Consider the following 72,089-nt stretch of genomic DNA (forward strand, 5'->3'; position numbering starts at 1 on the left):
GCAAGGGGGAGGGTCCGGGCAGAGGGCGATTGGCTGTGGGCAGGGGCTGGGAGGTTTTCCTAAGAGGCTTTTCTCCGAGTCCCCAGCTGGCAAGACTGCCATATGTATCCGGGCAGGAACTTCTGGTGGGCAGATCAAATCAAAACTGGAGCAACCACACACCCCAGGAGCTTCGACAGCTGGGAAATGATTTCCTAATAAAACTACAAAGGGAAGGATGGGAACCGGACAAGGCCGACAAGAAATGTTGTCTTGTATCAAAATCTCTTCATAAACCTGTTTGAAGAACAGAGCTCTCTTTCCCTTTGAAGTCTCCTTTCAAAGTGCTCCATCCCACCCTACCCTTCTCCCCCCCAAACACACACACTCCCCCACGCACATGCGCACACGTTCTCACACAGAACTCCCACCCGTGCTAAGAGGGGAGGTGGGGTCGGAAACAGAAGAGGAGAGAGCAGAGGAAATTTAGCCAACACCCTGTGCCTCACGGGAAAAGCCGGCACGCTTTGCTCCATTGAATGCACATAAAAAAGGTTCGCTGACTGCCACGGGGCTAAGGCTGTGCCTGATGGCGGGCTGATAGAGATTTTGGTTTGCCCTTCCCCTCGCCACCCCCAGTGCCATGTTTCCCAGGCTTCTCCCTGATTAATTATCATTTCCCCACCCTTAATGCCACTCAGCTCTGTGTCACCGCACTTGATACCTCCTCCTTACCGCCAACAGCACTTAGATGTGCATCTTTAAACGCTGTTGCTTGTCATTTATTTTACCGTGTTCCTTCCTCCCTTCCTCTCCTTCTGCTCTCCCTCATTCTTTCCTTCCCTTCCTCCCTCCCTCTCTCTTCCTTCTCCGCTCCCCGCCCTCACCTCCCTCCCTGGAGTGGGGTTGGACTGTGTGAGGAAAACCAGAATGGGCTAGTGGCCTTGAACCCTGAATGTCAGCCCACCGGCTCTGAATAAGAATAGAATCTCAGCCTTCTTGAAGTTTTGGCCTTTCCTTCCTCCGGAGTGAGCGTTTATTAACCCTTCCTTTCCCCTAGGTCTGATTCCTGGAGTTATCCTGGTAAATCTGGGTAAAAAGACCTTCCTCTGCATGGGGATTTTACTCTTTTTTTAATGGCCTTTGTTAAGTGCCTACTATGTGCCAGGCGCCATACTAAGTATTGGGTTAGTTACAAAATAATTAGATTGGACATAATCCACGTACCACCGGGGCTCACAGTCTCAATCCCTATTTTACAGATAAGGTAACTGAGGCCCAGAGAAGTGAAGTGACTTGGCCAAGGTCACACAGCGGACAAGTGGCAGAGCCAGGATTCAAACCCAGGCCCTCCTGACTCCCCGGCCTGTGATCTAACCGCTAGGCAATGCTGCTTCTCTTGTTACTTATACTCAATCCTTGATGATCTCGGCTAATGGGGAGAGATTAAAGCCTGAATGAATGAAATGCACGGATAATCCTCAAACCCCCGTTTTGATCCAGAATTGCCATCTCCTTCTCTTCTACCAAACCTCTGCTCCAAATGCTACGGGAGAGCCAGTGAGGCTGCTGTGACTTCCTTCCCCTTGGAGCCCCCTTCCAAAATCTGACGGACCGCAGCTTTCCCCACATTCAAAGCTCTCCTGCAATCCCATTCCTTCCAACTAGCCTTTCCCCAATTAATTTCCCAGTTCACTATGTGACATAAACCCATCAGCTAAAACTCTAGCACCTATGACTTTATTTATAACCACTCAGCACTCTTGTAGGTCCGTCTATGCAGTCGAATACAAATGATTTATTTTGACTCTTCCTGTAAATAGTTTTTTATTATTTTCCAACTTTCTCTTTTGAGCAGGGAATGTATCATCCTCTATTCTGTTCTTCCCAAGCACCTGGTTCAGTGGAACGCGTCCAGTGAGCATTCAATAAATAGTAATACTGATTTCCCTCAAAATCTTTTTTCCAGGCTTCCCTCTTTCTCCTAAGTATTCCCCATCCTCCATCCCTCCCACAAGCCCCGCCCTATGTCAGAAAATCCATCCCGTACCCCAACTCCAAAACACCCCTCTGAGAGCCCTCTCTTTCCCACCATCCAACTGGACGACACGCCATTTTGGAACTCAAGAACTGCTTCTGTCTCTATTCCACACCCCTCCCCATCTCTAGGACTCTCTAAAGCTGGAAAAAACACGATCCAAAAATCCAATAGGGTCCATTTCTTCAAACCGTTCCTGAAACCATCCTCCCTGTTTAGCTCAGATTGTTGCTAATGAATCTTGCCCCATGGAGGCAGGGACTGGCATGTGGATGGCTGGAGCTCTAGGTCTTTGAGGAGAAATTAGAGGAGGGCAAGAGTCAGGGTGGCACCTGTTTTTTTTTTCCCAATCAGATTCCCCTTTGCCACCCCTCTTTGAATCAAAGCCCTGCCCAGTGCACTGTAAAACGGGGTTTTGATGAGGTCATTTGCTTCTGAGGGAATATTATCTTTGACATTTTATTCATAATAATTATAGAGCGCTTTCCACCTTCAAAGTGCTGTGCAAACAGTAATTAATTAATTAACACTCATAGCACCCTGGTGAGGTAGCTTAGCATTATTCATTTATCCTTACAGTATGTGATGATTTTCCACACACGCTCCCCCTCCCCACCGAGGGACGCTAATGAGCAGAGTGTTTCCAACCGCCGCCACGTCCCCCTGCTTATCTCTTCACAGGACATCTTCAGCAACTTTCTTCCTCCCTCCGTCAGCAAGACCCCGTCGAACAATCGGGGATATTGTGTCCCTGTGCCCCAGAGCAAACAGTGGACAGAAACATCCTGTCTCTTCTTCCTACGTTCCCTCAAGGATCTTACAATCTCGTGGAAGAGCCCGTCACTAAAATAAATTAGAGGTTAAAGGAAACAGAAATAAAGTGTAAAGATATGGACGTAACGGTTGACCACCACCTCTTCCAACCTACCTAGAAATCCAGGTGCGGCTCGGAAGTCCAAGTTGGAGGTATGGGTGATTCCTACTCGGTGCCATCTCCTCACAATGGACCTGCGAAATCAAAACTTTTTCTCTCATCTCAGAAAAAAAAAAATGGTTCCTCGGATCTGCTCACCCTCAGTTACAGAATCTGAGTCTGGAGTGGCTGAAATCATCTAATGGAAGGGCATGGGACTGGGAGTCAGAGGTTCTGGGTTCTAATTCCGGCTTTGCCACGTGCCTGAAGGGAAGCAGCGTGGCCAAGGGAAGCAGCGTGGCCCAGGGGAAAGAGCCCGGCTTGGGAGTCAGAGGTCGTGGGTTCTAATCCCGGCTCCGCCGCTTGCCAGCTGTGTGACTTTGGGCAAGTCACTTAACTTCTCTGTGCCTCAGATACCCCATCTGTAAAATGGGGATTAAAACTGTGAGTCCCATGTGGGACGACCTGATCACCTTGTATCCCCCAGCGCTTAGAACAGTGCTTTGCACATAGTAAGCGCTTAACAAATACCACCATTTATTTAACCTTGGGCAAGTCACTTAACCTCTCAATGCCTCAGTTACCTCATCTATAAAATGGGGACTGTGAGGCCCTGTGGGACTGTGTTCAACCTGATTTCCTTGTATCTACCCCAATGCTCAAACAGTGCTTGGCACATAGTAAGCACTTAACAAGCACCATAATTAGTATTATTATCATCATTATTATTATTATTTTTGGCAAATCACTTCTCCCAGTTTCCTCATCTGTAAAATGATGGTTCAATATCTGTTTTCCTTCTTACTTGGACTGAGAACCATGTGTGGATGGGATAAGGACTGTGTCTGACCCGGTTATCCCACTGTGTCTACTGCAGGGCTTAGCACATGGTAAGTGCTTAACAAATACTACACGTTATTATTATGATTTCCATCTCATCCTTAACCTCAGCATCACAGAAAGCCACTGGTCTCCAGGAGACAAGAATTCCTTCATTCCAAACCAAGTCTGTTTTTCTTAAGCCACCATCTTACCATCAGAGGTACCATCCACTACCTCTTGGTAGATGCAGAGGGAAGATGGATGAATCCTGATCTGAGAAGGAAAGGCCCGGGCCTTATTATAAAAACAATCATTGCAATGGGGGTATTTGGTCAGCTCTTACCATGTACCAAGTCCTGAGCTAAGCGCTAGGCTGGATGCAACCCAATCACATCAGATACGACCTCCGTCCCTCTGTTTCCAGGAAAGGTCCTGTCGGAACAATCTGTCACAGAGGCGGTAGAAGAAAAATTCCACACTGGCAGTGCCCCAACGGAAATTGAAGAAGAATGTGTTTGCTTCTCACCCCCGCGACAAACAACAAATAACAACCACAAAAAAATTATTTGAGGAATTGTTGTCAAGAAACTCCCCTCTGCCAGCCTGGGTGAGGTGGTGCCTTCGGTTTCCCCGCCCAGAGGTGTCTTGGATAGGGCTGGGCCCAGAGAGCAAACAGCCTTCCCGCCAATTTACACCGTGAGGGGAAGGGAGGTCCCTCTCACTCTCAGGTTCAGGGCAAGGCCCTTACAGATACAACTGGCAGCTTTGTGGCCACAGCACCTCAGAGGAGGCAAAATCCAAATGGCGTGAAAAGATTCATTTTAGGTCAGTGGGGAGAGGCCCCCTGAGTCCCACTGAAAGTTCAGGAAAAAGAGAAAGAGCGAGAGAGAGAGAGAAAGAAAGGAAAGAAGGAAGGAAGAAAGGAAGAAAAGAAAGGGAGGGGGAGAGAGAGAGGGAAAGAAATAAAGAAAGGAAGAGAGAGTGAGAGTCCAGGAAGCCCTAGGGTGAAAGAGGAGAGACAAAGGGAGGAGAGGAGCGGTCAGGAGAAGACAGGAGAGGGGAGAGGGAGAAAGAAGGGAAGCAGCCTGGCCTAGTGAATAAGCACAGGTCTGGGAGCCAGAGGACCTGAGTTCTAATACCGACTCCACCACAAGACTGCTATGTGACCTTGGGCAAGTCGCCCCACTTCTCTCTACTTCCATTTCCTCAACTGCAAAATGAGAATTCAATACTTGTTCTCCCTCCTATTTAGACTGTGAGTCCCATGTGGGACAGGGACTGTGTCCTACCTGATTAACTTGTATCTACTTACCTCACTGCTTAAAACAGTGCTTGGCACATAGTAAGTGCTTAATGAATACCATTAAAAGAAAAGAATGGAGACGGAGAGAGAATGGAGGCAGAAAAGGAGAGGGAGGAAAAGAAAAAGAAAGAGGAAAGGAGACAGCGAGAGAGAGAGAGAGTCAGGAAGAGAAAAAGGGACGGAGGGACAGAAAGTCTGTGTTGATCACATCAACCTCCAATGAGATGAAGGAGTACGCAAGACAAAGCAGTCGACCTGTTGTAGCATCTTCCTTAGGTGGTACTGGAGGAGCAGCTTTTGAAAGATGGAAAAAAAAAAAAAGATGGTATTTGTTAAGCGCTTACGTTGTTCTAAGCGCTGGGGTAGATTCGAGGTCAATCGGGTTGTCCCCCGTGGGGCTCACAGACTTAATCCCCATTTTACAGATGAGGTAACTAAGACACAGAGAAGCTAAGTGACTTGCCCAAAGTCACACAGCTGATAAGTGGCGGAGCCCGGATTAAAACCCACATCCTCTGACTCCCAGCCCCTGGCTGTTTCCACTAGGCAACACTTGGTCTCACAGAAAGGCGGTCCCTCTTTGGGTTGTCACGTTTCCTGTTTTCACTGTCTCCTGGTAGTGTTTTCTCTCCTGTCTCCTCGTGTCTCCCGAAGCCTCGTCGAGAGCCAATCCCTTTCCTGATCCAGCAGCGGTGAAGTCAACCCCTCCTGGAATCACCCGCGAGAATTAGTGGAGTCCGGCATAATGGACTTCGGCTGAAACGAAATGAAAAATGAGTCGGAGGTTGATCTTACTTCTAAAACACATGTGTCAGAAAATCATTACGGGTATTAAATTACAACGATAAAGGGGACCAGAACTAATTTTATAAATTAAGACCTAATAAATTCCCAGGCTGCCAACCTCTCCCTCGTCACAAATATCATGGAAGAAAAGAAGAGGAAAGAACACCCTTTCTGGATTCAGTCAGGGGATTCATTAAAAGCAAAAAACCAAAGAACAAAAAACAAAACAAAAGTCAAGCGATGCCATATTGTTTTGAGAAGCAGACAGCTAGGATCCAGCTGCCACAAACTTTAGAGCAGGCATCTGAAAAGGATGAGCGACCTGTGGATCTGAAATGTCAGATACCTGATGCCTATCCCTTAAACGCACGCCACACCACTCACACACTACACACCTGTATATCTGAAATGTCAGATACTTGGTCCCTCTTCCTTGCACACGCACACAAACACACATACGCACCCTGCTTTGCTAGCACGGGATTCTCGTTAAATCACTGCCATCCTCCGATCTTTAGGAAAGACTATCTACCACCCCTTCCCCCGGTCGAGTGAAAGAAGAAACAGTAGCTCCGTCTGCTCGTTGAACTAGCAGAATGTCCGTCCTGAGCTTGGGGCTGGGAAGATCCTGCATTTATCTCTCTGTCTTTAAAAGTGAACCTAAGACACTGGCCTCCCAGGCCCCATCTCCTCTAATGGAAAACACTTTCTTAATCTAGTGAGTTTTCGTCGGAGCCGGGACGGAACTCATCTGACTTTCCAGGAGATGATGGTGGCTCCTGAGAGCTCTGTGTCGGATCTGTGACCATCCCCCTGCCTCGGTCACCCCGATCCTCAGGCCCCGATCGATCAGTGGTGTTCTGCTCAGAGGATGGAACTGCCTGGAGCTGTGTCATTATCACAATCGAAGCACTGCGGGCCTCAAAATGGGAGATTGGCGTTCGCTTTACAGAACTCGGGGGCCTAATCAGGTGTCACTATTGACTTCCGTCTCCTCAAACCATGACAACTAATGACAAATCAGTTTGACGACATCCCATTGTCGAGTGTATGATTCTGGAGACAGTCACTGCTTTCTTCATTCGGTCACTCGGGAAGGGGATCGCCTAGAGGAAAGAGCCCAGGCTTGGGAGGTAGATGATTTGAGTTCTAAGCCTGGCTCTGCCACTTGACTGCTGTGTGACGTTCGGCCAGTCGGTTAACTTTCCATGCCTCAGTTTCTTCTTTAGTAAAGTGGATATTACATACCCGTCTCTTTCCTTTTTACACTGTGAACCTCATGTGGGACAGAGACTGTGCCTGATCAGATTACATTGAATCTACCAAAGCACTTAGTTCAGTGCGTGGCCCTTAACAAATTCCACAAATAGATGCCCCAAATTCCCAGCTCTGCCATCTTTCCTGTCCCACAGGAGGTAGAAGAATCTATCGTTCTGGTTATTCTCTTAACCAACGAGAGTTTCTTGCCATATGAGACCGAACGACGCTGCTCGATTCCCGCAGTGAGGGCTCACTGAACAAGGTATCACCATCCACCGCCTGTCAGCTGTGTGACTTTGGGCAAGTCACTTCACTTCTCAGTGCCCGTTACTTCATCTGTAAAATGGGGATTAAGACTGTGAGCCTCACATGGGACAACCTGATTATCCTGTATCCACCCCAGCGCTTAAAACAGTGCTCAGCACCTAGTAAGTGCTTAACAAATACCAACATTATTATTATCTAGGATTTTATGTATTAAAGGCACATTAAATGGTCGCCCCCAGGACAACGGTCCAGGGCACCTTCATCCTAGACTTCAGTGAACCTCTCCCTGATAAAATCAAAGATGGTGACCCAGGAAAATTTCACCTGGAAATCTCCCAGGATGTACCAGTGTGTGCCCAGACTGGGAATGTGAATCTCTGGGCCCTCAACTTAGACCTCCTTCCTCTCTCCTTCCCACTTTTTACAACATTCCTGGCTCCTGGGCTCACCCAAAAGGAGGGAAAATCCCAGTTTTTTTTTTCCTCAAATCTCACATTCAGGTTTAAAATTAATAGTTCTGCTCCACATCGGTATTTTAAGACCACCTGAGTCTGGACCTGGGGCGGTCCATCCACCTCAGGGATGGCAGGAAAGGTGTCTGTTTATTGTTATATTGTACTCTCCCAAGAGCTCAGTACAGTGTTCGGCACACAGTAAGCACTCAGTAAATATGATTGAATTGAATTGAATAAGTCTCTGGAGGGAGAGCTGAAATTCAACCAACCAAGAACTTTTAGTTTCCCATTTGTCCAAAGGCGGAATAAGATGCCAGGGGTGAGGTTGGGGGCGGGGATGGAGGACGACAGGGTGGTTACGATGGCTTGGACCTTAATCCTGCCACTATAGAAACACTTTCCCAAGCATATCTCCCATCCAGTGACACGAGGGCTTGGAGGGCCGGAATTTCTGTCGAAAGGAACTGCTGCCGTATCTGAACGGCTGGGGAACGGTTCATCAATGGGCTGCATTGTGAGCACTTGGGGGCGTCCGGAAGAGCCCAGCTCTCGGGTTCCACGCCAGAATGGTCCTCCCCATCAGGGAAGGAGATTTATTATCACTATTGGCCTCCTTTTTCTGATTCCCCAGAAAAGCCGTGCAGAGCTCAGAGGCAGCCTGACTCACACCGCGTCGGTAAAGTCAACACAGCCCCTTCCTCCAGAATTTCTCTGGGTGCGTGATACCCGGTGACCTGGAAGTCAAGGTCTGGGTCCAGAGCACAGAGGCGGGCTTTGTTCATGAAGGCATCCCCTGCCTCAGGAAGATTCTGCACGGAGCCCGGGCCTGGGCAGCAGAAGGACACGGCTTCTAATCGCTGCTCTGCCAATTGTTTGCTGTGTGACCTTGGGCAAGTCACAACTTCTCTGATCCTCAGTTTTCTCAACTGTAAAGTGGGGATTAAATATCTGTTCTCCCTCCTACTTAGACTGTGAGGTCCATACAGACAGGAACTGTGTCCAATTAACCTGTACCTACCCCAGAGCTTAGAAGGTGTTTGACACATCATAAGCGCTTAAAAATACCATTAAAAAAGGAGTGGAGCTAGGATTAATAATAATGTTGGTATTTGTTAAGCGCTTACTATGTGCAGAGCACTGTTCTAAGCGCTGGGGGAGATACAGGGTAATCAGGTTGTCCCATGTGAGGCTCACAGTTAATCCCCATTTTATAGATGAGGTTACTGAGGCCCAGAGAAGTGAAGTGACTCGCCCACAGTCACACAGCTGACAAGTGGCAGAGCCGGGAGTCGAACCCATCACCTCTGACTCCGAAGCCCAGGCTCTTTCCACTGAGCCGTTAGAACCCAGGTCCTCTGACTCCCAGGCCCAGACTCTTTCCACTAGGCCGTGTTGCTTCTCAGCACTTAGGATGGTGCTTGGCCCATAGTAAGAACTTAACAAATATTGCAATTATTATTGTATCCACTTTAGCTGCCAAATTCTCCCAAGACATCTCTGGCAAAAACCCAGTACCGTAGCGACCCACAATTTTCACTGTTCATTTTTCCTTCCAGACTTATTAAATACCGCTAATCCGGAACCAGTTTGTGTGTATGTGTGTGTGTGTATGTCTGTTTCTGTGTGTACGTTTGCGTGAATGTGCGTATGCAAAAGCTGTCGAGCTGTGAAGCACGGTAGCAAGCCATGTGAAATGTGTAAATAAGGTAGAGCAATATGCTGACCAGCTCAGTTTGTTTATTAAAATCTTTATACAGGGTGAAGCTCAATTTAGCTTATGTCAGCTAGTTTATAGAGAGGGCCTGTTTTCAAGACAGAGCTGCTGTTTGTCTTCTTAACTGAGCTGACAGAGGACATACTGTAGAATACATTATACACAAAAACATCTGTATTATAGAAAATCAACATTGAAAAAAAAAAAAAGAAACCAGCTCCAAATGGAGTAAATACTTTGAAAGGTTCTTTATCTGTCAGGAGATTAAGCAGCTATATCGACGGAAGAAGATGAGGGTGTAGTAAGAGTTTATCTCGAGTCAAGACGCTCAGAAACTGGCGAAGCTATGGAACAAAGCATCGGACTATACGCCTTGTCCTTACTCACCAAACTTGTCCCTGCCCCTGAAATTGTTGCTACTGATTTGGCTAAGGACACGGCTTCGATCCTTCACCCCACTTGCACCAGGACACTTGATCGGTGGAGAGATCGCAGCTCCAGACCGCAGCGTGGATATTTATTATCCCAGCTTCCCTCTCCTTCCTCTCCTCCCTCTGCTTCCTTCTTCTCCTTCCTTCCTTTGTCTTTTTCCTTCTTTCTTTCTTCAGGAGCAGTCAGGTCTAAAGGTGACCAACCACTAATGAGTCAAAAAAAAAATGCTGTGATCAGACTGGAGAGGGGGCGGACGTTCAGAGAGAGGTGAAGGGCCACGATGGAGTGAGAGAGAGTCTGACTCTCATCACCAAATCCATCCCAGAGTCCCTGGGCAAATCCCGGTTAGCCACCAAAATCGGAGGTAAATGTGGGATGGTAGAGGGATGGCGCCACAACAGATTAATGGAGGAGCTAAAGGGGTAGACAAATAATAATGATGGTATTTGTTAAGTGCCTGCTGTGCACCAAGCAGTGAGGCAGATAGATTCCGGATGATTAAATAGGACACGATTTCTGTGGCACTGGGGCTCAGAGTCTAAGTGGGGAGGGAGGACTGAGGAAACTGAGACATTGAGAAGTTATATGACTTTTCCGAAGTCAAACAGCAGGCAAGTGGCAGAGCGGGGATTAGAAACTAACTCATCTGAGGCCCAGGCCTGTGCTCTTTCCCTTAGGCCACACTGCTTCTACTAGAACCGGGGAGTTGAGATCTTCATGGCCATCGACAATTCAATCCATCAGTAGTAGTTACTGAGCACATGCTGTAGGCAAAGCACTGCTTTAAGCCCTTGAGGAAGTACAATAGAGTTAGTGGACACAGTTCCTGCCCTAGAATTCAGTAGAGCTTAAAAATCAATCCCTGCCCTCAAGGAGCATGGTCTAGTTGGGGAGACAGACAGTATTCAGGTGGCAAATGAGGCTAAGTCATAAGTCATGGGTTCTAATCCCAGCTCCACCACTTGTCTGCTGGGTGACTTTGATTAAGTCACCTCGCTTCTCTGGGCCTCAGTTACCTCACCCGTAAAATGGGGATTGAGACTGTGAACCCCACATGGGACGGGGACTATGTCCAACCCAATTTGCTCGGAATTCCAATTTTACAGATGAGGTAACTGAGGCACAGAGCCGTTAAGTGACAACCCAAGGTCACACAGCAGTCATGTGGCTGAGCCATGAGTAGAAGCCAGATCCTTCTGACTCCCAGGCTTGTGCTCTGTCCACTAGGCCACACTGTTTCTCATCCCTATTTCCATGGTACAGTGCTCCGCACCCAGTAAGTGCTCAATATATTGAACTGATTGATTAATTTAGCCCCCTTTCCCTCTCTTTCACCCTCAGAAAACCTTCTGAAGTCTCCTACCCCCACCATCCAGCATATTAAATGTTGGTATTTGTTAAGCGCTTACTATGTCCCGAGCACTGTTCTAAGCGCTGGGGTAGATACAGGGTAATCAGGTCGTCCCACGTGAGGCTCACAGTTAATCCCCATTTTACAGATGAGGTAACTGAGGCCCAGAGAAGTGAAGTGACTTGCCCACAGTCACACAGCTGACAAGTGGCAGGGCCGGGATTCGAACTCATGACCTCTGACTCCCAAGCCCGTGCTCTTTCCACTGAGCCACGCTGCTTCTCCTAACTTCATTAGAACTTCATTCATTCATTCATATTCATTGAGCACTTACCGTGTGCACAGCACTGTACTAAGAGTTTGGAAAGTTCAATTCAGCAGTAAAGAGTGACATTCCCCGCCCACAACGGGCTTACAGTCTAGATGAGGGGAGACAGACATCAAAACAAGTAAACAGGCATCGATAGCATCATATAATCTCCAGAGGCCTCAGGAATGAAAGCATTTTGCGGTTGTTTTAAGGTCATCTGTGTGCGGTGAGTACGTGTTGGCTCTCTTTCCCCTCTGCCATGTCTCCTAAAAGCACTTTTTGATTTCGTTGTTTTTGATCATTGCTCTGGAGAGCATCTGTTTTACATATCCAGTTTGTTTTCGCTGCAACTGAACGTTACAGCCTAATTATCAGTGTTCGGAGTGACGGCATATTATTTTTAAGAAGAGAGAACAAAGAACGTCAAGAGAAGAAAGAGAAAACGCAAACCCAGGAAATGATCCCTTGGAAAGACTAATCAGAAACATTTAAAGATGCGGGAGATAGAACACGACATTTCTTTCTGCGGTGATCATTCTTCGCAGGAGTCAGAGAAGCCGGATTCACGAGGCTCGGACAGCTTGATAAACAGAAAAGAAATCCCCGGGGTTCTCTTTCACCTGCCCTTTATGTGGTCGGAGCCAGCGTGGGGCCTTGAGAATGGGGGTGGGGGAGATGGTGCGTGGGGAAGAACTTACAGAAATAAATCTCTTTCCTCCTTACAGCTTTTCTGTCCTCCTCTTACCCGCTCTCCAGCTGGCTCATCAAGTTTCCAAAGGAAGCTGCTTTACTGAGATAATACCCTGGAAGAAATATGTTCCACTCCCTCCTCTCCGAGGTGGTGAGAGTGAGGGATCCAGACTCTACGTTACTCTCATCCCCAAGCAGAATGCTTTCTTGCGTGCCTGAGTTATGGATCACTGATACCCGCGGGAAAGAGCAGTGTCTTGCCTTATTTTGCTGAGTATTTCTTAAGGAGGAGGGAAGACAAGGCAGGTTTTCCGTTCACAGTCTACGGAATAATAATAATAATAAACAACCCCCATCTGTGTACTCTTTCCCAGTGCTCAGTACGGTGTTCTGCACACAGTAATAATGCTGGTATTTGTTAAGCGCTTACTAGGGGCCGAGCACTGTTCTAAGCGCTGGGGGAGATACAGGGTCATCAGGTTGCCCCACGTGGGGCCCGCACGGTTTTAATCCCCATTTTACAGATGAGGGAACTGAGACACAGAGAAATCAAGTGACTCGCCCACAGTCCCACAGCTGACAAGTGGCAGAGCCGAGAGTCGAACTCACGACCTCTGACTCCGGAGCCCAGGCTCTTTCCACTGAGCCACGCTGCTTCTCCATAGGCATTTCATTCAATAGCATTTATTGAGCGCTTACTATGTGCAGAGCACTGTACTAAACGCTTGGGGTGTACAAATCGGCAACAGATTTAATAAATGCTATCACCACTTCTAATTGTGGCATGGGTGAGCGCTTAGTATGTGCTGACCATTTTACTAAATCTTTCAGGATTTTAAAGATTAATGGGGAAGGCAGACACTGAAATAACTACAGGTAGGGGAAACAACTGAAAATAAGTGTTTTTATGGAAATGCTGTGAGAGTACCTTAGTGCTGGGAATTGGGTAGGAAGGGAAAAGAGGGTGGGAGGATGAGAGCTTAGTCTGGGGAGGTTTGCTGGAGGAGATGCGATTTCGGTAGGCTTTGAAGATGGGCAGAATGCTGTTCTGACATGTAAATAGAGAGGGAGCAAGGTCTAGTGGAAAGAGCTCTGGTCTGGGAGTCAGAGGTTCTAACCCAGGCTCTGCCACTTGTCCGCTGCGTGACCTTATGCAAGTCACTTAACATCTCTGTGGCTCAGCTCCCTCAGGTGCAAAATGGGGATTCAGAACCTGTCCTCCCTCCGTCTTAAATGTTGAACCCCGCGTGGGCCCTGATGATCTCGTATCTACCCCAGCACTTAGTACAGTGCTTTGCACACGGTAAGCACTAAACGATAAGAAGAAAGTTGTCTCGAAGGAGGGGAGAGTCCTCAGATCCTCCATGGGCTCCAGGTAAACGGCCCTCGATAACTAAGGGGGATCTCAGACTCACATCATTCATTCATTCATTCATTCATTCATTCAATTGTATTTATTGAATGTTTACTATGTGCAGAGCACTGTACTAAGCACTTGGAAGAGTACGGTATGAATAACGGTAAACCGACAAATTCTCGGCTCGCAACGAGCTTACAGGCTAGAGGAGGAGACGGACGTCGATATAATCATTAATATTAATATATATATGGACATAGGTGCTGCGGGGCTGGGAGGGGGGATGAATAAACGGAGCAGGTAAGGGTGACGCAGAAGGGAGTGGGAAAAGAGGAAAGGAGGGCTCAGTCAGGGAAAGGCCTCTTGGAGGAGATTTGACTTCGGGGGAAAATTACCAGCTGGAGTTTGCACTTGGTTAGCATGGAGAGAGGGTGAGCTGGTACCTTTTTGGTCTTCCTCCATAGAAATCCCTGCTTACGATGCCGACACATTCCGCTTCTGGCCGGGACCTTCTCAAAGAGGAGGGCTTCTGCCTTTCACTGGCCTTTTAATCACCAAGGCCTGCATCATCTCCTGCACCATCTCCCACTCAGACCCTCCTTTGAACTCTGGAAGCAAAGTGGGGATGATGGAAGGAGCCCACATGGAGAGAGACCCTCACTGTCAGGGGGCGGGGAACGATTTTAATGACAGACAATTTACAGTCCTAATCCCAGTGTCTCGTATTTATTCCTCTGAGGACTTCAAAGCCCTTTTCCTTCCGGAGTCCAATTTGCTCCCTCCTGCCCATCCCACCCCCACTACTGATTGCTCCAAGTGATTCCGACCTCTAGACATCACATAATGGCCCATCCCACGGAGAGACCAGGCGGAAAGGAGACTTATAAATGACGTCCGGGATAGCCAGGGGCAGAACCGGCAATAAAACTCTGGACTCTTAGCTTCCCAGTGAATGTTGGCACTGAGGAAGAGAGGAGGCTGCTTCCTACTGACACCGATGATGACGATGACGATTTTTGCTCTCCTAGAGGCGGGGCAGTTCGTTTTGATTAAAGCAGGCTCATCCTTAGAATCAATCCATCGCTCGTATTTAGAAGCAGCGTGGCTCAGTGGAAAGAGCACGGGCTTAGGAGTCAGAGGTCATGAGTTCGAATCCCAGATCTGCCACTTGTCAGCTGTGTGACTGTGGGCAAGTCACCTCACTTCTCTGTGCCTCAGTTACCTCTCCTGTAAAATGGGGATTAAGACTGTGAGCCCCACGTGGGACAACCTGATTCCCCTGTGTCTACCCCAGCACTTAGAACAGTGCTCTGCGCATCGTAAGCGCTTAACAAATACCAACATTATTATTATTATTACTGAGCACCTGCTATGTGCCCAGACCTACACTGAATGCATGGGGGAGTGTGAAAGAGTTCATAGACACTATCCCAACTCTCAAGGATTTCACGATCTAACAGAAGAGACAGATGTTAAAGTAGATCCCAGATAGGAAGAAGTAATAGACTAGAATGATGTGCATTCATGTGCTTCGGGGCCGGGGGGGGGGGGCGGGGGGCAGTGAGTACCCAAGTGAGGAGCTGATGTAGAATCCCGAAGGGAAGTGGCAGCCCAGTGGGAAGACCACAGGCCTGAGATTCTAAATCCCGACTCTGCCACGCACCTGCTGGATGACCGTAGACAAGTCATTTCATTTCTTTGTGCCTCGGTTCCCTCATCTGCAAAATGGGGAATTCAACACCTGTTCTCCCTCCTACGAGGGGTGTGATTATCTCGTACCTACCCCAACGCTTAGTAGAGTTCTTGGCACACAGTAACAGCTAAACAAATATGATTATTACCGTTGTTATGAAGTGGAAGTTGGTGGCTCAGAAAGCTAGAAAGAAGAATCCCCAACTGAGTCCCTTGTGTTGGGACCCATTTAGAACAGCCAACCTGATGACCTTGTATCTATCCCAGTGCTTAGCATATAGTAAGCGCTTAACGTATACCGTAATTATTATTATCGTTCCTGTTTTCTCCTGGCAATGGACAGGATAAGATAATAAGGTTTCACACAGTCCCCCTCCCACATGGGACTCACAGTCTATGTCAGAGAAAGGAAGATATAATCTCCGCTTTTCAGTTGAGGTAACCGAGGCACAGAGAGGTTAAGTGACTTGCCCAAGGTCACACAGCAGGCATGTGGCTGAGCCAGGATTAGAGTTCTAGGCCCGTGTTCTTTCCCCTAGGCCACCCTAACTAGGTGGGGCTGATAAATTCAATAATAATTCAGATAGCAGTTCGTCGATTACTGTTAACGATATCAAATTCACCTAACAGCACGTGCTGAGTCCCGTATTCATCTCCATCGGCTCCGGAGAATGTTCAAGGTGAGAAACGTCCAAAGAGTAAAAGGCTTCCCGTATGTTGTAGTCAGCTTCCCGGGAGCTCGGCTGATGGGATGGGCTAAACCTCTTTACCCACGGTCTGACTTTTCTCTGAGAGCTTATGCCCTTGGCAGACGGTTAGCCTTCCACGCAGTCAAGCTGGGGAACTACAGGACTACGAATTCCACCCCGGTTCTACGGGTGGAGAAACTGAGGCACAGAAAGGGCAGTGGTTTCGACCCACTTAACAAGACCTCTAGTTCAATGCCCTGCCCTCCGGGTTTACGAGGGACCCGGATTCTAACCCGTCATCCTGATTTTGCAGCCGCGAGGCCTCGGCAAGTGAGGAAAGCCTCACTAGTGGGGCCAGCACATCCGAAGTGAGGGCTCCTGGGAGCCGAACCTCGCCCGAGAACACCTCCGGGACACCGTGGGCCTCGGCGCATTCTCGCCGCCTTCCGCCCCGCTGCCGAGGTGTTAGCGGCGTGCCAGCCCCTGCTACCGGGTAGACGTCTGCCCCACCCCTGACGGGCAGATCGGTCAAGTGGTTCTGACTGCCCGGGAGGTTCTCTGACAGCGAAGAGGGGCCCAGAGGTCTCCCCTTCCAGCTCGGGGCTGAAATTGAAGTGCATTCCTCTGACAGCGAACGTGCCTTCGGCCAAAACGCGCCTGGGTTTTTCTGTTCAACAGCCACTTCAGCCAGAGACCACCCCCAGTCCCCCGGCCCCCCCAGCTAGCCGGAGTGAGGCAGTAAGATTAGCAGCCGGCTCCAGCCTCGGGAATTGGAAGAGGCTGATAATGCTGGAGTTGGCCTATTTTGCATTTTTCAGTGACATACCCCTAATGAGCTGACAATGCAGAACACCAGGCTGCCGTCTTAGAGGAAAGAAAACAATCCAGTGGTCATTTTACATCTTATCACCATAATGACAACCTGTAAGCTGTGTTGGGAGGCCTTTGATTAAAATGCGGGAGACAGAGAGAGGATTCAGAAGGCGGTTTCCCAGGAGGGCAGGCTGCTGGAGAGGATTTCAGGAGGGCCGAGGGACAGGAGATAGAGGAAGGCACTCCTTCCTCCCGGTTCGGAGAGGCAGAAAGCCCGAGAGAGAAACGTGGAGACAGAGAGAGCGTAAGAGATAGACAAAGAGAGAGTGACAGAGTAAAAGAGAGAGACAGAGAGAGGAGAGAAAGTAAGAGAGAGGGAGGGAAGGAGAGAGGGAGGGGAGGAAGAGAGGAGGGAGGAAGGGAGAGATAACATCTTTATAAGTCAAAAGGGAGGAAAAACAGCCCGTACCACAGATGCCAACTCCAAGGGGGCCTTGTTTGTCGCAGGGCCCTTTGGTGGTCGTGCCCCCTGCCTGATCCCCACCCCGCAGCCTCCCTCCTCCCACATCTCTGGCAACCTTAAACAGTTTAACTCACTCATGGGCTAGGCCTGGATTGGCCTCTAAATCCCGTGAAGTATTTGCTAAGCACCTACTATGTGTCAAGCATTGTGCTAAATCCTGGGGTATATACAATACGATCAGATCAGCACCAGTTCCGGTCCCATTGGGAACTCATTCTACGAGGGGGGGGGGGGTGGAGACCCAGTACTTTATTCCCATTTTACAGATGAGGAAACAGAGGCCAGGGAAGTGATGCGACTTGTCCGAGGTCGCCCAGCAGTCAAGAGGTGGAGCCGGGGACAAGGATTCCCCATTTTGCCTCATCTCTCTTCCAGAGGACTAAAGGGCGAGAAGAACTCATTATCATCATTATTACTAATAATGATGATAGTATTTGTTAAGTCCTTTAAGCACTGTTCTAAGCACTGGGGGACATGCAAGGTTCCATATGGGGCTCACAGCCTAAGTAGGAGGGAGGATAGGTATTGAATCCCAATTCTGCAGATGAGGGAACTGAGGCAGAGAAGGTAAGCGAGTTGCTCGCGGTCACACAGCAGGTAAGCGGCAGAGCGGGGATTAGAACCCAGGTCCTCTCACTTTCGGGCCTGTGCTCTTTCCACTGGTTCACACTCTTTCTCGGGTCTGGAGAAGAGATTTTTGACTAAGAGCTAGCTAGTTGACAGCTGAGACTGTGGCACTAATAACTTTGGATCCTGCCTGTTGAACGGGAAGAAGGAAGAGAATATTGACACAACAGTGACACTGTGGAGAGTGTCGACATTCTGCTTGTTTTGCAGATATTTTTACCGTTGTGCATTTCGGTTCCTTTCATTGTGATTTCTCTACTGCCCTTTTCATGTTGTCTTCGACCCTCTTTAGCTTCCTAAATTAATAATGATGAAGCTCTTTAAGCTGTATCTTGAGTCTTTGTTTTCGATGATTTCGATTCTCCAGGGCCTGTTCTCCTACTGTAACCCCTTCCGAGACCGTCTTTCATCTGCATCCTTTCTTCTCAGATATCCGTAGCGATAATCAATGCCGAGGTCACTTAAAAACCAAGGAAAGAGAAGCCCATTAAGAAGGAGGAAGGAAGGAACGGCCATCGTGCAGTGCCGAGTGCCGGGTTTGAGACGTGCACGTGGGCTGGGGGAAGGAAAACGAAACGCCAGTCAGTTGCTCAGTAGGTAAATTGTATTTATTAAGCGCTTACTGGGTGCACAGCACTGCAGAGAAGCAGCATGGCCTAGTGGATAGACCCCGGACCTGGGAGTCAGAAGGCCATGGGTTCTAATCCTGGCTCTGCTACTTATCTGATGTGCGACCTTGGGCAAATCATTTAACTCCTCTGTGCCTCAGTTTCCTCATCTGTACAATGGGGAGTAAGGTTGTGAGCCCGATGTGGGACGGGGACTGCGTCCAACCCAATTATCTTGTATCCACTGCAGTGCTTAAAAGAGTGCCTGGCACATAGTAAGCACTTAACAAATCCCATAATTATTATTACTAAGTGCTTGGGAGACTACGACACAGCAATATACAGACACAACCCAAAGGGGCACATATAACACCGATCAGGTGGTGGATGAAGATTGTGGAGCTCTTGAATATGGTTCCCAGGGCAGTCAAGCCACTTACTTCGGGATCCTGGAGTTCTGGAGGTGTTCCAGACCGTCCGGGCGAAAGCGGTGGCTCAAGAAGGCATCGGGCTGGGGGAGGAGTCGGGGAAAGTGGCCACTCTGGGAACCGGCCAGAAGAAGCTGAAAAAGAGTCAATCCTCCAGTCCCTGATGATTTCACTGATTCACCGAATAGGAATTCCTAGAGCGATAGTCCCTGGAAAGCAGACCTCAAGGCCCTTTCCTCAGGGAGCTGGCATCAATCTGTTAGGTTGATCGAGTGTTTCGCATATGCAGAACACTGGACTAGGTGCTTGGGAGAGGACAACAGAATTATTGGACACAATCCCCTCTCTCGGGGAGCTTACAGTTTAGCGGTGGGGAAGACAGGGAGGAATAAGTAGGGGAGTATAGAGATATGTAGATAAGCGCCAAGAAGGAGCGTGAGTAACCAGATTCTTAGGGTGAGCAGACGTGTCCTGGTTATCCTCCTGGGAAATGGAGTGGGGAGATGAGAGATTGACCCAGGGAGATTTCCTGGAGAAGCTATCATTTCAGAAGGGCTTTGAAGATGGGAAAGCATGATCTGCCAGATGGGAAGGGTGAGCAAGCTCCAGGTAGGAGGAAGAGTATGAACAAGAGGTCAGTAGCAAGAGAGACAAGAATGAGGCACAGTGATTAGGTTGTCTGGAGAGGACCGAAGGGTGCGAGCTGGAGTGTAATGGGAAAAGAGAGTGGATAGGTAGCAGAGCTCCAGGGGGGCAGGAATAATGTCTACTAACTATTGTACTCTCCCAAGCACTCGGTACAGAGCCCTGCACATATTCGGCACTCAATAAATTTCACTGATTGATTGGGAGGGAGAAGGTGGATCCGCGGTATTCATTTAATGTCTATTAATAATAATAATTGTGGAATTTGTTCTATACTTACTAGGTGCCAAGCACTGTACTAAGGGCTGAGGTAGATGCAGGGTAATCAGGACCCACATGGGGCTCAGAGAGTAAGTAGGAGGGAGAGCAGGTGTTGAATCCCCATTTTGCAGATGAGGGAACTGAGGCACAGAGAAGTTACGTGACTTGCCCAAGATCATTCATTCATTCGATAGTATTTATTGAGCGCTTAGATCACACAGCAGGTAGGTGGTGGAGTTGGGATTAGAACCCAGAGCCTCCGACTCCCAAGCCCGCACTTTTTCCAGGAGGCCTTGCTACTTCCCACTGAGTGCGAAGCACTGTGATGATTACATCTTCCATCCAAAAGGGCAGAGAAACCTCACTTGTCTCATTGTCTGCGTTTAGGGAGATTGTTTGATCAGCCAATCAATCAATCACTCAGTGGTATTTATTAAGTGATTCTGTGTGTACAGCACTGCACTAAAATTCAAAAAATTAAAACATGGTATTTGTTAAGGGCTTAATTGGTGCCAAACACTGTTCTAAGCGCTGAAGCACTAAGCATTTGGGAACAGAGTTGGGAGCCCTGGACCAGAGTATGCAATCCTGAGGCAGAGTACATACCTCTCCAGCTCCTTACCCCCGAGTCCAGCTACAGAAAGTCATCTGGAAGAGAGGTGAGCACGGGACAGATCTGGCCCTTGTCTTGGAAGCAGGTGACGTTGGAAACGGCTGCGCTGAAGGCAGGAATCTCGGGCTTTTCACCACAGCATCGGGGCTTTCTCAGGATGTTCCAGTCATCCCAAAAGTCTAGTCAGTCCTATGGCAGAAATTCATCCACTTTCCTAAACTCCCTCACCTGTGAAGACAGGTAGAGGCAGAGAGATGGGGAAATGACAATCTCTTAACTCCAAGACTGGCACTGGGAAGAGGAAAGCAGACACAGCCAGCCACGGGACAAAAGGGAGGCAAAAATTCTACCTTTGGTTTCTGCCAAGACTGAACGTAAACTAAGGGGAAGAGCTCAAGACTGGGAGTCAAGAAACCTGGGTTTTAGTCCTGCCTCTGCCGGTTGCCTGTTGTGTGACCTCGGATAAGTCCCTGTCTGCGCCTCGGTTTCCTCACCTGTGAAACGGGGCTAAAATACCTGTTTTCCTTCTCTCTTTGAGGGTGAGGACCCTGTGAAACAGGGACCGTATCTCATCTGACTCTCATATCTACTCCAGCTTTTAGTACAGTGCTTGGCCCATAGTAAGTGCTTAATGAATGTGATCGTTATTATTGTTTTTATTAATACTTGTAAGATTTTTCATTCTCTATCACAGAGTTCCCGAACGGAGGAGTTCAGAACAAACCAACCAGAGGTTTTGTTTTTTATTCCTCTGAGTCGGGGAAGGGAGAGGGAGAGGATTGATGGTGGGGGGAAAATCAAAGGAAAAACAATCTCCATCCAAGTTAGAATGAAAAGAGCAAATATCCTAGGAGATACATGGCGATACAGTAACCAATTGGAATTTAGAGTGTATTATGAAGAGGGTCTATGTTCAGTAAAAAATATGCCTCAAATTAAATTTCACAGCATTGCTGTTAATGCCATACAACTTGTCACAACATGCTGAATCAAGTGGGAAGGCTCCTTTTTTATTAATATTTTATTGTTTTTATAGTAGGCACCAAAGTAGAGGAGCACGAGGAAGTGAAAATGTTTCAGCAATGCATCCAGGTGGCAGCTCAAAGCGCTCGTTGGAATGTTCTATTACAAGTCAGATATATATATATATACACATATACATACATATAATCTATTTATGTCTAAAATGTTTTTTCTTCATAAATATTTTCTCTCGCGTCTCTGTTCTTCCCTATGCATTTAGGTTCTGTTAACCCCATAATCAAATTCTACGGAGAAGGCTGAGGAAAGCGGCAGTTATTCACTGATTGTGAGGAACCAGAAATACATCAAAGGTAAAATCCTTATCATCGTATTAACAGGTGCAGCAAAGGCTATTTCCTCACTTTTATCTGTCAGGTTTGACAAAAAAAAAAAAAAACCCACCAGTGTGGCTGAATCTGAGAAGGCATGTAAGTATGTAGTGCAACAATGTGGAGAGAGAGAGGGTGAAACAGAGAGGGAGAGAGACAAAGAGAGAGGGAGAGGCAGAGAGCAGAGAGACAGAGATTAATTCAAGATGTGGAAGATGTGCCCGCACCAGGAAACTGCGATCCCAGGGACAACGTGCCACAAGCCTAATTTGGGGGTCCAGAACTCTGCCGAGCCTTCACCGGCCCAAACCGGAGTGGACGTTCATCCAGGGTAATATCGGCCAGACGAATGTCCAGCTGCTCTCTGTCCCCCGTCCAGTCTTCTGCTTACAGCACTGGACACTTTCTGTCTGGTATTATTTTCGCCACCCAGCCTCCCTCTGCCCCAGCTCCTGATGCTGAGTTTCATGGCTCGGAAGCGGTGCCAGTGTTCAGAGGCAGCTGGGAGGGGAGGGGAGAGGTTATGGAGTACATGTGGGAGTCAGGATTGGGGCCAACTTCCACAAAAGCGTGGGTGTCCTAGCCAAAATGTTCAGTTAAAAAACAGTGGCAGAACCGAGAGCATTTTCATTCGGCATTTAGCAATAACGGCTCTGCCACTTGTCTGCTGTGTGACCTTGGGCCAGTCATTTAACTTTTCCGTTCCTCATTCACCTCATCCGTAAAATGGGGATTTTGACTGCGAGCCCCATCTGGGACACGGACTGTATCCATCCCGGTTGGCTTAGTGCAGTGCCCGGCACATAGTAAGCACTTCCCAAACACCAGAAAAAAGGCTGAGGATGAATTGTTGTTCAACTTTGCTTTAACACACCTACGCAGCTTCTGCATTACCAGTATAAAGTCTCTGAGTGATGCTATTCAAGGCTAACTGATGTATGTTAGCATCCAGTACACGGGTTCTGGAGTTTCATTCCCAATCTGGGATTCTGAAGGCTAGATGGTCTTGAAGTACACTTGATCAGCATTCGCGCCCTTTGCCAAAACAGACCTTTTTCATATAATAGCAGCCAGGCAGACGCTTAGAGCTCTGACAAAACCGAAGCTCTTTGCCATGATTGTCAGGAGGGATAAAATATGATTAGCAAATTACAGCTCTGATGTTCTATTTTAAGGGAACTTAAGGAAAATGAATGGATGGAGCTGTTTTGCATTTTTCAGTGGAATCATTTAAAAGGAGTGGATAATGGAAAACGCAAGACGGATCGCTTAAAGAAAAGACACAAATAATGTTGCCACTTCAACAGCTTATCAACATAATTCATCTTTGCTTCTTGTCTTGAACTGTTATGTCATGTTGCCGTACATGGTTAAACAGCTGCTGTTTTTGCAGCCCAGAAGCAGCTGCATTTCAGGAGTGGATAGACTGACCTCGGTGAGGGATTTGGGAATCATTTGAATTCATGGATAATGCTCTCCGGGATCCTTTCTGGTGAACGCTGTGCTTTTACTTTTTGATAGGGGATGGTTTTGACAGTGATCCCAGCTTCCTCCCTGGTGAACCCTCGCATCTCCTCTGCTTCCTCGCCTTATGTTGGAGGAAACGCTGCAGAAATAGTTGTAGTGATAGCACAGTAGTAATAGCAACTAAGTAGTAAGGTCACTCCCTCTCAGGACCGCACCCGGAGACTTTCCGGTACTCTACCGGTCTCGGCTACGAGAGGGAGAGTCAAGCGGAGGCATACCCATTCCATTCCCGGCTGAGGCAGTGGCTAGCGAGTGGAAGGCAATCTGCTACAAGTCAAAACTCCCCTGTGCTGGGCAGCAGCGGCATAGGAGCCAATCGAGGGCGGGGACTTCAGTTTACCGCGTGGAAGAAGGCAGTGGTAAACCACTTCCGTATTTTTACCAAGAAAGCTCTGTGGATACCCTACCAGAATGATGGCAGATGGGGTGGGGAGGTGGGGTTCTGGGAGAGACGTGCCCATGGAGTCGCTATGGGTCGGAAATGACTTGACAGCCTAAAACAAATAAGGTCACGTCTCCTCCAGGAGGGCTTCCCCAGTTAAGCCCGCTTTTCCTCAGCTCCCGCTCCTTCTGTATTGTCTATGCACGCGGAATTGTGATCATTGGGCATTTGATATTTGCCTCACCCTCAACCCCCAGCACTTACGTACAGTGCGTATGAGACGCCGTACTTTTGAGACACGGTGTGGTCTAGCGGACGGAGTACCGGCCTGGGAGTCGGAAGGATCGGGGTTCAAATCCCAGCTCTGCCACTTATCTGTGTGACCTCGGTCAACTCACTTCACTTCTCTGCATCTCAGTTACCTCATCTTTTAAATGGGGATTAAGACTGTGAGCCCCATGTGGGACAGGGACTGTGTCCAACCCGATTAGCTGGTATCTCCCCCAGTGCCGAGAACGGGGCTTGGCGCACAGTAAACACTTAACAAATACCATTATTATGACGCATCTTAAAATTTTATATTAGAAAAATTATAAAATAGACTGTTAGCTGACTGTGGGCAGGGAATGTGTCTGCTAGTTCTGCTGTATTGTACTCTTCCAAGCCTTTAGTACAGCGCTCTGCACATAGTAAGTTCTCAATAAGTACCACTGATTGATGAAGATTAGTGGCTTCAATCTAGAGCTCACTTGATGCGGAGCATTGCGCTAGGGGTCTGGGATGTACAGAACAGCAAAGTGACATGTTCCCTGCACCGTAGGAGCTTACACAAAACCTGGGGAAGATAGCGATGGCTATTGTAGCCATCCCCGTGGCTACTGGTGCGACCTGGACTCCGACCCTCGAGGAACCCCCAAATTCTGCTCCTCGAGCCACAGAATGCTACTGATTTTGGGTTTTATTTTGGACACTTGTCTTTGACTTTTATGTGGTTTTGGTTTGCGTTATCTTCTCTTATCACCAGTCCCCTCTTCCCCCTTAATGGCCTTAAATGCACACAGCAAGCGCTTAATAAATACCAACTAATGACACTTGCATTCTCACACTTCATTCCACTTAGGGACTGTCTCACCACTTAAAGCTTGCAGGGAGCCTGATAGGTAATATGTTCCCACGCCAAAGATGCAATACAGTTCACTGATTGATTGACATTTCCCGTTACAATAAAGACACTTCTGTTGCTACATTTAGACTCTGCTCTGGCCTTACCACACACGAGTTTGGACTCCAACAATAACCTCCTTTATAGCCCCGGCTCCTGGGGTGCGGGAGATGGATGGGGGGGAGCGCTCACGAGAATCATGGTGAAATGGATGAACGGTCTTAAAAAAGACGGGATGGGGGAAAGGGGAAGACAGTTCAAAGATGGCAGCTAGGGGCAGAGCAGGAGAAAGGCCGGCGGGGGCAGCTTCATGAGGGGTCACCAGGGAGGGTTGACACGACAGTTTTACTTCTGAGGAATGTCTGCTCCCAAAATAGGTTATAAGATCCTTGAGGGTCAGGGACCGTATCTGATTTCCGGCTATATAATCTTCCTCAGTCCCCTCTCAGGGTCAAACCTGGAGAGTCTCCAGTAGTCTGCCAGTCTCAGCAGTGGGAGGGAGAGTCGAGCAGAGGCATATCCATTCCATTCCTAGCTTGGGCAGTGGCTAGCGAGTGGAAGGCCAACTGCTACAAATCGAAACTCACCTGTGCTGGACTGCAGCGGCATGGGACAGAGTTGAGGGCGGAGACTCAAGTTAACTACACGGAAGGAGGCAATGGTAAACCAATTTCACATTTTTACCAATAGAACTCTACTGACGTTCTGGGAGAGCTGCGTCCACGACGTCACTATGGGTCAGAGACGACTCGACGACATAAGACAAAACAGGACAATCTTCCTCAGAGTGTAGAGCAATGTTCTGCTCGCGCAAAGTGCTTAATAGATGCTATTACTACTAAGTCAGGGATTATGTCTACCCACTCTATTATACTGTACTCTCCCAAACATTTAGTACAGTGCTCTGCACCTAGTAAGTGCTCAGTAAATACCACTGACTGATTGACTGCGGAAGTAAAATTTGGCAATCCTGTGGTGGAACATCTGACTCCTCTAGACTGTAAGCTTGTTGTGGGCAGGGAATGTGTCTGCTTATTGCTGTAATGTACTCTCCCGAGTGTTTAGTACAGTGCTGTGCACACAGTAAGTATGCAATAAATGCAATTGAATGAATTAATTAATAAATACATGAATGAAGCTCTGTTACTCATCTAAAAGTGACTGAATACACACTGCTGGCTTGTTTTGGTCAAAATCACATATTCGACCTCAGTTCAGGAACCCGTCTCCCATCTCTAGCATTTTTCCCAAGAGAAAGCCGACTGTGAGTCAAACATTTCAACCTGGCACGGTTTTCAGGAACGAACCTTGCCTTCAACCCGAGGGTGGCCTATAAAATATCGCCCAACTCCTTTCCCAAAGGCAACGCTAGCGTTGTCGATTCATTCACCCAAAGCATAGCTTCTGGTTCTCAGATGTACAGTTAGTGTCCTGTTTATTTTTCATCTTTCCTAGTACACTCTGCTCCTGGTCATCAGCAATTCAGAAATCCCCTGGCCCTCTTAAGTGGACAAATGTGGGGCCTCTCGCTAATCAATAGGTCAATTGTATTTACTGAGTGCTTACTCGGTGCAGAGCACTGTACTGAGTATTTGGATAAGCACAATATAACAATATAACAGAGCTGGTAGACACATTCCCTGACCGCCATGAGTTTACAGTCTAGAGGACGAGCTCACATGTGCTTTAGGTAGGATGGCACCTGGTCTCCTTGATCCAGTTCTGGCCTTCATCCCCCTAGAATCCTCCCCATGACCATTCTCTCTTCAGCAGCCATGCACTGCCACGTTTTTCTACAGAAGTTCGAATTTGGACTAGAAGAATCTGTGCCCACCCCCCACACTTGGCTTCATTGACTTTCACCGACTGAATGAGCGCCAGGAAAAGCGGGTGTCAACCCCACATCCTAATTATCAGCCCCACGACGGACAAAGCAGATATATCTTTTTTCCCTTTCTTCTTTAAAAACGTATTAAGAGGTAGTCTATAATGACATTGGCGGGGGAGGGGAAAGTTAATGGAAATTTAATTGGGAAAAACTCCAATCCGAGAGGGAGCTGAACCCAGTGGCCTCGGAATGAGAGACAGACATTTTATCCGTTCGGCTCTGGCGTTTGGCTTGGCACACTTGGGCAGAAAGAAATATCATTTCGGGCAACAATCCCCTTTCACATTTTCCCACTAATACCGAGGGGACATTAGGGAAGTGAAGAAAATAGCTCATTCAACTTTGGATGGAAGGGCTATAAATTTCAAAGTTTAATGAAAAATCAGGCTTCATTTCCTGTGTATTTTTTGTTCCTTCAAGCAAAGAGCAAGGTAATGATAAATGTTCAGACCCTTGGGACCCAAATTCCTCTCGGTTAATGGGGCTTGTTTAAACTGGGCCAGATTCTCACTCTGTGGAACTTTGAGAAGAAAATCTCCCAGGCCCCGTGCACACTACAAAATTATCTGGAGGCTTCGGCCGCTCTTGGGATAATTTCAGCAATCATTTATGCTCACAAGTCTGTGCAGACATGGGGCCCTTCAGGAAGGGAAAATAGAGTTGATGGCCCTATTGGAGAGTGCCTCCAGGAGCAAATTTTCTAGCCGGCATGGACCAATGGTGGGTTTTTTTTTTTTGAATGATATTTATGAAGTGTTTATAAGCACTGGGGTAGATACCAGTTAATCAGGTAGGACACAGTCCAAGTCCCACGTAGAGCTCACAGCCTTAATCCCCATTTTATAGATGAGGTAACTGAGGCACAGAAATGTTATGTGACTTTCAAAGGTCACACAGCAGATAGGTGGCAGAGCCAAGAATAGAACCCAGGTCATCTGACTCACAAGTGCTCTTTCCAACTGGCCATGCTGCTTCTAGATTGTAAACTCCTCCAGGGCAGGGATCAAGTCTTCTGAGCCTACAGTCCCTTCCCACATGCTCATTATAGGGCTCTGTCTATGCCTTCAGCGTCCTGTTGCCTTTCCTGTTGGCGGGGTCGTCTTACTTGCTCCCCATTGCCCTTTGCTCTAGATACATATCTCCCCTCCCGAGGCCATTTTCATCAAAAGCTATGGCAAGGAAGATGGACTTGAATTTCTGAATTTTTAATCTGAAGGAGGATTATCCCTAGAGAATTCATGGCCACTGGACGTTTTGTAGGTTGACAACCACCAGTTGGTCCAGAGGGGTTTGAATAAAATCACAGACCCTTGCAACCCTTAGTGAAAATGAGATACGTAGATTATTTGCTATTTCGATAGCAGTATCTGCTATCGATTATTTGCTATTTCAATAGCAGATACTGCTTTTGATCCTCATTACTGAGGGTAAGGGCCAGCTCAGTTTCCCTTTTTAAATCTCCTGCTGAGTTTATATCTTAGGTATAAAGGTGTATTCTCCCAAGTGCTTAGTTCTCTGAAAACCGTAAGTACTCAGTGAATGTGATAGAAAAAAAGATTAAAAAGAAACAGTGTAGCTTTGCTTGACTCCCCACTGCTTGTGTCCATTCCAGCACTTAGTACAGTGCCTGGCGCATAGTAAGTGTTTTTAACAAATACCATCATTATTATTATAATTATCATAGGACCAATCAGATTTATTTTGTGAACAAACTGAGGGTCTGTTTGAGGTAAGGGTAACTTAACTTTTCTGTGCCTCCTTTCCTCCCCTGCAAAGTGGGGATGGAGACTGTGAGCCCTATTTGGGACAGGCACTGTGTCCATCCCAATTAGCTTTTATCTACCCCAGCCCTTAGAACGGTGCCTGGCACCTAGTAAGCACTTAACAAATCCCACAGTTATTATTATTCCCCCTACGTGACTTTAATATTTGTTTCCCTCCCTAGATTGTAAATTCCTTGAGGGCAAGGACTGAGCCCCTTAAGTATATGGTTCTCTCTGAAATATTTATTTTAGCACTTTGCAGTCAATTGGTGTTTTAATAAATACCATCTGTTGATTGTTAAGTGGAAGAGATAAGATTGATCAGAAAAACAAGTGGCCTTTGGAAAAGAACGTGGACCTAAGAGTCAGAGGGTCTGGGTTCTAACCCTGGCTCTGCCACTTGCCTGCTGTGTGACTTAGGTAGAGTCACTAAACGTCTCTGGGTTTCAGTTTCCCTGTCTGTAAGTGGGAATTAAATATCCATTCCCCTCCAGTTTAAGACTTGAGCCGAGTGTAGGACAGGGATTGTGATTGACCTGATTATCTTTACCTACCCTAGTGTTTGGTCAAGTTCTCAGCCCATAGTAAATGCTTAACATTGTTTAATCTATCATAACATCCACCTCCCCGTGTAGACCGTGAGCTTCTTGTGAACGGGTTTCACATTTGTCAATTCTGTTGTATTGTTCTTCCCCAAGTGCTTAGTACAGTGCTCTGCACCCAGTAAACCTTCAGTAAATACCATTGATTAATCAACTGATTAACACAGAAGATAACAATTATCATTATTTTTCTTAATATTATTAGTAACGATAATAATATTTTTTAAATCTCCTCTGACAGGGCGAGCAGCCCACTGTACTCTGGCAGCCCTGAGTGCCAGACTCCTCTCATCTACCCTCTTTACCCACATACCAGGGGAAAATGCTATTTGTCACTTGGCATTTGCCAAGAACTCGAGTGCAGCCCAAAAGAATCAACTGTGAGGTGTGTCCTGGTTTTCTTTATTTCAAGGGTCTAAAGCTTTTTTCCCGTTTTCGCCTTTTCATCCCAGTTGGCATTTTACGTTCTTTCCCATCTGTCTCCTTCCCTCTTTGTTTTTCCTCTTTTTTTCATTCTTTTCCTGAAAGTTTCTATATCAGTCCCCGTGTAGGGTAAATTTTCAAATCAGAATCCAGGGTTTTGAAGCTGCAGGACTCCTGCTTCATCTTAAAGAAGGCAGGTGACTCAACCCTATCATGGCTCTTGCATCCTGTCCCAGCAGACTTGCTCAGGACTTCCGGGCCTGGGAGTCAGAAGGTCATGGGTCATGCACAGATGCTTAATGCACTACATGGTTCATTCGTTCATTCATTTATTCAATCTTATCCATTGAGTGCTTTCTGTGTGCAGAGCACTGTTCTAAGCACTTGAGGAAGTACAATGCAATAATAGAGACGATCTCTGCCAAAACGAGCTCACGGTCTAGAGGGGGAGGGGGAACGAACGGCTCAGCAAATATGCTTAGTACTGTCTCTTTTTCCCACTCGCTCTTCCCGTACCACTTCCCCCTGGATTTCTCAGGATGCTTTCATCAGTCAATCAATCAATCAATCAATCAATCGATGGTATTTATTGTGCACCTACATTGAGCAGAGCCCCGTACTAAGCATTTGTGAGAATACAATAGCAGTAGGAGACAAGATCCCTGCCCTTGTGAAATTTCCAGTTAGCAGAAGATCTTATAATCTAGAAAATGAAATGATTGCTAGATGTCTCCAGTCCATCTCCTCACTTCTTTTTTTTCCCTTCCTCCAGCTCTGCTAACCTTCCCCTTCCCATTCCCTACGGGCCCGGTCTTCTCTTTAATCCCTTTTGCTACCTTCGTAAGAATGAAAACCAAAATGATCTTGTCCCAAACAATTCAACCCCTCACTTGTGTTTGGAGAATGGTGTCTATTAGCCGGTAAGCTCCTTGAGGGCAGGGACCATGCCTTTTCTTTTAGACATGGTGCCAATCATGTGTTAGGCCAGCCACACATAGGCACGACACGTTATTCGATAACACCGTGATATGATTTGGATTAGGGTGTTACACGTTGGAAGAATTAGGGAATATTCTGCTGACCACCAGAGTCTGTTCTGGATATAACAAGATCCACACATTTGGCAAAAGTAGATTAAATGTTGGAAGAAATTTGTGTGCATGTGTGTGACATCAGTCAAGGCATGTACTAGCTCCCTGGGAGCACTTTTTCTGCACACTGTAAGAATTACAATTATTCCTACTACAACATCTCAGTCCCTGCCTCAGTCTGACTGTACTATACCAAAAAGTGTTTTGTGCTTCTTGGTGTCTTCGCAACTTCACATTATTTAATACAGCAAATCAGCAACACGTTAAAGGGTCTAAAACATTCTGCTCTCATAACGGGAATTTGTAACCAAAAATGTCCATCACGGTGCTATCTTCAGGCTCTCTACCCCTTTTATCCATCATTCCCATTGAATTTCAACCCTCTGTAGTACTTGTGCATAAATTGACTTACATATTCTTCCATTTAAGAACTTATTCAATATCATATCCATCTTTTCATATGCTCAGTACTGCCCCTTCATCTTACTCGCTCTTCACTGAGAGCTTATTCACAAACATATCCATCTTTTCATTCTTTTTTTCCTTCTATCGATGAACTATTTTGTGACTGCCCCAATCCCTACTAGATCATAACAGCTTTTTGGTGGGGGTTTTATGGTACTTGTAAAGTGCTTATTATGTGTCAGAAACTGTTCTAAGCACTAGGGTAGATACAATTAGGTTGGACACAGTCCCTGTCCCGCATGGGGCTCACGGTCTAAGTAAGAGGGAGCTTGAAGGTAGGACTCATGTCTTCTAACTTTATTGTTCTCTCCTAAGGGCTTAGTACAGCGTCCTGCACTTAACACATTCTAAATAAATGCCATTTACTGATGGAATCAATGATTGCTATATATAATGCATTTTCCCCGTTACTCAAGATTCTTTAAGAACACAGCTATTCCTCTTCCTCCCCCTTCCTCTCCTCCTCCGCCGCCTCCTCCTCCTCCTCAACCTCCCTCTCCGGGAGTACCAAACACAGGCCACACGGCTCGTAACTTTCATTTTTGCAACCTACAAAAATCTTATAAGAAAGAAATCAACCCCGGAGTTTAACGGCTGCCGGCTATTCCCAGCACGGTCGTTGTGGCCACGAGATCTTTTACGGAGATGGGAGGACTCCAGGGTGAATCTCCGCTGGTTCAGATGGCGGCCTCAAGCCGGGTCCTGGCCTGCCGGGGAAGAAATCTCCTCTCAGGAGGCCGGTCGGCTTCTGCTGCCATGTCCCGGGGCAAAACCCGGGCCTGCCTCCCCTGCTGCTCATTCCACGAGGGGAAGCTCAGGCGCTTAGTACAGTGCTTTGCGCAGAGTGAGTGCTCATTAAATACAATGAATGAAGCTCAGAGACCAGCCAACTCGGGAGACCCGGACTCTATTCACAGCTCCTCCTCTGGCCTGCTGTATAACCTGGGGCAGATGACTTAGCCTCTCTACGCCTCAGTTTCGTCATCTGTAAAAATGGGGCTAAATGAGATTGCATCAAATCCTGTCACCTTGTACCTCTGCCAGTGCTTAGCAGAGAGTTACCACTTCATGCCATAATGAAGAGAAGCAGCATGGCAGTGTGGAAAGAACATGGGCTTGGGAGTCGAAGGACCTGGGTTCTAATTCTGACTCTGCCACTTGTAAGGTGTGCGACTTTGGGCAAGTCACTTAACTTCTCTGGGCCTCAGTTACCTCATCTGTAAAATGGGCATGAGAGCTGTGAGCTCCATGTGTGACATGTACTGTGTCCAACCTGATTATCTTGTATATTCCCCAGTGCTTAGTACAGTGCCTGGTACATAGGAAATGCTTAACAAATGCCATTAAAAAATTAATTGATTCTATTTAATCACCTGCAAATGGAATCTGAACCCATATTCAACGTCCAAAATTAGGCATTCCAGGAAAGGAAGGGGCACAAAGAGGTGTTTATGGCCCCATGTGCCCAGAGCTCTGGCTGGGAGGAGGGGAAGTCTAGAGTCAGAAGGACCTGAGTTCTAATCCTGACTCCTCCACTTGTCCGCTATGTGACCTTGGACAAGTCATTTAACCAGAATCAGAAGATCCTAGAGGGACCTCAGAGGTCTAATGCTTAGTTAAAAAAAAAACCCAGTGCTTAGTACAGTGCCTGGCACATAGTGAGTCCTTCACGAATACCATAATTATTATTATTCATCGCTCTGCCTCAGAAAAGGTGAGAGCCTCAGCCATGCCAGATGGATGGTCACCTATTCCCTTTATTGACGTTCTTGGCAATTGCTAACTATGAGTATTTATTAAGCACTTGGTACTGGGTTAGAGACAAGATAATCAGATCAGACTCAGTCCCTGTCCCACATGAAGTGCACAGTTTTGCTTATTCCCATTTTACAGATGAGGAAACTGAGGCCAAGAGAGGTTAATGAGTTGCTTGAGGTCACACAGCAAGCCAGTGGAAAGGGTGGGATTAGAACCTGGGTCTCCCAATTCCCAACTCCTTGATGTGTCCACTAGGTGAGTCCCCATCAAGCAAGCAGAACCTGTGCCCCCTACTCACAGCTCCGCAGCTAAAGCCTCATTTTCCCCTTTTCCCTCTGCTCCTCCCCCTCTCCCTTCCCATCCCCACGGCACTGTACTCGTCCGCTCAACTGTATATATTTCCGTTACCCTATTTATTTTGTTAATGAATTGTACATCGCCTCGATTCTATTTTGTCGCCATCGGTTTTTACGAGATGTTCTTCCCCTCGACTCTGTTTATCGCCATCGTTCTCGTCTGTCCGTCTCCCCCGATTAGACCGTAAGCCCGTCAAACGGCAGGGACCGTCTCTATCTGTTGCCGACTTGTTCATCCCAAGCGCTTAGTACAGTGCTCTGCACATAGTAAGCGCTCAATAAATACTATTGAATGAATGAATGAATGAATGACCTGTAATCCTTAATCTCAGATCACCCCCTGCATTAAAGGGGAAAAACACCCAACCTCACCCTGCCGCTCCACCTCCACCCTTCCACTCACAAGGAGGCTCGAAAGGGTAGAAATGCTCGCACTTCTTCGAAGAACTCCCTAGGCCCGCGTGACGGTCCGTTAGCCCACAGCTCAGGCAGCTAAATTTAGCACCCACCCCTTCCTGCCATCGCCTCGGTATTCATGTGGCCTCTTTGCCCACCGCTCCCGCCATCTTTCGCTTGTGAAGTGGGTGAACTTTCCTCATGTGAAATTAGAGATTTCAGTTTCTCTTTCTCTTATAAAAACAATAAATGCACTGTTTAAGGTCAGCTTACCCTTCTTTTCAGCCCATATGGCAGCATTCTTTTTCACCCAATGTCCAAAGCAAATATTTTTGTGGCACAAAGACCAGATTTCAGCAGCCAAAGCAAGTCCAGCTCCCCCACGGACTGAGGTGAAAATGATTCTTCTGTGGCAAAATAAATAGCTTCCTCGACTCATTCTAGACCTCAAGAATTCCCTTCCCCTTACTCCTTTTCTCCACTTTTGGCTGCGCGCACACACATATACAAATACACACGGCCATCCAATCAGACTTACCTCAATAGCCACCCCCAACCATACGTCTGGCTGTCATTTGAGCCAACCGACGGCCTCCGACTAGGGAGGAAGTCTACTCAAAACAACTCTAGTGTGGAGATTGGGTTCTTATAGAGCCCATCTGTTAAAGAAACTTACACTGCAGTCCTTGAGCCAGGAGTAGAAACCCAGTCTTCTGATCCCCTCTTTCGTGTTGTTTCCACTACAGGGTACCCCTCGACCCACTGCACAGGGCCCCGTAATCTAGACTAAACTGTAATTCATTCATTCAATCGTATTCATTCCCAACATCACCTTGCCATCTTTCCTTTTTTTGATAGTTTCTGCTTAAGCACTTTCTCTGTGTCAAGCACTGGTCTAAGCACTGGGGTAAATACAAGTTAATCGGGTTGGACGCAGTCCCTGTCTCACATGGGGCTCCGTCTCAACTGGAGGGAAAATGGGTATCGAATCCCCGTTTTACAATTCAGGAACCTGAGACAGAGAGAAGTTAAGTGACTTGTCCAAGGTCACACAGCAGGTAAGTGGCAGAGCTGGGATTAGAACCCAAGTCCTTCTGACTCCCAGGCCCGTGCTCTTGCTATTTGGCCACACTGCTTCCCATCTGCATCAGTCATCTGCACTGAAGGTATATTTCTTCCAACACCACGCCATATCAATCAATCAACCATTGTATTTATTGAGCACAGATGTTGTGCAGAGCACTGTACTAACACTTTACAATCCAATAGAGTTGATAGATATGATCCCTGCCCTCAAAGAACTTTTGAGTACGCAGGGGGAGACTGGATTCATCTTCCTTGACTATCCAGATTTTTTTCAAAAATCTCACTTGATTCTTCTTGGTGGTAGTTTTAAATGTTTCCTAATCGTCCTGTAAGGTCTATCTCTTTTCCGTTTTAATCGTAGTTGTTTTTAGCATCCCTTCCCACGTAACACCACTTTGAGCCTCCCAATATTTTCGATTGAATAAAAAAAGGGTTTGGATAAATTCATGCTCAAAGTGTCCACAGTAAGTTCTTAGAGGGGAAAAGGGGAAAAGAGACAGTAGACAGTGGTAAAAGTCATAAGGGTGGTAATAGTAAGGGTGGTCTTGTCTTGGCTTACGCTGTCTAGTCGCCTCCGACTGGTAGTCGTAATTATTGAGCACCAACTTGATGCGGTACTTCATTGAGCACCAACTTGGGAAGTACAGATAATGAAGTGACACATTCCCTGCCACAGAATTTCACACTCTGGAGGGAGAGATAAGCATAGACATTTTTACAGCTACAGACAAACAAGGGGTATCTAAGTAAGTTCATAAGACTGTGAGCCCTATGTGGGATGGGGAAATGGATCTGACCTACTCTGAGTGTATCTGCCCCAGTATTTAGCACAGTGCCTAGCTTAACAAATACCACAGTTGTAAATTCTAGACCACGTGCTTGGCCAAATGAACCCTGTAAGAGTGCCATGGCCACAGTGAGTAGAGGGACTCGAGTGGGACTTTGAAGCCATGGAGCGTTTAGCTCAACAAAATGAGGACAAAGCCTAGAGTGTCAAAGCAGGGAATGAGGCCAAGAGGCAGATTTCCAGATGCATCTGGGAGGAAGGGAATGAAAGACCTGGAATTCTCCAGGATAAATCGCCCCAGTGCCCTGGCTGGGATTGGCTTCCAGTTGGAAATCCATAAGCTCCGACCTAAATTAGTAGCCAGTCAGAATCTGGGAAAGAAAGGGACTGAGATGCAAAATCCAAGACAAATGAGACAGCTATCCTCAGGTTTAACCCATACCTCCGTTCCCCTTCCCCTGGTGGCCAGAGCTCAAAACCATCAGGATTACCTCAGGCCCCTTGCTAAGGCCCTGCCTCCTGCCTGGATCTCCCTCCCCTTTCAGATTGGCCACAACTCTCCCCGATCTCCAAAGCCTTTCTGAAATCACACCTCCTCCAAGAGGCCTTCCCTGACTAATCTTCCATGTCTCCAGGTCTTAAGCATTATTTACCAACTCAACACTTCTCCACCCATCATACCCAACCATAGCATTTCTGTTCATGTCCATTAACACTCTCCATTAAGAAGCAGTGTGACCTAGGGGATAAAACGAGCACCTCACCTGGGTCCTCATCCTGGCTTTGCCACTCGCTTGTTGTGTCACCTTCAGCACGTCCTTTGACTTCTCTGAGCTTTAGTTTCCTCAGCTGGAAAATGGGGATTCAATACCTTTTCTTCCTCTTACACTGTGAGTCCTAATGGGACAGGAACTGTGTCCAACCTGATTATCTTTTATCTACCCCGTGCTTAATACAGCACTTGACACGTGATAAGCAGGTAACAAATACCATGATTATTATTACTGTTTAAGCACTTACCCCTCTACATATCCATTTCTATTTCCTCTTCTATCTAAATTATTTTGTGTCTGTTTCCGCAGCAAGACTGCAAGCTTCTCGAGGGCAGGGAATGTGTCTCCTAATATTACCATCCTCTCCCAAGTCTTCTGTAAACTTTTCTGTCCACAGTGGGTAGAATGGATTGATGGACACCATGGTGTGGGGACGGGTGTGAGAGGGCTAGCAGAACTGGCAGGGCTAGAAAGACACTTGGAGCTGAGATTTAGTGAACAAGTCTGCAAGTTGGCAGTGACTCTCAAAGAGTTGGGGGAGGAATCAGGAGTAGGAGGAGCTGTTGAAATTACCACCATAAAAATCTGTGTTTCCTGCCTCCAAATATCCAGGAAAAAATTCAGTTATCTGGACCTGGGACCGGCCCCGTCGTTTGTCAGAGCGACCGACACCTGACATCTGAGACCAACTGGAAACATCCTGAAGGAAAGGATCTCGTCCCATGTGTTCAGGTTAACTGAGTTTTTTCCTGAAGGATCTGGTAAACGCTGAACACCCTCTAGTGAACTGCTAAATAAAAGCCTCAGGGAAGTGGGGCGGGGGGGTAGGGAGAGAAGGAGTCTGAGGAGATTTTGCGAGGATTGTCGATTTATTTTTTTGCTGCCGGGGGGGAGGTGTCCCTTGAGGTTATTTTTGGTCTTCAGCTGTTCCAGCGTGAGCCACAGAGGACGGATGTCTCTGGCACGGCTGGCTGTTGAATGATATTCAGAGAGGAGGGGAAACTCCAGCAGAGGCGAGAAACCTTCCACTTCCTGCCTCTCTGTCACTCTGAAGGAGGGAGGCAGGGGGAGGGAGGGCAGGGGAAGGGGAACAGTGTGATCTTTCTGGAAACATGACTAACAGTTGATGTAGCTGCTAAGTTTGGTTGAACGAGAGAGATGACCGAGTTCCGAGGAATACAGTAGGGCCTGATTCATCTGAAGTGGGGGGAGCCCCATGTCCCAGAGCCAGTCTTGGAAGCTGAGGATTCTGGGATGCCTCAGGATGGAAAGCAAGGGGTTGCTCACCCTTTTTCCTGTATGGAGTGAGTGGTGGGTGGGTGTGCGGGTGTGGGGGGTGTCCAATTGAATCCAAAAAGAAAGAGGTGGGGGAGCTGGCAGTGGGCATTCTATGGACAGATTTACGACAATCTGGACAGAGCACGCATTTGTCCCCACAGAATGGTTTGGGAGGGCTGATGGAGTAGAATTACAATTTCCGATAATAGGGAAAGTTAAATAGACAACTCTCCTGGTCTGAAGAGACAGAGGCAGAGGTCAGCATGGATGGCTTTGACCAGGAATGCCGTCCCGCCCTCCTTCCCCTTTCACGTGTGGCCAGCAACAGTAGCAGACAGATGCCACACAAAGACAGACACACCTGATTAACCACGAATACAACAGCTGTCGTTCTGCCACTGCGGCCTACGCTACCGGTCGCTTCCGTTGGGTTCCCCCCTCCTCCCCGTCTTCCCCCTGCTTTCCGGAGGAAATTAAACCTACCATTAAAATCTCAGGGAGTGGGAGGGTGTCAGAATCAGAGGCCTTTGTTTTTCCAGGCACAGAAGGGTAATAGGCACCTTCGGATCGGGCCTTTCGTGTAAGGATCGGACGAGGCCCAACCGCTGTGAGCTCAGTCACCGCGGAGACCGGAGCGTGAAGAAAGCAACTCGGAGGGGGAAGCCTGGAGTTTAGTCAACTGGGGAAGGAGAAAGAAAGGAAAACAATGACCAAGACCAAACCTCCTCCAGTTTCTGCCTTTCCTCCTCCTCTTCCTTTTCCTCCTCCTCCTCCTCCTTCCCGCCAGGACTGCCTCTCTCAGAAACATTTTGCCTTTTGGGATGTTTTGGCCGGTAGAGAAGCAGCATGGTCTAGTGGAAAGAGTACAGGCCTGGGATCAGAGGACCTGAGTTCTAACCGTTTGCCTGCTGTGTGACCTGGGCAAGTCACTTCACTTTTCCGGACCTCAGTTTCCTCTCCTGGAAAGTGGGGATTAAATTCCTGTTCTCTCTTCCCCTTAGACTCCGAGACACACGCGGGACAGGCACTTGGGACAATCTGATTATCTTATATTTATCCCACTCGTTGGCACATAGTAATAACTTAATAAATATCATTATTATTATTAGTTGTAGTTATGATAGCACTGACTCTACCCACTACAAAAGATCGTGGCCTCCAGGTGCCCCTTGCATCTCATCAGTACCAGATTTGGTTTCCCCCTGGAGACCAGATTCACAGAGGAGCTCATTCTCCTTAACTCCTCTGCTATGTACCAACATATCACAGTGGGAAGCAGTGTGGTCAATGGAAAAGCACAGGTCTGGGAGTCAGAGGACCTGGGTTCTAATCCCGGCTCCGCCACTAACCTGACGTGTGACCTTGGGCAAGTCATTTAATAATAATAATAATGGTTTGTCGAGCACTCTTCTAAGCACTGGGGTGTATTACAAGCTAATCAGGTTGGACACAGTCCCTGTCCCACATGGGGCTCACACTCTTAATCCCCATTTTACAGATGAGGTACCAGAGGCACAGAGAAGTGAAGTGGATCACACAGCAGACAAGTGGCGGAGCAGGGATTAGAAGGCAGGTCCTCTGACTTTCAGGCTCGTGCTCTTTCCACTAGGCCACGTTGCTTCTCTGTGCTTCAGTTTCCTTTTCTGTAAACTGAGGATTCGATACCTGCTCTCTCCATCCCACCAACCCCCGAAACTGTGAGTCCCCTTTGGGACAGGGACTGTGTTCGGTCTCATTATCTTGGGTCTACCCCTGTGCTTAGGACACAGTAAAGCACTTAACCGATACCACAGTTATTATTAGACCTCGGAACAATCGCAGCTCCGCACCGTGGGATTTCCTCAGCTGTTTTCCTCCCTCTCTAAATCCACAAAAGGATCCATTTTTCACAATCTCTAGCTTCCAGGAAAATGCATCTCTCGGAATTGCCCCCTCCTACCAATGTTCGGGTCTCCATAGTTACAAGGAGTGGCCGCAGATAACCTCTGGTGAGTCCAAGGCCACCTCTCCCTTGTCCAGCCACTCGCTGAGTACCCAGGAACCCTGAGCCACCCTCAGCGACTATGCCAGCACTTGACAGAAGCCTCAAGGCCGACAGAAAACCCTTCTTCTCTTTGCTGAGGGCTTGACTACTAGGAATAATTGAGGCATTTGTTAAATACTATGTGCTAAGCACTGTACTAAGCACTGGGGGTAGACATAAGATGTTTAGATAACACCTGGGGCTCACAGTTAAAGTAGAAAGGAGAACCGGTATTGAATCCCCATTTTGCAGATGAGGGAACTGAGACCAGAGAAGTGAAGTGATTTTCCCGAAGTCACACAGCAAAACAGTGGCAGAGCTGGAGTTAGAACTCGGGTCCTCTGACACTCAGACCTGGCTCTTCCCACTAGGTCACACTTCTAGTGGACGTGGTCCTTTCCAGGTAGGACGGGGACCTGTAATCTCCGCAAAACACCGTCACTAAATTCACCTTTCCATTTCCACTGAAATCGCTTTGGCCAACAGTTGAAGGGGAAAGATGGATCTCAAACCTGTGTGTGGTGAACTTCCTCCTACTTAGACTGTGAGTCCCATGTGAGACAGGGACTATGAGAAGGAGCAGGCCTCGGAGTCAAAAGGATCTGGGTTCTGATCCCAGCTCTGCTACTTGACTGTTGTGTGAACTTGGACAAGTCACTTAATTTCTCTGGGCCTCAGTTACCTCAGCTGTAAAATGGGGATTAAGACTGTGAGCCCCATGAGGCACATGGACTGTGTCCAACCAGACTTGCTCGTATCCCCGTTGTGGGCAGGGATTGTCTCTCTCTGTTGCCCTTGTACTTTCCAAGCTCTTAGTACAGTGCTCTGCACACAGTAAGTGCTCAATAAATATGATTGAATAAATGAATCCACCCCAGTGCTTAGAACAGTGCCTGGCATATATATAGTAAGTACTTAACAAATGCCACAATTAATTAATGTCAAACCAGATTAACTTGTATCTACCCCAGGACTTAGAACCGTGCTTGACACATAGGAAGTGCTTAACAAATACCTTAAAAAAACAAACGAAAAAACCATCTCTCATTGAGTCTTTTGTCGCCACCATTTCATGTCAAAGTCCCCAGCTAGGTCATTGGATGGGGCATCCTTCTCCACACCCTGCCCTAAAAGGAAGAGTGAAATTTGCCTCAAGCAGTTTAGCAGCTTCCTCCTTCCACCAAGAGGCATGTGTGGTTCCTCAGGGGAAAACACAATTCCTGCTTTTGACCAAATAGGAATGAATTCCCATCTTCCAACCTTCCTGCCGATTCAATATCCGCTGGGGTTTCACTGCTGCAGTTCTCTGATCGTTTCCCTCCCTGCCCAGCTCTAGAACCAGGTCTGGTCCAACTCTGTCCAATAAGAACCAAATAAAGTAGGAATAATAGTAGTGATTATTTAATAATGAATCCAATGACTTATTATTAATACTAATAAATAAACCCCCTCAAAAAATAACTTTCTTGCCAGGGATTTTGGATAGCTTTAGTGCTTTTCTAAATATCAAAGACTTTGGATTCTAAAAACACCACACCAAACTTTTGTGCTTAGGCTTCTTTCAGCCCCACAGAACAGCAGTTTCGTAACGTAGCTTTAAGTCTGACATGCCCGTCGTCTTAGATAAAGTTAGAAGTGGCTTATTGTCAAACAAGAGCCTTTCCTGATTGCTCCCAGAAGCTGTCATTTAGACAGAAAAATCTTTTCTTTTCAACTTTTTCCTTGACTATAGGCGTGTAAATTATGGGGAAGACATGCAGGGCCCAAATTGGAAAGAAGCATCGAATAAGTTGTTTGGGACGGTCCCAGGGTTTGGTAAAATCCAAGATAATTTCTCCTATGAGTCCCCGCTCTTGTTTTACCCTCTACCTCCTCTGTGCTCCCACCAAACCCTGTCAAAGAGTTTCAGGACAGAACTGTTTTTATGATTTCCTTGTGCCTGTGGCAGGGTCTCTCTCATGGTCCTTGTCTCCCACAGAGCTTCCTCAGGCTGTCCCAGTCTAATTCCAGACTGGATTCCCCTTCCTTAAGAGAGCTGCAATTGGTCAGTAAAAGAGCTGACAATCAGCCCTGTGGGGTGAAGGGGAAAAAAAGAAAAAGGCCTAGAATTTATAGCCCTTTTATAGAGCTGTTCTTTAGGTTCACAGATAAAGATGGAGTCTCCCTGTCTAAATGACAGAAGGAGCCTCGGGCCAGGAACCAACTGACTATTGACGGAAGCTGGACAACATAAAGATTACTGCTGGATAACATAAAGATTACCCCCTTTGTGCTTTCTACCCGAATTCCCTGAAAAAACATTCTCGCTTCTCCCTCCCGGTATCACAGTTTTTTTGAAGCCTCTCTAGTCTAAGATATTTAATTGTTTTAGAGAGGCAGCATGGCCCTAACAGCCAGAGGACCCGGGTTCTAATTCCAGCTCGGTCATTTTACTGCTGTGTGACCTCGGGTGAATCGCCTAACTTTTTTGGCCCTCAGCTCCCTCATATATTAAATGGAGATTAAATACCTATTCTCTCTCCCTCTGAGAGTGTGGGATGGGGGTTGTGTCTGACCTGCCTTTCTTGTATCGCTCACATAGTAAGCACTTCAAAAAAAATATCCATAGGTTAGTACAACCCCCTAAATTCTTCAGCTGGTCCATCATCAGTGGTTTTTGCTTCAATCTCGTTAAAGTGTTTCTTTTTTTATGGTATTTGTTAAGCGCTTACTGTGTATCAAACACCACCCTAAGCACCGGGGTAGATAGGAGTTAGTTAGGTTGGACACACTCCCTGCCCAGCATGGAGTACCCAGGCTAAGTTAGTTTAAGTCTCTGCCTTGCTTGCTTACACCACCATCGCCCCTGCCATTTTGTTGGCCGTAGAGCAACTGCTCGGGCATCCAGCTAGCGTTCAATCACGTCACGTGTGGGGGTTCCATTGCAGCATTTTGTGAGAAAGATTTTCATTGATTTCTGAGAATCCTTCTCATTGGCTGAGTCATCAGGGTTAACGCTTCTGAACTCCGGAGTGACTCGGAGGGGGGGGAGGTAGCACAGTGCAAGTGATTAATACAGTGCTCTGCACACAGTAAGTGCTCAATAAATACGATTGAATGCATGCCCTCCTGGGGGATTAGGGCAGAGAGCTCTGAAGCTTTCTTTATCTCTAGAGCAAGACCAGCTTTTTTTGCTTTTTTTACTATATTTGTTAAGTGCTTACTATGTACTAAGCACTGTACTAAGCCTGGGATAGATACAAGCTCATCATGTTGGGCACAGTCCTTTTCCACTTGGGGCTCACAGTCTTAATCCTTATTTTGCAGATGGGGCAACTGAGGCTCAGAGAAGTTAAGTGACTTGCCCAAGGTGACCTAGCAGACAAGTGGCGGAACTGGGATGAAAACCCGAGTCCTTCTGATTCCCAGGCCCCTGCTCTCTCCGTTAAGAACCACTTCTCTGTTTCTAACAAAACTTCATTTGTGTTCCCCACTCTCAATAGCCACTGCTTAGACCTAAATCCCCCCTCTCAGGGTCACAGCTGGGGAGTTTCCAGTATTCTACCAGTCTCGGCTACAGGAGGGAGAGTCAAAAAGAGGCCTACCCATTCCATTTCTAGCTCGGGCAATGGCTAGCGAGAGGAAGGTCATATACTACGAGTCAAAACTCACCCATCCCGGGCAGCAGCGGCATGGGAGAGAGTCGAGGGCAGAGACTCGAGTTTTCTGTGCGGAAGGCGGAAATGGTAAACCAATTCCGGATTTTTACCAAGAAAACTCTATGGATCCACTAGTAGAACGATTTGCAGATGGAGAGCGGGGCTTTCTGGGAGAGATGTGTCCGTGGTGTCGTTATGGGTCGGAAACGACTCGACGGCTTAAGACAAGATCTAAATCATTTTGGCTTTCCATTGCTCAATGCCTTTTGGTTGGACTTTGGATGATGCAGATCAATCTTGATGGCATCTCCTTTGCATCAGTTCCCAGTTTAAAAGAAACACATTTTGGTCCTTTTTCCCATTCTATCCTTTTCCTTAAGAAACAATGGAAATTAAAATCCCTTTTTTATGGACATACAATAGAAATTATCCGCAACTGCTTTCGAATTGATCTTCATTTGTGTAGCAGTCTGTAAATTATTCTCATGAGATGCGAGTTTAAGTTACAGAAATAATCTTTTCCTTCACCTCTGGCTTCCTAGAGCTTCTCCAGAGTTTCAGAACAGATCATGTCTTTTGATGTCCATATAGTAAATTTAATGCAATGGGTGTGTTCTGCAGAACACTCCCAGATCCTAAAGCAGGGGGATATTTGAATTCTATAATGCAATAACACAAACAGTCCAGCTCTCAAACACACACACACACACACACACACACTCCCAACACAGTCTCGCCAAACAGACCTCAGATGCTTTCAATCATCCATTTTAGAAAGACATCTCTAACCCATGACAAATTCCCTCCAATCCATCAGGTTCCATTTCAGACGTTGTTCATAGGTCTCTCCTGCACAGTTCAATATTTGCTACTTAACAAGAACCTACCCAAAACTCTGTAATTAGCTGCCATTTTTCCCAGGATCTTCTTGAGTTGGTTTGTTACTTTGGAAGCACGTTCACCCGGTCACCACCTTGATCCTGGACTCAATTCTTTCCATGGCCAGGAACGCCCTATGTGACTTTATTCTCTTCCCATTATTTCACCTTCCTCATTTGGGGAGGAAGTGTGGGCCAGCAAAAAAAGCACAAGACTGCAACTCAGGAGACCTAGGTGCTAATGCACAGTTTCCTCATTTGCAAAATGAAGAGAAGACACCAGATCTCCCACCTCTGGAGGAGGTTCTTTGTGGAGCAGGGACTTTACTCTGGTTATCCTTTGTATTAACCTGAGATTTTAATGTGGTGGTTGGCATATAGTAAGTGCTTAATACATAGCTCATAATCATGCTTCCTTTTCCAGTCACAGGAAGATGTTTCGGCTTCATTAAATGAAAGCCGTTAAATACTTACAGTTCTTCAAGATGGAAGCACTATTATCTTGCTAATTCTGATTTAAGGGGGAAAATCACTTATTTAAAAAGCTTCCTACAGCAAAGTTCCTGAGCAAAGCTAGGCAAGGTGGGATGTTTTCCTAAAATGGAGAAAGCTCAAGAAATTCCATTTGCCAATTGCATGTTGCCTGCAAACTTCAAAAATTTTGAAAATGGCTCCCCTTCTTCACGCCTCAGATATGTTAAACTCCCTGTAACCTACTATACAGTTTCTAATGATATTTCACCACTTATCACGATAGCCCCCAGCACACTCACTTGCATGTTTTGAAAGTATATAAAATCTTCACATAACAGTGAAACCAAGTTGCCTTCTGCTGAAGGAAGAAATACTAAAGTATCATATAAGCCAAACTAATTCATCAATACAAGATGGGACTTAAACCCAGACCTCACGCTTAGCAGGGATGATGATGATATTAATAATTAAGATAGGCAATTGTATTTATTGTGCACTTACTATGTGCAGAGCACTGTATGGCAGATACAAGAGCATTAGATCAGACACAGTCTCTATCCCAAACAGGCTCCAGATTTAAGGAGGAGGGAGAATAGCCTTTGAATCTCCATTTTGCAGATGAGGAAACTGAAGCCCACAGAAGTTAAGTGACTTGCCCAAAGTCACACAGCAGGTGAGTGGCAGAACCAGGACTAGAACCCTGGTCTTTCCATTAGGTCATGCTGCTTCTGCCAACTACTTAAATTCAGAACCTCATGCCCATTTTAAAAGGCGCCTAAGAATTTTGGCCCTGGACAACTCCTTTCTGCAGCCCAAAGTTCTACTCAAATAGTTGAATCACATCCAGCCCTGATTCTCTTGAATAAGGCATGCTAAATTCTTTTGTTCAAACATCTTTGGCCAGAAAATGACTGAGACATCTTTGGTGGAGCTCTTGACACGAGGTAGATATTTTATGTTGGAAGAATATGTCTTCTGTGGCAGTGTTGAAATCACCACACTGGCTACTCCTTGTAATCCTTATTCCCACTGTGAGACGTCTCAAGAGACAAAAATCAGTTAATGGTACTTATTAAGTGCCAACCGTGTTCCAACCATTGTGCTAAGCATTTGGGAGAATATAATAGAATGAATAGTCATTCTCCTTGCCCTTTAAAATCCTACAATCTCGTAGAAAGATCAGCATTCATCCCAGGCAGGTAATCCTGAAACTAAAAGGAGCTGGAAAAGGAAGATCTTCCCTAATTAATGTCTCTCATCCTCAAAATTACCACTTTAACATTTCTGCACCAACAACATACTGACACACTCACACCTACCTGTAACACTTCTGTAATTATCAATGGGCATACCTGACTTGTTAAACACTTACTCATCTACGTATCCATTTTCCTCTTCTAGCTGTAAATTATTTTGTGTCTGTCTCCCCCACTGGATTGTTAGCTCCTTGAGGACAAGGATCATGGCTTCTAACTCTATTCTACTCCCCCAGGCCTTTAGCGTAGTGTGCTGCATGTTCTGCCATCAATTGATCAATGATTGTAGTTTTTGAGCTCTTACTTTGTCCAGTGTTCTGCACAGACACAGACGGAACACTGGACTAAATGCTAGGGGGAGTTCAACGTGATAAGGTTGATCTACATGATCCCTGCCCTCAAGGAGCTTACAGTGAAATAGGGTAAACAGATATTAAAATGAATTGCTGATAGAGGAAGCAGCAGAGTATACTAATATGTCCGTAGTGCTATGGGGTGAGGTGGATTCATTATTGAAAGTGCTCAATAATTATTGTCGATCAATTGATTGTTTGATTGCCTGATTGGAGCAGATGATTCCAGGTCATCATTCCAAAGGCCAAGACCATTCCTGTCCTGATCCCTGTCCTATGTTTCTCAGTCCGGTTCCAAGAGTTAGAGCCCCACTTACCCTCAAATCACCTAGCAAACTCAAGCTAAGAACCACGGAGAGAAGAGGAAAATGTGAGGTGGAACAAAGAAATGACCACCCCTGAGGAGAGAAGTGGCAGGGAAGATATGGAAGGTAAGAAAAACAAAAACAAATCAAGGAGAAGTTACTCTCAAGTGAACTGACAACCAGAAACTGTTGGGATTGAACTCTATGGACAGAGAAGGGGAAAGATCACTGAATTGTTACCCGTGTGTGACAAGAGTAGAAACGGAGCGCAGAGCAAGAGGGAGAGATTCAGCCAATTTGGCAGCAGTAGCTTCATCCAGGAAGAGTGCTCATCTAAGACTCGTCTGAGGCTCCTGGGTCAGCCTCAACTGGAGATTCCATCATCGTCTTTGCTCTTTGCACAAAAATCCATTTGTGCCCAAACACCCACATATAGGATGCTAAGAATCCTAGTTGGTTTTTAGTATACACTCCTGTCAATCAATCAATCAAACTCATTGAGTGCTTATTATGTGCAGAGCACTGAACTAGACTCTCGGTAGAATGTAATACAATAGAGTTGACCAACACAATCCCTGTTTTCAAGGAGCTTGAAATCCAGTAATCTTTCTGCCTTATTTTATCCCACCATTCCTCGTCTTCACCAAAAAAGAAATTTAACAACTGAAAATAAAATAGAATATTCATTTCGCTTCTGTTACATTTCCCGGTATTGTTTCACATGATCATTATCCTTTGTGTGTACTGCAGATGGATTCTAAACTGGCATTCCCACGTTTTTGGATGGTCTTGTGCTACTGTTGAATTCCATGACGTATGACACAGTATTTCCAGAAACTGTATCATTTAAACTTGTTCATTATCCTGCTCTGCTTTGAAATTGTTTTACTAATTCAGGAAAATTGATCATAATGGCTGCCCGAGAAAATGAGTCTGGCTTATTTTCCCTACCATGACAAATCTCTTTAGAGTGACCACCTCTTTCCATCGTTTCTGCCTGTTGACCCTCATCGGGAGAGAAGTAGCGTGGCCTAGTAGTTAGAGCATGGGCTTGGGAGTCAGAAAGAACTAGGTTCTAATCCTGGCTTTGCCACTTGCCTGCTATGGATCTTGGGCAAGTCACTTCACTTCTCTGGGCCTCGGTTACCTCAGCTGTAAAATGAGGATTAAGAGTGTGAGCCCTATGTGGGACAGGGTCTGTGTCTAACCTGACTACCTTGCGTCTTCCCTGGCTCTTAAAACAGTGCTTGGCACATAGTAAGAGCTTAACAAGTACTATTATTATTATTATTATTATTAATTTGCCTGTATTTACACTACCGCTTAGTACAATGCCTGGCACAGAGTAAGAGCTTAACAAATACCAAACTGGGGAATTCCCTCTCGACCTGGGCTCTGAGGGCAGACTTCCCCATCTCCAAAGTTGGGCCTTTGCCCCTTCTTATGGGATTCCCGCCCAATAATCCCAGGGACCATTCCTTTGAAATGTGATTCCTTGGCTGGAGACTGATAGCTGGGATCCTGAGAATCGCCAAGTGAAGAGCCCTGTAGGAACGCGAGGTGGTATTGTATTGTATTAATGTCACTTAATGGTAGCTGTCAATGATCGTGATGGAATAAATATGGAAAAGGAAATTACTGTAATTGATTGACAGCCTGGAAGCTTCCACATTCAACCTAATGAGAGAGACCTAGAAGCAGCAGCTTTAGGGGAAGGCTATTAAATGCAAATCATATGCACCAAGGCGGCTCTCTGAATTATGCAATGCCATGTGAATGTCTAATCCATTTCACCAGGCTTGTCTTTATCCAGAAAAAAAAAAATCACAAGAAGTATTCCACTGACATGCTGATTAGTATATTAGGAGAGTTTAAGAAATTTGGTGTTAAAATAGGTGCCATCACAGTGTTATTAATTTAGTTCTGAACAAGACAAACAGCTCCGTGCAGCCATCAAAATCACTACATAAGCCGACAAGATAACTTTGTCAAGGCTGATGGGAATTTACAGAAAGACTTGCGATATATGAAAGGAATTAGCAAAAAGATGAGAAGCGTATCGCATTTTTCTCGGCAAACCACTGTCGCGGCCCCAGAACCACAGCGCGTGGACACTGGCCGAGGCCTCTTGTCGTCCCATCGTGGCTTTTCCTGAGGTTTTCAGGAATCTAAGGAGAAACAGACCCATGAACCTCATGGAAAGGATTTCCCAAGACTAATAATTATGGCATTTGGTAAACACAATTTGGTAGATTCAAGATAACCAGGTGGGACACAGTCTCTGTCCCACACGGGGCTCCCATTCTATGCGGGAAAACAGGTATTGAATCACCATTTTGCAGATGAGGAAACTCAAGCACAGAGAAGTAAAGAGACTTGACCAAGGTCACTCAGCATTCAAGTGAATCCATGGCTTGTCCCTGAAGACTCACTGGCAATCAACACCCTGTCCGCGACACTGGCAGGGAAATCTTTGGGAGAATGCAGTTCTTATAGCCCATTTTCTGGGCCTAGCCGGAATCCCCCAAGATGTCAGTGGCAGACCAGACTCCAGTTCTTCTGCTTCTTGGCCTGGTAATCTCCTCACTGACTCAATGGACAATGCCCTTACTTGGTGCAGACCAATGAGAGCATTGTTTATGGTCTTATCTTTTTCTTATGTAATCTGTTAAACACTTACCAGGAGCCAGACGCTGCACTAAGCACTGAGATAGATACATAATAATCAGGTTGGACACAGTCCATGTCCCCCAGACACAGATCATGAATACAGCACCTGAGTTGACCGTTCTAAGCTATTAACTTGATGGTTGAGAATTCTGTCTCTTTTTTCCCCGTTATCTAATAGAGAGTAGAGAGTCTATAAGGATATAATTGACTATGTGGAATCCCCCATCCTCCTTCCCTCTACTCTTTCAGCAGTCTGTCCTCCTCTTCGTTCTCTCTCTGCCTTTCTCTCGTGCTCTATTTTTCTATCTTCCTCTCTCTCTCCCTCCGTCTCACACACGTCAACACACGCGCCTTTTGATTCTGTTCTTCAAGTGCAATTTTATAGCTCGTTGGTCTCTCAGGGTCGGACATTCATCTGTCTCGGTGAACCTTAAGCGGCGTACATGTTATGTAAGTAGATTTTATTCCATTCTGAGGTGGGCATTCTGACGATGTCCTCCCCCATCTAGACTGTAAGCTCATCGTGGGCAGGTAACATGCCTTTTATATTGTTGTATCGTACTCTCCCAAGCGCTTAGTACAGTGATCTGCACTCAGTAAGCGCTCAATAAATATGATTGACTGACTGACATGGCTGTCAATTTCCCTTACCTTTCTCCACATACTCTTCTCTGCTGAAAGTCAAAATCTAGGTCTTACCAGGCAGGACTGCGCTGTGCCCCCTTTGCCAATTTGAGCCCTGTACCAGGGTTGGTGTCCTGGGGGTGATGATGGTGACGATGGTTTTCAGATTCAGAGTTCTCTAGCCCCCGTAATAATGATACTTATGAGTATCATTATTGATAATCATTGTATTGGTATCATTGTATTGGTATCATTGGTATCATTGTATTGGTATCATTATGATAATGAGTCCCATAAGGGACTGGGTTGGTGTGTAATAACCACCTGTATGTTCTTTCCCAGTGCTCAGTATAGCGCTCTGTACGCAATAAGCACTTAATAAATACTATTACTAGTACTCATCACTGACGATCACACTCATCTGGCTGATGAGCCGTTCGTTCTATCATATTTATTGAGCACTTACTGGGCACAGAGCACTGTACTAAGCACTTTGGAAAGACCATTATAATAGACACATTCCCTGCCCACAATGAGCTTATGGTCTAAAGGACCCAAAACCCCTCCAGAGAGGATGGATCAGTTCATTCAGAAAGCATGCAGAAAGTAACTCACCTCCCTAGCTCTGATGCCCCCCCAATCTCTCCAAACCACCCCCCAAAATCCCAGACAGAGAAAACCATTCCCACTCCCTGGCTCCGATCACCCATCCGGGATCCGGAAGTCATTCTGGAGATTGAGAGGAAGCGCCGGCTGTGATGTTATTTTCACACTCCGGTGCTTCCGCCAACACCTACTGAGTTAAGGACGGGGCCTGTCATTTGGAATGCTGGGTAGATTGGCTTTGTTTTCTCTTCTCTCTGGCTGTTGTTGAATCTGCTTCCTTCTTATTTATAGGAAGCGTTAAACAAGCAGGAGAAAGGAAAGTAAACACATAGAACCATTGGTTTTCCTTACCACAGAGCCCTCAGAATATGTCTGGGATCGGAATTTTCCTGTGGGGGCTACATATAGGTTTTCCCTAAAGCAGACAAGGAACATGTCAGTGAAATCACATGTGCGAGGCCAGGGATGCGCTATAATGTGATAGTATCCCAGCTGCTATCTGGGAGAAGAATACCAATTTCACTTATTTCTCAGGAGGGATCCCTCAACCCAAGAAGCAGCATAGCCTAGTGAAAAGAGCACGGGCCTGGGGGTTGGAGGACCTGGGTTCTAATCCAGCCTCTGCCAATTGCTTGCGGGGTGACCTTGGGCAAGTCACTTCACTTCTCTGGGTCTCTGTCTGCCTGATCTCCCTCCCTTCTACTTAGACTGTGAGCCCCTTGAGGGACAGGGACTGTATCCAACCAAATTAACTTGTATCTACTCCAGTGTTTAGAACTATGCTTGACATATAGTAAGCACTTAACAAATGCCACAATTACTGTTACTATCACTATTGCTATATAGCACCCCATTAACAACAAGCTTCATAATGTTCCTCTTCCAGTGCTGCTTCATATTCAGCAATGACTCTCCCTACCTCCAAAGCCTTATTAGAGGCACTTCTCCTCCACGAGGCCTTCCCCGACTAAGCCCGTATTGCCTCTTCTCCCACTCCTTTCGGTGTCACCCTGATTTTCTCCCTTCATCCACAGCCCCACCCAGCTCCTAGTGTACATATCTGTAATTTATCTATTTACATTAATATGTGTCACCTACTCTAGACTGTAGGCTCACTGTGGGCAGGGAATGTGATTGCTTTATTGTCAAATTGTACTCTCCCAAGTACCTAGTACAGTGTTCTGCACACAGAAATGCTCAATAAATATGACTGATTGATTGATTGATAGCTACGGGGCAGCAGCTGAGAGAGCCTTTGAGAAATACAGAAATCCACTCTCACAAATGAGAGGGCCTGCAGCCCTCTACCTGCCTCACTAATGAATACCCAGGCAAGCGCAATTCTGACAAAGGAGTTTCCTGAGCACAAATGTACCTAATTACCCAGGAAAGTGTGATTGTATCACACTTAGAATAATCTTCACCTTCTGTTGAAGAGACTTGCCCCAAGTTTCGCCTCAGGGTTAGCCTCTCCTCATGGATTTAGGCTTCTCAAAGTAACTCTGCTACCTAAAAGAGGCAGAAGAGAAAAGAAGACAGAAAAATGGAAGAGAAGCTATCCTGGCCATCCTCTACCCCATCTCTCCCGCCCCAGAAATTTTAACCAGCAGCACAATCAATCAAGCAATCAAACAGCGGTATTTATCGAGCGCTTACTGTGTACAGAGCAGTGTACTAACCTCTTGGGGTGTACAATCCAATAGACTTGGTAGGCGTGTCCCCTGCCCTCAAAAAAGTTTTCAATCTATCTTTGCCATTTGTAAAGAAAGTGTGTTACGAAATAGAGATGCCATTAGCAAAGAGTCTTCCTCTGAAGGTGTGCAGCAAAATCACAGTCAAAATTTATCAGGATGGAGAGGGTGGAAATTTCAGATGCCAGCCCTACTTTAACAAACCACAGGAAGCTTATCATCGTTAGCAAATGCTGTCGAATCATTTCCGAGATACTGAATGTGAAAACAGGCTTGGCTTTGAAGCCGGTATGGGAATACTGGCTTACTCCTTATGTTTCCCAAGTGTTATGTCATCCCCCCCTGCAATGTTGACCTGACGAGGATTACTTGTTAAATAATTATTTTATAAGGATCTAGGAATACCTCTGCCCTTTGATCTAAATAGATTATGATCATGAGAGCTATCCTACTTACCCATCTTCAGGTGAGTCCATCCTCAAACTGCCCATGCACCCTTGTGGTGAGTAAGCTAAGAAAAGAGAGCAAAACACAGGATTAATTACAATAATTATAGTCATGATATTTGTTAAGTGCCTACTAAGTCAGGCACTGTATTAAGCACTGGGGTGGAGACAAGCAAATTGGGTTGGACACAGTCACCATCCTTCATGAGGTTCACAGTCTCAATCCCCATTTAACAGATGAGAAAACTGAGGCCCAGAAAAATGACGAGACTTGTCACATAGCAGACAAGTGGCAGAGGTGGAATTAGAACCCATGACCTTCTGACTCCCAGGCCTGTGCTGTATCCTCTACTCCACACTGCTTATGGAATTTGCCTACCTATGAATAGAAGCTACCAATACGGCACATAGTAAGCGCTTAACAAATACCATCGTCATTATTATTTTATGGGTCATGCTATCCGCCACAGATAGCAAGGCATCTGGAGATTGGACCTTCACCTTCTTATTTATATATAATTCTCGTTGGCATGAAGCAACACCATAGGCTCCCCTCCGGAGAGTTTGCGTCTGGAGCTTTTCCACCCAATTATTACCTATTAACTATTAAGAATGGGCCTGGGAGTCAGGAAACCTGAGTTCTCATCCTGGCTCAACCACTTACCTGCTGTGTGACCTTGGGGAAGCCACTTCACTTCTCTGGGCCTCGGTTTTCTCATCTTTAAAATGAGATATAAATACCTGTTGTCACTCCCACTGAGTCTGTGAGCCTCATATGGGACAGGGACTCTGTGTTTGACCTTCATTCATTCAATTCAGTAGTATTTATTGAGCACTTACTGTGTGCAGAGCACTGTACTAAGTGCTTGGAAGAGTACAATACAGCAATAAACAGACACATTACCTGCCCACAATGAGCTTACAGTCTAGAACAGTGCTTGTCATCTAGTAAGCACTAAATAAGTACCATAAAAAAGGCTGGGGGGGTGGGGGGAGGGAGGGAGAAGACAGAGATAGAAAACCTCCTCAAAAGAAAGAGGCATTAATTGAATTTGTTTTTTAGAACTGCAAATCCCAGTATCTACTTAGAGCAAATGAGGCATGAAAGCTTTAGGGATGTATTGTGCTGGTTATACAGCATTTCCTAAAGTAGCCGAAGGAAAATCGTGTGATATTATCTTACAAAATTGTCAGGCCCGAGGCCCTCAAGTCCCAACTGGCTGCTCAGTACAGGGTTAGGGAGGGACACTCTGAGAACAACCCTTTAATAACAATTACAGTATTTGGCAAACACTTACTATATGCCAAGCACTGTTCTAAGCACTGGGGTAGATACAGACCCTGTTCCAAATGGGGCTCACGCTCTTAATCCCCATTTTACAGATGAGGTAACTGAGGCCCAGAGAAGTTAAGTGACTTTCCTAAGGTCACACAGCAGACATGTGGTGGAGTAGGGATTAGAACCCAGGTCCTTCTGACTCCAAGGCCCATACTCCAGGCCCCTCTCCCTGTCTGCCCCCTCCCCACAGGAAGTGTAATCAAGGCGATGGTGGGATGATTCCCAGAGACGCCGGTGGAAATCAGGAAGTGGGTAGAAGGGCCCGTCCCCATGCCCCATTTCTGGACTGTGACTGGCCTGATTATCTTGCACCGACCCCTCTGCTTAAAGAAGAAGCCTGGCTTAGTGGAAAGAACACGAGCTTGGGTGTTAGAGGATGTGGGTTCTAATCTTTGCTCCACCACTTGTCTGCTGTGTGGCCTTGGGCAAGCCATTTAACTTCTCTGTGCCTCAGTTACCTCTTCTGTAAAATGAGGATGGACTGCGAGCCCCATGTGGAGCAACCTGATTATCTTGTATCTACCCCATTGCTTAGAACAGTGTTTGGCACATAGGTAAGTGATTAACAAATACCATTATTAGTAGTAGTAGAGGTACAACATTTAGAACATAGTAGGCACTTAACAAATATCACAGTATTCCTTATTAGGTCAAAGCAGAAGCATCTCTCCACAGTATTTGTTGGCTCCAGCAACTCCCTCTCCCAAACCCATAAGCTCCTGTGCAATTAATTCTTAACGGTGCCTGGACCCTTCACACTGAAAACATCCACTGGAAATAGAACTGGGTGGAAAAAAACAGGTGCAGGGAAGGTGGATATCCCCAAAACTCCAGGATCTAGAGAACAGGAAAATTTTACTCTGAATTTCTGTCTCCCCTACTAGATTGTGAGCTCCTAGTGGGCAAGGATCATGTCATACCACCTCTATCATATTGTACTCTCCCAAGCGCTTAGTAGAGTGCTCTGCACACAGTAGTCTGTAAGATCCTTGAGGGCAGGGACACTGTCTACTGACTCTATTGTACTCTTCGAAGCTTGTAGTACGGTGCTCCTCACTCAGTAATAATAATAATGTTGGTATTTGTTAAGCGCTTACTATGTGCAGACCACTGTTCTAAGCGCTGGGGTAGACACAAGGGAATCGGGTTGTCCCATGTGGGGCTCACAGTCTTAATCCCCATTTTACAGAGGAGGTAACTGAGGCACAGAGAAGTTAAGTGACTTGCCCAAGGTCACACAGCTGACAAGTGGCAGAGCCGGGATTCAAGTAAGAGCTCAATATATAGCACTGATTGATTGATTGAAAACCTCAGGTTTTTTTCCGCCTTCTACGCTCATCATTTCCTCTGCATTTAGCCGTACACGTTGGTTTCTCTCTTCCAACCCTGATCCTAAGATTTTAAAAAGTGTGTGTGAGTGTTTTATGCCCAGGCCTTAGGCAAAGAGATACTTAAACCTCCCCTTTAAAGCTCTGGCCGCCCTTTTAGTGCAGAGACCCACTAGGAACGCTTTTTGATGAATAACCAAAAGACCAGCTGATGTTCCAAGTGGGATTTCCCATGGCTGTTTCCTTCAGAGAGAGGTGTTTCTCTGCGATTTTTTTCTTCTCTTCTTCAGAGAGCAGGGCTTCTGTACCTCCGCTTCCCCCGGCCTTCGGCTTGCCTCAAAATGTAATCTTTCCCTCCCGCTCTCAGTGTCTGCTTCTTATAAATATCCTCTTGAACGGGGTGAGAAGGGTCACTCTGATTCACATCGGTCAAAGTCAGAGGGCATTGGCTGGACTTGTCTCAATCAGTGAGAGATCTGGGAAACTCCAGAACACCTACGAGCCTCCTTTGTCGAAGAAGTGGCATGTTTATGAAACACGGAGACGTGAGAAATACACCAAGTCCGTAGCACTGACACACACGTGCCCTTGCTAGCCTACCAGCACGCTGACCCCACGGGCTGCAGGAACAGCAGGCAAGAGGAAAGAAAAGCGGATTTCTGGCTCACCCCATCCTCTCCTCACCCCACTCCCCCTAATCCACCTAGAAAGGTTTTCGCCTGAAGCATACCTAAGGGCTACAACTCCAGCTTCCCGGGAGGCAGAGAGCAACATGAAAGGAATTATTGTAATTAGTCTACAATCTGTGCTAATCTCCCCCAAATTCTGCATGAGAATGTGAGTGTCTGGGAAAAGGGAGAATTTCATGAACCACCTGTCATCTGCGAAGACCACCCTCCCCCCCCCCCCACATACCACCACCAACCTCCTGCCCCAAGCTCCAAGACAAAAATAAAACAAAACAAAAACATTAAATGAGCGTGTGTGTTCGTGTGCACGTGCCATATAAGCGGATGCGTATGTGTGAATAATATACACTTACCAATAAGGCATCCTCCCAAGTATGGACTTCCTGGAAATGACAGCAGCAGGCGCGTTTTAATGAGCCATGGTAAAGGTACCCATTTTGATTCCTCTCCAAGATACACGCATACAGAGAGAGTGAGAGAGAGTGTGTGTGTGCGAGAGAGAGAGAGGAAGAAAAGATGCACCGAAGAAGGGAAGAGGGAACTTGGTTGCCTACGAATGGGCTGAATGGGATGGTGAAATGTGGATGTATGATTATCCGAAGGGCACATCACTCCAGTCAGTCGCAACCAATGCGGAAGGCCTGGATGCGTGGGAGAAGAGAGAGCTTTAGCCTCTACTTGATTATGAACCCTCCGGCGCCCTGGGTGGCCAGCGGGGACAGGCCCTCCGTGAGCAGGTAGGGGTACGGTTGAGGAGGGGCACATACAGGCCAGAAATCATGAGCCACATCTGAGCAGTGGTCCATCCAGTCAGCCCAGTTGTCTGTCTCCAAGAGGAGAGATGCACCTCCCATACCAGCCCGCACACTGCGCTCCGTTAATGTTTACCTTCTCGCTGTACCTCCGTCTCATCCATCTTGCCGCCAACCTCTCGCCCACGTCCCGACTCTGGCCCAGAACATCCTCCCTCCTCATATTAGACAATTATTCTCCCCCAGCTTCAAAGCCTTATTGAAAGCACATCTCTTCCAAGAGGCCTCCTCTGACTCAAGTCCTCTTTTTCCTTTTCTTCAACTCCCTTCTCCGTCGCCCTAATTTGCTCCCTTTATTCATCCCCCCTCCCAGGCCTACAGCACTTATGTATATATCTGTAATATATTCATTTCTATTAACGCCTGTCTCCCCTCTAGACCGCAAGCTCATTGCGGACGCGGAACGTGTCTACCAACCCTGGTATATTGTTCTTTCGCAAATGCTTAGATGAGCCAACCGATCATGGGCTGTTCCAAAGAGGAAACAGTTTGCTACGTGTCCAAGCATTGCGGAGAGAGATTCCTTTTGAGCAGGGCAGAGGCAGCTCCTCTGCTAATTGGTAGAGTCATATTGTTAACATTCCTGCAGTGTTTCTAAGCGTGAGGCTTTCTTGTGAAGCTGTTGAAAAAAGACTCATTAAAACCAAAATCAGGCCTCTTTAGAATTTATCTTTTTCTTTTCAGAAGACATCTGATTAAGAAAAAAATAGCTTTCCATTGAGGATCTTTATTTAGTCTAATGGTAATTGTTCTTTTCCTAAGCCCCCAAATAATGGGCTTTTCTTGGGAATTCTTCCAAAACAAGACAGCTACTGGGGTAATATCTTTCCATAGCCTCTATCCTTGGGTTGATGATCCCAAAAGACCCGGGGCCTAGACCTCTCTGTCCCCGGGCTTCTGTTAGACCTCAGACAAGTCCCTTAGGCTCTCTGGGCCTCAGTTTCCTCATCTGGAAAAAGGGGATAAGAAGAGGTATTTCTCTGCCTCTTAAATTGGGAGTCCTGCTTGGAATGGGGAATGGAACTGATATAATTATCTTGTATCTAATCCAGAATTTAGCACATAATCATGAATAATTTTAAGTAATAGAGGATAAATACATAAATACATAAATAAATAAATAAATAAATAAATAAATAAATAAATAAAAATAAACACATTCCCTACCCGCAGGACTTTTAGCTCTTAAACTCTTACTGTAGTAAGCACTTCGACAGGTCTTATCTTGTCTTATGCTCTCGAGTCGTCTCCAACCCATGGGGACGTCATGGACCCATCTCTCCCGAACGCCCCACCTCCATCTGCAATTGTTCCGGTAGTGTATCCGTAGAGTTTTCTTGGTAAAAATACAGAATTGGTTTACCACTGCCTCCTTCCGCTCTTTAAACTTGAGTCTCCACCCTCAACTCTCTGCCATGCCGCTGCTACTGCCCAGCACAGGGAAGTTTTGACTTGTAGCAAACTGCCTTTCACTCACTAGCCACTGCCCAAGCCAGGAATGGAATGGATATGCCTCTGCTTGACTCTACCTCCCGTAGTGGAGACTGGTAGAGTACTGGGAACTCTCCGGGTGTGACCCTGAGAGGGACTTGGACAGCTAACTACGATAAAACACGGGAAAAATTCCTTGCCCACAGGGGACTTAAAGCAGATCAGGGAAGACCAACTGTAAGCCCGTCATGGGCAGGGATTGTATCATTTTATTGCTGTACTATACTTTCCAAGCACTTAGTACAGTGCTCTGCACACAGTAAGCGCTCAATAAATACGACTGAATGAATAGCAATATATAACGGAATGAACGATTGAATAAACACACTGTCATAAGGGCAGGGAATAGGTATAAATAATTACATCCTTGTGGAGCGGGCTGTTGGGATCACTTGACTTAGTAGTAGCATTAATAATGTTTATTAAGTGCTTCCTATGTGCAGAGCATTGTACTAAGCACTGGGAGAGAACACACAGGTGGTAATCAGAGAAGCAGCGTGGCTCAGTGGAAAGAGCCCGGGCTTGGGAGTCAGAGGTCATGGGTTCGAATCCCAGCTCTGCCACTTGTCAGCAGTGTGACTGTGGGCAAGTCACTTAACTTCTCCGTGCCTCAGTTCCCTCATCTGTAAAATGGGGATTAACTGTGAGCCTCACGTGGGACGACCTGATTACCCTGGATCTACCCCAGCGCTTAGAACGGTGCTCTGCACATAGTAAGCGCTTAACAAATACCAAATTATTATTATTAATCAGCCTTGATCCCTGTCCCTCAGCAGGAATGGGTTGGAAATTACTCAGTTGGAGGAGATCGAATTTTAGGAGGGCTTAGTAGGCAGGGAGGACTGAGGCTGCCAGATTAAGTTGAGGAGGGGCTTTCAGGCTGGAGAACAGCGAAAGCAAGAGGGCGGAAGGAAAGAAACGGTATAGCCTACTGGAAAGAGTATGGGCCTGGGAGTCACATGACCGGGGTTCTAATCCTGGCTCTGCCACTTGCCTGCTGTATGAACTTGAGCAAGTCACTTAACGTCTCGGTGTCTTAGTTTCCTCATCTGGAAAATGGAGATTCAAAGCCTGTCCTTCCTCCTCCTCAGACTATGAGCCCCATGTAGGACAGGAACTATGTTTAACCTGATTATCTCGTAATCTACCCCAGAGATTAGTGCAGGGCTTGACACATAATAAGTACTTTCATTCATTCATTCATTCAATAGTATTTATTGAGCGCTTACTGTGTGCAGAGCACTGTAGTAAGCGCTTGGAAAGTACAATTTGGCAACGGAGAGAGACAATCCCTACCCAGGTACTTGAGAAATATAATGATCAATACTGTACTTTCCCAAGTGCTTAGTATTATTACTGCTATCACTGAGATTGCTGTTACCCACACAGACTCAGAAAAATACAGGGGATGGCGACTGTCCCCAATTTGATTAGCTTGTATCTACCCCAACACTTAGAACAGTGTTTGGCACAGAGTAAAGCACTTAACAAGTACCATAATTATTATTAATAATTATTAAACACAGAAACACATTCACCCAGAACCAGACTTGCTACTTGCAGAACTAAAGTCCAGTCCACAGTTTCATTTTCTCATTCGGTTTGTGGTGGCAATCACCTCTGGAAACAAATACCTATGTTCCAGTGCCTGGTGTCATTAATAATAATAAAAATAACAGTCCCTGTGGTATTTGTAGTAAGCACTTACCACGTGCCAAGTACTATACTAAATACTGGGGTAGATACAAGATAATCAGTTGGAGACCCATTCCCTGTTCCACACGGGCCTCGTAATCTAAGGAATAGTACCATTTTCCCTTTTTCCCTGGAAAACTGCTGCTCTAATAGCCTGTAAAGTCTGTCGGGAACTGTGAATCACATATCTATACACATATATATCATGTATATATTTGATATTCACTCCACCCCCGGCCTCACAGCACTACGTGTACATACCTTTATACTATATATCATAAAGTACATATGTAGTCAAATTAATATCTGTCTTCCCCTCTAGACCGTAAGCTCATTACAGGCAGGGAATGGGTCTAGTAGTTCTGGCATACTCTCTCTTCAACGCTTATTTTAGTGCTCTGCACATAGTAAGTGTTCAATAAATACCACCGATTGCTTGATTGATTGATGTTTATGTCTGTGTGCAAATATGTTTGTATATATCTCTGTATATATACATAGTTGTGTTTATATTATACAACTAATTAATATATGTGTAGGTATATGTGTATGTGTACACAGACATACACACTAGGCAGGAGGCCTTTCTTGCGGCGCTATCTAAATGGGATACTGTTCTCTGTAAATAGCCATTCGCTGCTTAGGGGGGCATCTAATATACACTGGAAAACCATCCACATCCACTGGACGGCAAACCCGCAGACTGTAAAATAAGGAGGAAGAAATGGTAAGTAGAGCCAGTTGACTCCGAGCGCAGGTTATCGGCGATTTTATACTTCCACACATCCCAGCGTACCCACGTGGACATGTTTCAAAACACATTTGCACATGAAATAATAATAAGAGCGGTGGCTTTAACAAGCAAGTCAGTGCCGCAATTAAATGAGTTAATGAGGCTATCTAATCAAACAGTGACCTCTGGTCTTGGCAAAGAAAAAAAAGCCTACTTTCTTTCCCAAGTAAGCGCATTCATCCTCGGTAGAGGTTTCTCGGAGCCTGAGCAGAGAGGAGTTTAAACCTCACCTTTGCCCGGAGAAATCTTCCCCATTCTATTAAAGAAGCAGGCTGAGCACAGAACAGAATGACTTTTCGCCCATCGAGACCCCAGTCCAAATGTTTGCGGTTTTAACCTCCATTTAGATGCCGCCCAAATACCTAGAGTTGTTCTTCTCCAGAGAGCCGGGGCATTATTGGCCAGTGGGTAGCCCGTGTCTCGGGTCTAATTGGGCCTCTTAGGGAGGCCCAGAAGAGGACAGGTGGAAGTCCTGCAGTGTGGTCTAGTAGATAGAGCCCGGGTTTGGGAATCAGGAGGACCTGGGTTCTAGTCCCAACTCTGCCACTTGTCTGCTGTGTGACCTCGGGGAAGTCACTTCACTTCTCTGGGTCTCAGTTACCTCGTCTGTAAAATGAGGATTCATTCATTTAGTCAATCATATTTATTAAGCACTTGCTGTGTGCAGAGCACTGTACTAAGCACTTAGGAGAGGACAATATTACAAGAAACAGACAAATTCCCTGCCCACACGAGCTTACAATCTGCATCCAACCTGATTACCCTGTAATAATGTTGGTATTTGTTAAGCGCTTACTATGTGCAGAGCACTGTTCTAAGCGCTGGGGTAGATACAGGGTCATCAGGTTGTCCCACATGAGGCTCACAGTCTTCATCCTGTATCTATCCCAATGTTTAGAAAAGTGCCCTGCACATAGTAAGTGCTTAACAAATGCCATAAAAAGTCCAAACTTAAGCCCAGAGACTATAGACAGATCCATAAATGATCTACCGTCCGTAGCTACCGGTCACCCCAGTGGCAGGCAGCTGCCTTCCCCGCGTCACACTAGCAGACACTACTGACAATTATGATAGTCAGCTCTTCTAACCTGTACCAAAACACTGTGTTGAACGCTGGAGTAGATACAATACAATCAGACCGGACACAGTCCCTGACCCACACAGGCCTCACAGCCCAAGTTGTAGGAACTTTTCCCCATTTACCAGATGAGAGAACAGGCCCAGAGAGATTAAGCGACTTGCCCGGGGGCCCCGGAGCAGGCCGGGGCAGAGATGGAACCAGAATCCAGACCTCTTCACTCCAGTGGCATTCTCTTTCCGCTACACCACGCTGCTCTCCCGACCCTCTTTCATCCCTTTATCCATGCATCTATCCAGGCAGTGTGGCCTATTGAAAAGATTCTGGGCCTGAAAGTCAGGAAACCCTGGGTCTAATTCCAACTTCGAAATGGGCCTGCTGGGGGACTAGGAGCAAGCCCATTAAATGTCCCAGTTTTACCATCTGTAAAATGGGGAATAACTACCCATTCCCCCTCCCGCTTAGACTTTGAGCCCCATGTGGGACAGGAACTGTGTCTTATCTGGTTACCTTGTATCTGCCTTGAGCTTAGCACAGGGCTTAGCATATAAGAGCTCAATAAATGTCATCATCATTTTTATAATTACTAACCGGCGATTTCAAAAGCAGCTGGCAGAACTACATTTTCATGTGGTCTGGAGTTGGTCCCACAGAGCTGTTCAATAGCTCACAAGGTACAAACACCTTGGCCGCATGTCTTTCTATCCGCTTGGCTTGTTTAATATACCTGCCTGGATAAATAGGAAATGGGAGTGTTAATTAAAATGCAACCATGCGGATACATTCTACCATATTCCAAAAAGGGGAAATGAAAATCCTTTTTATTTCAGTATCCTTTGTGCTGTCCCGGGGCCAGAGACACAGACAAAAGCCTTTCACATTTATTAGGAGTCTCATCTCAATGGAAACCAATTTCGTTCCTTTGTCCGCAACCTAGGAGGTACAAAATTTAATAGAGTGGGTTCCTGGGGCTCTCAGGGCTGTTTGGACCTCAATTCCCAGATCGATCAATCAATCAGTGGTATTTATTGAGCAGCTATTGTGTGCCGGGCACTGTAATAGGTACCTAGGGGTGGTATGAACAGAAATAAAGGACAGTTCTAACTATCCACATGAATCGTTGACTCCTCTCTATCAAATCTCGCCTTTGCTGCTGCTGGTATTTTAGAGGAGAAATGATAAAGTCTCGATCTGATTGCATCTTAAGTCTTACCAATCCTTGAAGTCTCCTTGGGTTTTGGATTCCCTAACCCTAACCCTCTCCTTCCTGTTTAACATCCAACAATCCCAGATGGACAAATCCGTCAACCATCTCTAGCACCCCTACATGAATCCGCTTTTCTCAGCACTTGCCCACATGCCTATTCAATCCTTTACACAATTCTTTATTTTTAATTATTCTAACTGTAAATGTTTTTATGTAGGTCTCTCCCATCTGAGCTCCTTGGGGACTGGGAATGTGCCTCTTCTTATGTAATATCTTCCCAAGCACTTCATCTAGTGCAATGCACCAAACGAGCGCTCAATAAAAACTCTCCATCCTCCTCCTGTGCTTTCCCAGGCTGGTTTGCAGAGTTCATTCATTCATTCAATAGTATTTATTGAGCACTTACTATGTGCAGAGCACTGTATTAAGCGCAAGGAATGTACAATTTGGCTCCAGAAGTCTGATTCGGCAAGAATAGTTGAGGTGGTTCAATTCCTGAGCTTTGCCACTGATAAAACATGCCGTGTTATGGTCAGTGAGAGTCATATTCAACCCATCCAAGGTCCAGTCAGAGGCGGTGAAGGGAATTTGGGAAAAAGAAAGATAGTACACTTCCCAGAAAGCAATGGGGATGTCATTACCTCTCTGCATCCCACTAGGAGGTGGCCAGAGATGGACCCTCACACCCAGGGTTCTCTTGGAGAGACAAACACAAAAGTCTTTTCCTCTTTCTCTCCTGTGCTGGTGGAGCGAGGTGCTACCCCGTCGGGATCTGCAGAGCTGGTGGTGCCGGGGTGAGATGAAGGGGAAGGCTCCAGGGAAGTGGGGGTTGTGGATCTGTTTTGGAATTTTCTAGTGCGAATTGTAGCCAGTGGTTTTAAATCTCTTTGAATATACTCTCCTACATTCTTTTCAGCTGTATCTCAGATTACAATATTTTTTATCAGCAGGCATGTGGAACTGAGTTTTCTAGTCCTTCAAAGTACCTGGGCAGAGTTCCTTTTGGGATTCTGCCCAGGCTTCAGAGAAGTGACGTGACCTAGTAGATAGGGCACTGGCTTGGGGGTCAGAGGACCTGGATTCGAATTCCAGCTCCTCTGTTGGATTGCTGTATGACCTTGGGTAAGTCACTTGACCTCTGTGTTTCCGTTTCCTCGACTGTAAAATGGGGATTCAATACCTGTTCTGTTGCCTACTTGGACTTGAGCCCATGTGGGGCAGAGACTGCTGTGTTTCTTTCATTCATTCATTCATCCAATCGCATTTATTGAGCACTTCTGTGTGCCGAGCACTGTACTAAGCGCTTGGAAAGTACAGTTGGGCAACAAATGGAGACAATCCCTACTCAACAACGGGCTCACGGTCTAGAAGGGGCTCACAGTGTAGAAGATTAACTTGTATCTTCCACTGCACTTAGAACAATGCTTGACACAGAGTGAGGGCTTAACAAATGCCAGAATAAATATTTTTCCACATTGTTTTTCTTCCTTTCGAGTGACTAGATTGTCAAAGGGATCCTAAGGCTTCTCATTCAAGGTACTTTAACATCAAGGCTTCCACTGAGGCAAAGTAGCCTAGTGGAAAGAACACAGGCCCGAAGGTTCTGATTCTGGCTCCACCGTTTATCTGTTCTGTGACCTTGGGCGATTCATTTAACCTCCCTGGGTGTCAGTTTCCTCATCTGCGCACTGGGGATAAGATAGATGTTAAGTCCCACGTGGGGCAGGCACTGTGTCCGATCTCATAACTTGCGTCTTTCCTAGCTCTTAGGAGAAAGTAAGCGCTTAGTAACTGCAATGACGACCATATCCTAGCAGGCACCTTCCAGAAGGCCGTGCACGCAACTTCTTATTTTTTTTTCTTTCACCTCAATACCTGTAAGTCAGAGTGAATTATTTGATTGATTTTAAATCCCCCCCTTCAGCCCTGAGGCCTCCGAGCACGTGTGCAAAACACTGCTTTGAAAAGCAATCCATAACTCTCTGTCTTCAGTAATGGACTCGCTCCTCATTATTCCACTTGTAGCAGGAACACAAAGGACGTAAACAAGGATCCACTCGAAAAAACGCGATGCTTGTTCGCACTTAAATACAAAAGTGACGCTGCTGTAAGTAATTAGTTACCAAATCCTCATTCGCTGTGTGGCATTCAGAATATGCTACTTGAGGTTTTACACCAAATTAATAATACTCCAAAGTCAACATTTTCAAACCCCTTTACAAGAGTCGGCAGTCAGTCTCACGATGAGAACCGGGCTCAGCCCGCTCCCTCGCCAGAGCTTTAAGCTGGGGCTTGTCACTGACTAGCTCTTTGACCTTGGGCGAGCGGGTTCACCTCTCCCTGGCTTGGTCTGCCCTGTCCAAATGGAATCGAGGACTGAGCAATTATCCAGTTGATTTGCTCTATGTACACAGGCCAACTGGATAACTCATGCTAAATTGGGTTGTCTGTTTGGACTGTCTACATGGAACCAATCAACCGGATAATTGGTCGATCCTCCTCCCTTTGCTTGGGCTGTGCCTCCGTTCTGCCATTTGTTCGACGCAAATGGGGCAACTGACCACCTGACTTCTTTGTGGAGAAACTGGGAAGACTCATGAGTTCATTATTTTGGTCAAAGCCCTTGGAGATTCTCAGCTGGTGGGCTAGGCTACTCCTTGCCAATCTGCTCTTTTCAGTCAGTTAATCAACCCGTCGTACTGACTGAGCACTTACTGTGTGCTTAGCACTCTACTAAGCTCTTGAGAGAGCACAGCATAATTCATTCATTCATCCATATTTATTGCCTGTTTACTGTGTGCAAAGCACTAAACTAAGCACTTGGGAGAGTACTATATAACAGTAAGTAGACACATTCCCTGCCCACAACAAGTTTACAGTCTGGAGTTGGTAGACATGTTCCCCGTTGTGTGTGTTTGGGCCAATCACGTAACTTCTCTGGGCCTCAGTTTCCTTCTCTGGGAAATGGGGATTCAATACGTGCTTTCCCTTCCTCAGACTACAGAGCATCAGTTGGGACAGGGACTGCGTCCAACTTGATTATCTTGTATTTACTCCAGCGCTTAGAACAGTGCTTGACACATAGTAAGCACTTAATAAATACCAGTTGAAAAATAAGAACTTGCACAAAGCGGCACTGACTACACTGAACTAATTGGGTTCTCTTTTCCCCATAGACCACTTCCAAGGAAGCTGCCACTGAGGTTGTCTAGACGAACCTTAATGATTGGGTATTGTGGGGCTCTGGTTCCTAAATGCGCCAGAAACCCCTCGAGTTGTGGAAATCCATTTCCAGTTGAAATCACTATTTGTGCATCGGAATTCTAGTTCTACGTGGTGTGATCTGAAACCCGAGATATTCCACAAAATTGGAATTTTTATGGAGTGTAAGATACGGGCCCACTCGAACTATATTTAGAGCACTGTTTTTCCCATCCTAATACATTCAAAAAAAATATTTATGGAGTTAAAGGGGTTACTTAAAATTCACTTTTAAATGACAAACTTCAGACTCTAAGAAGTTTTTATTGGGTTACAAAATAAAGTAGAACTGTAGAATTGGCTGCAAGTTCATTGTTCCTGCAAGTAATTATTTTACTTAAAAAGAAAAGGCATTTGGAGGCAGCGGGGGGGAGCGGACAGTGTGGATACTTCAATTCATTTTGGAACAAAGGCCTCCATTATCATTTCTCTGGGCCAGAATGACTGCACATGTTCAATAATATACATCAAGATCTTCAACTGACGTAGAGAATAGGCACATGTGACAATAAATCATTTTGGGAACTTCCAGAATCCCGGCCAAGTTGTAGACACTAAAAGATCCTGCTTGTACAGGCAGCTATAAAAGTTAATTTCATACAGGTTCTCGAGTGCACATGTTGCGATGCAGCTCCAAACAGATGTGAATCGGGGCCAGGGCTGGGAAATGGTGGAAAGGGCATTTTTTCTAACTTTCCGTAGCAGGAGAATCCACCTACTTGGGCTTTGGGCAACCTTACCGTCTGGTTGTAAATTAGATTACCCAAGCTTCTCTGTTGTATTGGACTCTCCCACGCGCTTAGTACAGTGCTCTGCACACAGTAAACGCTCAATATGATTGATTGAATGAATGATTGGGCTGAGATTTCTTCCACACTGGAAAGACGATCCATCAGAAAGGATTTGCCAAGATGGCGGAGCTGGGCAGAAAGCTATCAGAGCCAAAACAGCGGTGAAAATGATGGACGTTCAAGGCTTCCGGCCTTACGTTATTCACTGACTCTCTTCTCCCTATATTCCCCAACTCGTCTTCTTTCTTCCAAGCTGACCTCCCATCTGTACCACTCTCCCATTCCCTTACTCACGTTCTCTCCCCAGCTTGGAACTCCCTCCCTCCGTCAGTGCTGTGAACACAGTAAGTGCCCAATAAATACCACTGATTAATTGATGAGACAGACCCCAGCTCCCCTCACATTCAAATCCCTCCTAAAACCCCACTTCCTCCAACAAGCTCACCTGGATCAGATCGCCCTTCCAGCCAACATGAGCAGTCACCAACTGACTTATACCCTCCGTAGGACTCGTGTCCTTTTTATTCATTTATTTTTGATCTCTCTAGCTGTAAATATTTTTAATTGTGTCTCCTTGTGGGAAAAGAAGATGTCAGGTCGTTTTGCTGTACATCCCAAGCTCCTGGTAGAATGCGCCATACCCACTGCGGCTAGATGTATGCTGCTGTCTCTACTCCTATACTCCTCCTCCTCCTCCTACATTATTATTGTAGTGGACTGTAAGCTGTAAGGTGCTTGAGGGCAGGAATGAAGTCTGTGAACTCTGTTGTGCTGTACTTTCTCATTGGCTTAGTACAGTGCTCTGCACATAGTAAGTTCTCACAAAATACCGTTGATTAATTAGGCCAAAGTTTTCTACAAGTCTCCACCTTGCAACCAAATATCCTCAGAGGTCACCCACGGCCACACCACCAAAGAGCTGGGAGGGAAGGTACCCAGAGAGAGGTGCCAATCACCATTCCTCGGGCTACCACCAATCAGCTTCAGCTGAGAAGCAAAGTCGAAAAAAGAAAAATGAGAGATTGAGAGCCAGAGAGCGAGCTAGAAAAAGAGGTAGAGCACTTACTATGGGCAGAGCACCATACCAAGTTCTTGGGGGAGTACAGGACGACAGAGTTAGTCAATATGTTCCCCGTTCACTACGAGCTTACAGTCTAGAGACATCATCTCCGTCACAAATTCTGAGTGCCAGACCCAAAGCTAATTGAAGGGAGATTGGAGAAAGACGAAAATAAAAATAAAAAGGCTCATTTCAGGGCACTGGGGTTAGAAAGAGAGCCTGTGCTTGAAGGAGGATGGGGCGGAAGGAGCGAGAATTAATAAAATTCTTGCTGCCTCTGCCTGCCTTCTTTTAGGGTTGAACTGTCCGGTTGAGTCAAACCAAGTTCTGCCGACTGGTCAACCACAGTCTGACTCTTCCACGTGGCCTCAGACCGATTCTAGGTGAAAATGTGTTTTATGTTTGTCTCTCTCTTTCCAGTATATACTTCTTGTGGGCCGGGAATTACGCTGGGTGTGTTGCAGAGTTTTTAGCTACTCTGCCTTATTTCAAGGCTGGTCTAGCGGAATTTCCATCAACTTTATAAAGCTTCCAGATGAAGGAATCTCTATTTTACTCTCCCAAGTGTTTAGTACAGTGGTCCGCACAAAGTGCTCAATATGTGCCATTGATTGATTGTGACGAAGAGAGGTTATCCCCCATCAGACAATCCCATGGGGTGCTAAACTGTCCTAGATTGGTTTAGAAGTGAAGGGAAGCCATGGAAGTGACTTTTGCAACCAATAAAGCTAAGGAAATCTTTTGTCAGGAGCCTTCTTGCTCATCCTTTCATCAGACCTCGCTCTGTATAACAGGGAACACCCCCCTTTAAACATGAGCATATGGGAGCATGAAAGAAAGAAAGATGGAAAGAACTCACTCACTCCCCAGTGTGTCTAACATCAACCAGGTTTCTATATTCTGCTTCCCCAGAGCCGGGACGGCCCGAGCCGAAACCTCCCGAAAACACATTCGATGGCTTCCAGCTTTCCCAGGAATCCACAGCTTTCCTTTCTCATCCGCCAGCCCGTCACAGAGTGCTCGACCTCAGATTCCACCCCGGGCCTTGTCGAACGCTTCCCTAGGCGGGTCGTCCCCGGAAAACCAGATAATAATAATAACGTTGGTATCTGTTAAGCGCTTACTATGTGCAGAGCACTGTTCTAAGCGCTGGGGTAGGTACAGGCTCATCAGGTTGTCCCGCGTGAGGCTCACAGGTAATCCCCATTTTACAGATGAGGTAACTGAGGCACAGAGAAGTTAAGTGACTTGCCCACAGTCACACAGCTGACAAGTGGCACAGCTGGGATCCGTCGCCTCTACGATCCGCGTGTTTTCCAGCTGATATCCATGGGCTCCTCAGGCGGGGTCTGCTTCTGATTTTCTAATCCCTCCTCCCCAACATGACAGCTAGTCCGCAGGGTGACGTTCAGAGCCGCTTCCATCTCCCCCTGCCTCACCCGACCTGTCACCTGCTTTGAGATCATGCTCCCCAATTCTGCTCACTCTAGGGTATCACCGAGACGTCCAGCCGGGCGCCAATCATTGACTTATTCTTCCGTGGAGATGATGTGAACCAATCAAAGATGGTCTATAAGCTCCCTGAAAGCCAGGATCCTGTCTACTATCTCAGTGCTTAGTACAGTTCTGTAGAGAGTAGGCGTTCAATAAGTACCGTTGAATGATTTATTGTTTTAACATGTTCAACTTCCCTGCTTTGCAAGATTTTTATGCTGTCATTTTATGGGTTGTGACATATCTGTTAGGTTTGTTTTGGCCCCGTTCAGTAAGGTCTTCTCTGGAAAGAAGCCTCTTTCTTCTCTCACAAATAATAATTCAAAATAATAATAATAATTGTGGTATTTGTTAAGCACTTATTATGGGCCAGGCACTATAATAAGCTCTGGAGTGGATATGAGCAGATCGGGTTGGACACAGTCCCCGTCCCACGTGGGGCTCACAGTCTTAATCCCCATTTTACAGATGAGGGAACTGAGGCACAGAGAAGTGAATTGCCAAAGGTTCTCACAGCAGACAACTGGCAGAACCAGGATTGGAACCCTGGTCCTTCTGACACCTAGGCCTAGTGCTCTGTCCCCTAGGCCACGCCGTTTCACACCTGTGACTTGCATTCATAGACAACCAAGAGAAAATGGTTCCATTGGCTTGTAAGCTCTTAGAAAGTAGGGACTAGGTTTCTTAATCCTCCTGAAGGCTCCCAGTTACCAAGTACAGTGCTCTGTCTGCACACTGTAGGCATTCGGTAAATGTGAACGGTGACTAAAATCACAGCGGGAGCTGACCCGGGGGGGGTCCCGCTGATCCGACTGAAGGACAGAATTCATTCAATCGTATTTATTGAGCGCTTACCGTGTGCAGAGCACTATAATAAATGCTTGAAAAAGTTCAATACAGCAATCAAAAATGACAACCCCTGCCCACATGCCGCTCTCAATATGCCACTCAGGCCAGCGGATCCTGAAGGCAGGTCCCTCCTCCTTCAATCGTATTTATTGAGAGCTGCTTACTGCGTGCACAGCACTATACTAAGCACTTGGGAGAGTCCAGTAAAATGATGTAACAGACTCATTAGAAACTAGAAAGCTTCTGGTCATCTAGAAATTAGAAAGGGTCAGAGACAAGATCATTTCTCCACTAAACCACTGGAGATAGAGCGTGGCCTAGTGGAGAGAGCACAAAATCGGACTTCAGAAAGCCTGGGCTCTAGTCCCACCTTGACCACCTGCCCGTTGTGTGATTGGGCAACTTTCTTGACCTCAGTTTCCTCATCTGAGAAATGGATTAAAATAAACATTCTCCCTCTGAGGCCGTGAGCTCCATATGAGTCAGGGATGGGGTCTGATCTGATTATCTTGCTTAAACCCTTGTGTTCAGCTCTCGCTATGTGTCAAGTGCTGTGCTAAATGCCACCGTGCTTATTTTTCCTCGAAAATCCATCCACCAGGGCTTCACTGAGCCAAGCTCAATTACCGCTGTGGTGTTCGGGAGGAGACAAGTCACGGTTTCAGAATCCACACATCCTAGAACTTGGCATTTCAGGGGATTCTCTCTTTTCTTGGCTTGCTTCAGAAGGAAGGAGCATAGCGGATGGAGCAGGGCCTGTGAGTCAGAAGGATCTGGATTCTAATCCTGCCCCTGACACATGCCTCTTGTGTGACCTTGGACAAGTTACTTCATTTCTCTGTACCTCAGTTCCCTCATCAGGAAAATGGGGATCGAAGCTGTGAACCCCATGTGGGACAGGGAAGATATCCAACCTGAGTTTCTTGAATTCACCTCAGCGCTTAGTACAGTGCGTGGCACATAGTAAGCACTTAGCAAATACTACAGTTATAATAATGTTGGTATTTGTTAAGCGCTTACTATGTGCAGAGCGCTGTTCTAAGCGCTGGGGTAGATTTACAGGGTAATCAGGTTGTCCCACGTGAGGCTCACAGTCTTAATCCCCATTTTACAGATGAGGTCACTGAGGCACAGAGAAGCTAAGTGACTTGCCCACAGTCACACAGCTGACAAGTGGCAGAGCCGGGATTCAAACCCATGACCTCTGACTCCCAAGTCCAGGCTCTTTCCACTGAGCCATGCTGCTTCTCATAATTATTATTATTATTATTATTAATATTATTATTAAGGAAAGGGTCTCAGGCACAGGGTGTAAGGCCTTTCATAACTGCATCTTACTCTCTCTAGATCCATAGCTGGCTTGGCTCATTCTTCATGACCCAAGTGGGTCACGGGGGCAGGAAATTGACTCATCAGCTCACCAGCAGCCAGCTGACCTTCAGAGGGTGAGAGCAAGACCAGAGCCTAAGGCTTCAACCTAAGGTTAACCAAACGGTCCTTAAATCATTCATTCATTCATTCAATAGTATTTATTGAGCGCTTACTATGTGCAGAGCACTGTACTAAGCGCTTG

General features: G+C 46.3%; 1 long non-coding RNA gene and 2 other non-coding genes across 3 annotated transcripts; 2 read left to right on the forward strand and 1 right to left on the reverse strand.

Annotated features, from left to right (window-relative positions):
* Window positions 1-18,201: 18,201 nt before the first annotated feature.
* On the reverse strand, window positions 18,202-20,803 carry LOC103170054. Its single transcript, XR_485943.3, has 3 exons — window positions 20,570-20,803; window positions 19,070-19,191; window positions 18,202-18,481 (listed from the first exon to the last, which is right to left on the reverse strand). It is a non-coding gene; the product is annotated as an uncharacterized LOC103170054 (long non-coding RNA).
* A 2,789-nt stretch (window positions 20,804-23,592) lies between these two features.
* Window positions 23,593-23,730, forward strand: LOC114807543. Its single transcript, XR_003755602.1, has one exon. It is a non-coding gene; the product is annotated as a small nucleolar RNA SNORA7 (small nucleolar RNA).
* A 1,708-nt stretch (window positions 23,731-25,438) lies between these two features.
* LOC114807495 lies at window positions 25,439-25,576 on the forward strand. The gene has a single exon (XR_003755556.1). It is a non-coding gene; the product is annotated as a small nucleolar RNA SNORA7 (small nucleolar RNA).
* The last annotated feature ends 46,513 nt before the right edge of the window (window positions 25,577-72,089 follow it).

The sequence above is a fragment of the Ornithorhynchus anatinus genome, chromosome X2 (genome assembly GCF_004115215.2).
Source record: "Ornithorhynchus anatinus isolate Pmale09 chromosome X2, mOrnAna1.pri.v4, whole genome shotgun sequence".
In the NCBI taxonomy this organism is placed as follows: Eukaryota; Metazoa; Chordata; class Mammalia; order Monotremata; family Ornithorhynchidae; genus Ornithorhynchus; species Ornithorhynchus anatinus.